The 55,817-nt window shown below is 31.8% G+C and overlaps 3 protein-coding genes across 4 annotated transcripts; all 3 read right to left on the reverse strand.

Annotated features, from left to right (window-relative positions):
- Positions 1–21,398: 21,398 nt before the first annotated feature.
- On the reverse strand, positions 21,399–23,752 carry LOC114730024 (bax inhibitor 1). The gene is made up of 6 exons (XM_028917044.1): positions 23,572–23,752; positions 22,982–23,125; positions 22,800–22,891; positions 22,088–22,274; positions 21,777–21,932; positions 21,399–21,670 (listed from the first exon to the last, which is right to left on the reverse strand). The coding sequence occupies exons 1-6, from the start codon at positions 23,686–23,688 to the stop codon at positions 21,620–21,622; spliced, it is 747 nt and encodes a 248-aa protein (XP_028772877.1). The 5' UTR covers positions 23,689–23,752; the 3' UTR covers positions 21,399–21,619.
- Positions 23,753–38,946: 15,194 nt separating this feature from the next.
- On the reverse strand, positions 38,947–42,298 carry LOC114730032 (probable cell division control protein 7 homolog 2). Its single transcript, XM_028917053.1, has 11 exons — positions 42,258–42,298; positions 41,210–41,276; positions 41,010–41,099; positions 40,505–40,574; positions 40,311–40,404; positions 40,150–40,233; positions 39,982–40,071; positions 39,746–39,877; positions 39,526–39,635; positions 39,343–39,430; positions 38,947–39,253 (listed from the first exon to the last, which is right to left on the reverse strand). The coding sequence occupies exons 1-11, from the start codon at positions 42,258–42,260 to the stop codon at positions 39,023–39,025; spliced, it is 1,059 nt and encodes a 352-aa protein (XP_028772886.1). The 5' UTR covers positions 42,261–42,298; the 3' UTR covers positions 38,947–39,022.
- A 2,900-nt stretch (positions 42,299–45,198) lies between these two features.
- LOC114730030 (probable cell division control protein 7 homolog 1) lies at positions 45,199–55,573 on the reverse strand. Of its 2 annotated transcripts, none has more exons than XM_028917051.1 (11): positions 55,533–55,573; positions 54,484–54,550; positions 54,284–54,373; positions 53,779–53,848; positions 53,585–53,678; positions 53,424–53,507; positions 53,256–53,345; positions 53,020–53,151; positions 52,800–52,909; positions 45,815–45,902; positions 45,199–45,729 (listed from the first exon to the last, which is right to left on the reverse strand). In XM_028917051.1, the coding sequence occupies exons 1-11, from the start codon at positions 55,533–55,535 to the stop codon at positions 45,487–45,489; spliced, it is 1,071 nt and encodes a 356-aa protein (XP_028772884.1). In that variant the 5' UTR covers positions 55,536–55,573; the 3' UTR covers positions 45,199–45,486. The 2 variants fall into 2 exon arrangements, with proteins under 2 accessions (XP_028772884.1, XP_028772885.1); XM_028917052.1 differs by lacking the exons at positions 45,199–45,729; positions 45,815–45,902 and adding exons at positions 52,221–52,527; positions 52,617–52,704.
- Between the last annotated feature and the right edge of the window lie 244 nt (positions 55,574–55,817).

Consider the following 55,817-nt stretch of genomic DNA (forward strand, 5'->3'; position numbering starts at 1 on the left):
TGGCTTCAAGTAATAGAGAGAGAAACAGGAAAGGTAAGCTATTTGGCCTTTCTCACATTTTTTTTCTTTTTATGGGGAGAAGAATAATTGATAATTTTATATTCTGCAATGTTTGTGATGACATGATGTTGATGTAGAAATTAAAAAAGGAATCAACGTCTATGAAAAATCTCATGTGATGACAAGCCAATAATTACCGTTGATCAAGGGGAAGGGTTAAGATTAATTAGGGTCCCACCAATATTGAAATGAACGGCGATTAAAGGGGGTTGTGACTCAGCCTCTTGAATATTGCAGGCAGATCAATCAATACAATTCAAAGTGAGACACTCATAAAAAGCTTGACCCAATTTTAAAGTCAGAAACTGTTTAAAAAATAAAAAAGATGAAAAAGTCTAACCCTAATCCACATTTTGAGATTGAAATGAAACTTGATAACTTTTCTAATAATAAATGTCAAGAATGATATCAATTTTTTTTCTAATAATTTATTGAAGTTTTAGAAAAACAAATATGACAAACTGTGTGCCATAATTCATAGTGGGTATCTTATGAATTTGACAACTTTGGTGCCTTGTGATTTTTTTATTCTTTTATTTTTATTTTTATATTTTATTTTACTTTAAATATAGGAATTGGGAAAAAAATGGTGGTGGGAGGAGTTTGAGTGCCTTGTGTAAAGAAATTGGTCCAACCCTTCTCCCAAATGACACAAAAAGGATTACTCCCTCTGCATTTGATCCATATTTTTTTTTCAAAAAAGGAAAAAAATTATTTAAAAAAATCTTTTATTTTGCCCCAAAAATATATTTGAAATTCTAAATTTTCATATCATATTTCATTTCATCCTATAAATTTTAAAGAATTTGTTGAAATAAATGAGATGCAAATTAAAATTTTTGTTTATAGAATTAGAAGTGATAATAATTTAAAATAAAAAAATATTAAATATAAACCATCTAAATTAAATCTCAAACATTCAAATTTGTAGAAAATTATTCTAAATCTATTATGAGGGTAATCTTTTTTTTTGTTGAAATTATTCCTTAAGCAACATTAAATCCCGTCTCAATTATGGAGATGTCTCTCTTAACCATATAAATGTTCTTATTTTTTTCAGTATTTTGATTTCTAATTTAAATTATTATTTCCAAATTGATAGTTGAAAATGTTTTTATTTTATTCAAAATGAGAAAATACCAATTTTAAGACAGGCAATATAGTTAAACTATCTATTAATCTATTATAAAAGAGGCCTGTAGCAGATAGTTTTTTTTTTTCCCCTTTTTGAGTAAGAGCACATGGTATCTATTTTGAATTTACCAAATCCCTTTTTTTTCAAACCATCTATATTAAAACTACTACCTCCGATCCTTAATATAAGACCTCATTTGATTTTTATTTTGGTTCTAATCACTTTGTCTCTCATATTTATTCATTTTTTTCTAAAAGAGTTCTTGTAATAATGATAATTCTGACCAATACACTTGATTAGTAAGGATATTTTAGGAAAGACAACACATATTTATTACAAATAATTAACTTAATTTATTTTTTAATCTCTTCAAATTAGTCAATTAGCTCTTATATTTATGACCGGAGGTAGTATTTCCCTTTTTATTAAAATTAAAATGTTTCCCTTGTATTAGGTGGAGATTGAGAAATTGTCAAAGGGCCGTCTAATCTCATTTCAATATTTTAATAATAAAATATGCCTTTAATAGAATAGACTTTAAATACTTTAAAACATCAGCATTAATAATATACTATTTCTGATTCTAATTATATACAAGATTTTATAATTAAGACAAGAAATAATATTAATGTCATGAGCATTTTATTTTTAATATTATAATTCGAGTATGAAATAAATTCCAAAGCCATTGGTTCACGTTTCATAAGCATGTGTTATATCGATCTGATCTTTAGAAATTAGAACTTGTCTTGGTAGGGTAATGTCGGTGATTTGATTTTGACATTTTATTACACAATATTAAATTTGTTTACTCAAAAAGGTTAATTAAATATAATAAAATAAGATGATTTTCTCTCTATTTAATTTAAATTATTCAGATTTCCCTTTTGATTTGGAAATCTATACCAATTTTCTTTAAAATTAAAATAAATTTCATACAAATATCTCTTTTAGTTTTTACTTTCATCCGTTAAATCGCTAATTGACTGCTAAAAACTAACGCTAACTTTTTTATTTTCACGCTACTCGTTGATATAAGCATTATTTAATCATCTTACCACCCATTGTTGCCAAAAACATAATTTTAATATATATTTCAAATTTTAATTATATTATTAAATTGATTAATTTGGAGCATATTACAAAGTTAATTAATTTTATAATTCTAAATTTTTAAGCTTTAATAATTTTATATATTTAATTAATTGATTTAAAATTATTTATAATGTAATATTTTAAATACTAAAAATTTCTTGCAAGCCTATATATATTTTTTCAATTGCATTTTAAGATTAAAAAAAATGATATAATTATGTGCCTATGATATTATTAACATTAATAAGATTATAAAAAAATATTTCCACATATATAATTTAGTTTCTAATCATATTTCATTAAATGTATATTTGTGCAAAAAATTACTCAAATTTTTAATTAAATTATTGATTTTAAAGCAGTCATTACCTTTTTTTTTAAATTTTCTAAAAAATTAAAAAATAACTCTCATAATAAGTATTAAATAAACTGTCAAAAGATAAATTAGATGTTTAGTGTGATAAGGGTCATATTAGTAAATAAGATTTATTTTATATAATTCTTTATTAAAAAAAATATTTTTATGATCTTTCTAAAATATTCTTAACTATATTAATGATTTGGACTAAAATATATGTTTTCAAAATGAAAAAGCAATGTATGCAATTAAGTGTCAACTAAAGGGTGTTTAAAATGTTTTACTCCAAATTTAATTACAACTATTCTTAAATTTTATCAATTTACACTTAGTTAATTTAAATTGAACAAGATTGTTTTCCAAGAGTTGGTCAAGGATGATTTCACCAAATATTTTGAGCTAGTCCAAACCTGACTTTTAGGACAAGGCATTGGCACGAAACATTTTTTTTAAAGATACAACGCGAGAGAGTTATAGTTACATTTGACAATTGACAATTTAATAATGAAAAACAATACTACCTCTAATCCTTAATAATATAAAAGATTAATAATTAATTTTTATATACTAACAAAATTAATTAAATTAGTTATTTGTAATAAATATGCATTAACTTTCCTAAATTACATTCTTTAATTATGTGTATTGAAATTATCTTTTAATAATAACTTTTTTAATATGTATAATCAATAAGAATATTTTTTTAAAAAATTTGAGAGACAAAATATATTGAAATCACATATTTAGAACCAAATCTAATTTTTAACTAGCTATTATATTAAGAACCAAAGTTAGTATAATTTATTGACCAATTGAATGAGTTAATGATGTTTAACTTCCTTCCTTATTTTTTGAAAATTTAATTAATTTGGATTTATATTATGAACTTGAAGGAGTACCTAGCCGTGTACGTACTAGTGTTATGAATAAATATATTTATCCGGGAAAAAAAAAGAAAGAATAAATATATTAAATATATAAATAGATGTTTATGGCCATTTTCAAAATACATAGTCAAAGAAGCCCTTGTGATTCATGGCGCCATGTTCACCCTCTGTGGCGATTTTCATCTTCCATTGGAAATAACTAATGAACTTTTCAAAAGGTAGTTATCCTCACGTCATCAATTATTATTTTTATGTAATTATCCACTGAGCAATTCTACTAATAATACTAAAAAATAATTTACAACTTCAATATAATAAATTGATAATTAGTTTTCACAAATTTAAATCTACTAATAACTGACAAATGAAGATGAAAACTTTCATTGATATCTCTTGTATCCAAATTAATAAATTCTTTATAGTTAATTAACAACTAATTTTAAGAGTAATTTGCATTATATAGCTTGGAGAACTCAATAGTTCAATGCTCATAAGTTACATTTTAAAATGACAATTAGAAAACTTATATTTTTTTTGGTCAAAACAAAAAATTACATTTACATGGCATGCTTAATGCAAAGCAAAAAACAAAAATGAAAGGCCCAACACCGATCAGTACTCAAAAAGTCAAAATTCAAATTAAATGTATTTCAGACGAAAATCCAAAAAATGTGAATTATAACACTTATCGGTGAATTTATTTTAATAGATTATTTAACACCAAAATGATATTATTTAATAGATTATTTAACTTTTAAACAGTATGAGGACAAGCATTTATCCCCTAGCTTTCGGCCACGTGTACAGCGAATGCTTTGAGTGGCAAACTTAACTCGTGCCTCTCTCCGTTGTTGCGCTCACCAAAAGCAACAAAGAATGAATGAACAAAACAAAACAAACAAACAAACAGTTAATAATAAACAATAACAAAACCCAATTTTCTTCCAAAAAAACAATAAAAAAAAATAATTTCTTTTTGCCAACGTAAAGATACCGATTTTGAGTCAATATATAAATCTGGTAAAAAAAGTCAATATAAAAAGGTTTTTTATTTTTATTTTCAAGCAGCAACCAAATTTAAACTCAAATGCTTCTCATTATAAGACTTCTTTTTGAAAAAATGATTGATTCTTATTAAAAATTATCAAGTAGAGTATTAATTACATCATTTAAAAATTGTCCCTACTTATAAATTGATACAATTTGTCTTGCTTCTCAATATGTACGTAATTCATGATTTTTAAGTAATGATAAATTTGGAAAATTTTTTCACTTTCAAACAAATTTAATTATTTAATTATTTTTCTTGGTTCTCATAAAATTATTGGACGTGCCCTATTATATAATAGGGATTGAGATATTATTTTCCCAAAGCACATTGATTTTTTTGCCACTTTTGATTTAACCATGATTCATTTTTTGCCTAAACCATGATTCATTAAAAACGTCTACCTTCAATGCAAAGCAAAAGAGTAAAGCTTCAATTACGTTAATGGAGTAGCTAAATAGTGAAAAAAACTAAATAATTAAATAAATTAATTAACAAACACAATAATAACTTGGATTTGGGCAAATGGGAACACACTCAGAAAGAGCTGCGCCAAGTAGCACCTACAAAAAGATTAGTAGGTAGGATCTCAAATAATGCTTAATTTCCAAGGGAAAAAAACCATTAAAAATTATTCCATCCCCATTTTTTCCCCAAAAAAAAAAAGAAACAAAAGAAAAACAAAGAAGTCTATAAATTAATTAGGTGCATTTTAGATGCATATATTTATAAGTTGCGGCATTTGCTTTCGTTTATTAGTGAATTGTTGTTTTCTTCTTCTTCTTTTTGCTTTATTTTAAATGATAAAGGGACATATAAAATGGTCTGACCTGTGAAACAATGAATCAAGCCTATAGATCATTTTATTAATGTATACTATCCCTTTCATGCGCGCATTATCATTATTCTTATCATATTAATATTAATTAAAAAGGAATCTATCTTTGTGTGTGAGATGACTTCTTCGTTCTTTCTAACATGGTTTTGTTTTGTTTTTCCTTATGAAATTATGAATTCGCCGCAAATATTCGGTGAGATGGAATAATAATAATAATAATAATAATAATAATAATAATAATAATAATAATAATAATAATAATAATAATAATAATATTATTTAATGATTTTATCATTCATGAAAATTACTTATGAAAATTGGTCCAATTTAATATATCCCAATTTGAGGGATAATGTTTTTGCTTTGAATATATGGGGTACAGTTGTTAGATGACAGGGGGCAAATAAATAATTGCCCTCGCATAAAATTTACTAATTTAGCAATGGTAGCTTATTTATTTGTTTTTATTAAAATGAAAGACAAGTAAAGAACTACTATTTTAAAAAAAAAATTCAAGCCATTCAAATTAATGAAATTTGAATAACGTATTTTTTTTTTGTTAATAACTGGAGAAGTTTCTACTTCATATTTGTATTTAAAGCTAAATGGTCAAGATTGGTTAACGCAATTGTCATGACATTTTTGTACTATTTTAAAAATGTCATGTATACTTTTGTATCAAAAAAAAGTTTATGGTGTTAAATGCTTATGACAAAATATTTTATGAGTAGATTTGCACCTTAATCCTAAAAATGAAAGACAAGTAAGGATAGTACTGTTTAAAAAAAAATTTAAAATTCAAGGCCATTCAAATTAATTAAAGTTTTTGTTGATAATTAGAGATGTTTTTTACTTCATATTTTATATTTAAATTTGAAATAATGAATAATTTTTAATAGAAAAGTATCTATTTTGCCCTGAACAAAGTGAAAAAACACAAAAATTAAATTCAAATTTATAACAATATTGAAAATTACAGTCTTTTCCGGTGTATCAAAAAAAATATTGAAAATTACAAACAAAAATTAAGGGAAAAAAGGGGAACAAAATTAGTTAACATTTCCTCCCTCCAGTCCTAATTATGACGCGAAATTCCAAACCCTTATTTGGTCTTAGATATAGACAGGGTAGAGGTGTGGCGGATAATCAATTTTTTAATAATACCATCCCTTTTTAATTGCACCAAATTATTGACAGGCTTTTGGTTCCTAGACACACTTTATCGTGGTTGATAATTTTTACGAAGAATGGATGTGGAAAGCCACATACCTATAGAAATTTATTAAATACTCTAAATATAAGACCCACTTTGTAGTATAAATTACACTACAAAATAGGTCTTATATTTATACTATAAAGTGGGTCTTATATCTAAGGTGGAGAAGTATATATATATATTAACTATCAATCATTCTCCTTAAGAACTGTAAAATCCGTTAATCTTGCTCTATAATTAGGATCTTAGGGGATAGGGGGTATCAGTATGTATAGTCATGTAATATATATAACAAGTGAAATGCTCTTCTTCTTTTTTACCAATATATATATATATACACACACATGACACTTAGCTGTGATTTAAAATTTTAAAAATTATATTAATATAATTATGAGAAACCTAATTACTACTAGAATTGAATTAGCGAGTAGCCATACTAAATTAATACATATGTGGATCAGTTGAATGACGGATATAATATTAAAACATCAATAATTATGGGTGACGGGGTAGATAGAGAGTAGTGTGTGTGTGTGTGTGTGTGTAGCTTATGAAACTTTTTGAGTCGTGAGGGTTTTGTTAAGTGGACTCGTGACTCACATCATCACATCAACAAGTGGGCATTTTTATATTAATTAATTAATTTAATTATTTACGTATGTATTTGTTTTAGGTGATAATAATACATCCGTCAGTCTTGTGTATTTGTCATATCTTCCTCACTTCTGATTGATCAATCAACCTTCTATTCTATCCAAAACTTATCCAACCTGATGTTGTTTCCGCTTGTTTGCTTCTAAATTTTCTTTATCACAGCATTCACATAACAATGCCTTTTTAAAAAAAAAAAAAACTATGGTCAAGTAATTACATCTAGAACAGGCTATGATTTGTGTTTGATCGATGTCACTTTATAATTAAACTCACTTTCAACAAAAATATAAAACGTGCTCCTCATAAACTAGACATGTCTTTAACATGTTTGCGTTAAAATCCTATATTCTGATGACAACAAAATTAGAGAAGAGTTATTTTGTAGGATAACATAAGTTAAATATTACTTCCGGTCCTAATTATAAGACCTCGTTTGTAGTCTACATTCAGGGTATCATAATATGTATTCCATGTTAATTTGTGTCTCAACTTGAGTTGGATTATCATCCAACATGAGTTACCTTGGGTAATGTAGAGTTCTAACCTTTAATGATATTTGAATTCATCTTACATAAGTTAAATCTAATTCTGACTCGAGTTCATGCCTGTTATTTAATAACATGAATTTCATAACTTGCATTAAACTCTTTCATCTTAAGTCAGAGTTTGTGCTATATTATTCATCTTAAAATATGTGTCTTTGATTGCAAATATACTAGAAGACAATTCTTCACCTGAATCATGCTTTTTATTGTCACAATCTTGTCTTTCAACCTGATTTTGCTGTGTTTAACTAAAAGTTATCTTATTCTACTACCCAAAAAAAAAAAAGTTATCTTATTCTTATAACACAACTGAGCTGATCAGTTTCTTGATCATAAGAATTATTGCGTTTTTTCCTTCTCTATCATGGTATCATTCATACATGATGTTTTTTTTCCGATTCATGTTTACTTAATTATGTCAAAGTAAAATTTTTAAGAGGTTTCTGAGGACTAGACATAGGTCAAGTAATTTGATTTCAGATGGTGATATCCCTCCATGGTTTTTATGTTTATCACTTATCTTCTTAATTGATCAGGTATTCTCTAATTTATCTATTTTACCATTTGAGCATTTATTTTTAAATAGCTTCTTTTTAGTGCTTATGAACAGTGTAATTTGCTAACTTACAAATAATTAAAAATATTGTAGCTTAATATATAAATTGTACACTATTTTATATTGATATTAGTACTACCGGCAGATAGCTTGTGGCCAGATGCAACTCTCAATTTCCACGACTCATGTATCTTGCTGCTATGGAGTGGTTGTTTCCTGGCCAAAAGAAGAAGATATGGCTGTTTCAAATTTTCCGGTCAATGTTTTTCAAAAGTGTAACCCATTATCTGCTTTGATGTGATATGGATAAATATAGACACATTCACCTATGGAGAAGTAAAAATTAGTTGAGGAAAGGTGACCCAAGTTAGAGGGCATAATTATTATTGGTATCTGGCAATTTATACCGAGAGCCTCGTTTTTTTATTATCTTTTAATTATGAATGTGAATCGTTTAAATTAGATTTTAATAATATAAATTAATTAATATTTTAAAAATATCTAAAATATTAAACTTAATATTCATACAATCTATAATTGCAGTGATAGGGACCTTAAACATTTACATAACATGTGTTGGAAGATACATAAAGCACTCCCTTGTATAACTTTTATAAGATCTTAAAATTCAAATTGGTTTGATTTTTTTTATAAGATTTTTTTTGAGGATATCTGAACATTAAATACTATCTCCGATCCTAAATATAAGAACTAGTTGACTAAGTTGAGGAGATTAAGAAAAGGTTAAATTAATTATTTTTAATAAATATTTGTTGTCTTTTTTAAAATATCATTGCTAATCAAGTATATTAGTTAGAATTATCATTCTTACAACAACTATCTATAAAAAAAAAAAGAGAAACAAAGTTAATTGGTGTCTTATATTTAGGATCAAAATAAAAGTTAAACAAGATCTTATATTAATGACCGGAGGTAGTATGTTTTTATCAATTTTACCAATGATTAATTTTTTATTCCCTCTCCTTATCTTTTTCTCATGTTACATTCCCTTTTATTATTTATTTCATTACTAGTATTTCTATCTCTTATTTTGCTCCTTATTAAATAACGACATATTTAAAAAAAATTAATTTTTAGGGAAAATTTTAATAAAACGATACTTGACTTTGTAAAACTCCAAATGATTATTTAAACTTGCAAAATATCAAATTAGTCATAATGACTAAATTATAATTTTAAATGTTCGTGAACTTACAATGTTGCCCTTTACTTTTTTTTTTTAACCAAAAATCCCAAATCACCTTCATACCTGCTGGTCGGCTGCCGGAGCTCTGGCAGTAATAGTTGGCACTGGAGTTCAGCAGACCATTGGTAACCAGAGCTCCAATGGACAGTCAAGATCAGTCACTAGAGCTCTAACAACCGTAAACTATTTTTGGGATTTCTTCAACTTTCATAATATGATTGACAAGTTTTATAATGATATTCACAACTTTATTAATGCTATTAACCATATGTTTTTCACGTTATGAAAGTAAAGAAAAAAGCAAATTTAAAAATCTGAAAAATACATGATTAATAGTGTTAATGGAGTTGTAAATATTATTACAAGAGTTGTCAATCATGTTATGAATGTTGAAAAATTTTCAGCTCAAAAACCCAAAAAACATACAATTAATAATGTTAATAAAATTGTGAATATCGTTACAAGAGTTATTAATCACATTATAAAGGTTGAAAAATTTTTAAAAATAGTTGTTGGTTGCCAGAGTTTTGGTAATTGGTCATTGGCCATTCGTCAGAGCTTGAGTGATTGGCAGCCAGCTAAACTTTGGTGCTAGCAGTCGGCCAACTAGTGAGGATAATTTGAGGTTTTTTTATAAAAAAATTAAAGATCAACATTGTAAATTCACTAACATTTCAAAATGTCAATCTAGTCATTATGACTAATTTAGAATTTTGCAAGTGACTATTTGGGGTTTTGCAAATTTAAATGTTATTTTACTGGAATTTTTCCTAATTTTTACTTGTTTATTACTTTTAATTACTTTTAACTATGTTCTTAAATTGACTTATAAAAAAACATCAAAATGAGTAATAATTAGATTTGATTTGAGAGCTGGATAGGATTGAGATGCATGATGATTCACGGCAGTCCACAACAACCTATTAAATACTTTGACCCTCAAAAGCACCAAAATCATGCTCCCAGCATCAACAATCAGTCCACTAATTCTCTTTTTTCTCTTCCAATAATTCAATTAAAAATAGTGGATTCATCCATCTCAACCCACTTTTTCTATACATATGACCTAAGTTTGGCCTTCATTTTAACTTCTAATTATTTCAAATCTGATTTAGTCATTAATACCATACATTCATTCTTCTTTAGTGATCATTCTTAATTCATGATCTTTTAAAAATTCTCATATTTAATTAGGGGTAGATTTGGAAAAAAAATTATTTAGACAGAAATAAGTTCCTTGGGCTGCATAATTCCCACATCTATGTATTATATTCAAAGATAAGGGAGTATTGACTAATTTTGAATTAAGGGCTATTTTTGCCCAGAAAGTATTCATAATGAAATTGTTGGTATCCAAAATTTTTTTAGGTTTAATATCGCCCCAAAAATGTTAAAAAATTAGCAATAATATCCTTGTTGTTAAAAAAATATTAATGTTTAATGCTAGTTTTTTAATGGTTAGGATGTCATTACTCCTTTTTAATATCTCTAGGGCAACATTAAGCCAAAATAAATTTTTTAAATATACTTACAACTTCTTTGTGAATACTAATAGGACAAAAATATTCCTTAACTCAATAATTTTTATAAAAAACATTGATTTAGGTTTTCCACTTCTTCTTTTTTTATTCTTATTGACAGTTCAGATCAAAATGGCTTAATGAATTAAAAATTATTTATTTATTTGTAAATATTAGCATTTTGATTAAAAAAAACACTAACTTTAAGCCATTCGAGTTTAATTTAAATGGGAGGGGAAAAAATAATAAAAATTCGAGAAATCAAAATTTCAGAATAAATCTGGTCCGCCCTATTTGATACACTCACAAATCACATTATTTCAGTGCTTGTACCCCTTTTTCTACATTCATGTCTCTGCCTCTTCTTTGAATAGTGCATTACTATATGCTTCACTTTTTAAAGCTAAACCCACCACCATTCCTCCATTTTTAAAAAGCCAAGTTTATGAAAACAGAGAGAAGTGACATTTAGATCTATTGTAAAGAAATTATTAACATTTTGGGCCATACTTTTGAAAATAAGGTTGTTAATATAGTAGTATATCATAATTCTCAATCTCTAAAAAAAGTCATTATTTTAAGAATCAAAATGCTAATAATTTATTTTCCTTATAAGGACCCAAATTTCATTCTCCTAAAAAAAAACAATCATATTGATATTTAATACTCCTAGATATAGGAATTAGCTAAGAGGTTTGTTCTGAATAAAACTCTAATTTACTTTGTCTCTCAAATTTATAAATTTTTTTCTCAAACTCTTTTTATTTATTGCACATATAAAAAAGAGTTTTTATAAATTGTAAAATGATTAAAAAGTATACTCTAGGAAAACGTATACACATTTATTTTTTTCCAAGCAATAAATACATGTTTATTAAAAATACATAATTTAACTAGTTTTTAATATCTGTAAATCAATTATCTAACTTCTATGTTTACTGAAATATTCTTTCTTTGTTCTCTTCCCCATTAGGAATGATGGTTTAAAGCAAAGTTTCCAAATAAAAATCATCACAAAACACACACACACACACACGCACATTCTAACTCTATTTCATTTAATATAAAATATATGTTCACTTGGATCTTGGAAGAGATCCAATGCCTCTTAAATAAACTCTCAAGTTTAAATTTCGTGAAAGAAAAAAAAATTGTAATACAATAACTTCTCTTGATTAAGGAAATGACACAGCTCTAATCCCAATTATATCACTAGATAAAAAATAACTTTCATCCGAATAAATATATACTACTTTTTCTAAAAAAGAATTCAAATAAATTAGATTCTGATTTGTGAGAGCTTACTAAGATGAGGAGAAGCTTTACAACCACAACTTAGAAAAATGGTTGTAGAGATAATTACATACTTATTCATCGTTGCTTCTGATTCCAAATATAAAAGTTATGGTGAAGAATGAAGCTAACCTTATCAAACCATACGTGATCTTGTTGACTTTTATGGAAACGTAATTCGATCGATTAGCTTTCGGCCCAAAAAAGCGAGAAGAAAAATAAAAAATGGTAAAAAAAATTTAAGTTTAAGATTATTAAAAATATATAAAAATATATTACAAAATTCCCATCCTTCTCTAATAAATTTTTCCTATCTGTGAAGTTTTTTCAACCATGGATCGACAAATTTGTGGTGTTTTTCCATAATGAAAAATGTAAGATTATGAATTTTGTGCGAGATTAAAAAAGGGATTAGCCTACAAATCTATCCATGAAGAACTTCACTCTGCATACCTGACACTATGAATTTCCTTAGATGCGATAATTAAAGTACATGAATAATTTAAAATGAAGCAAAAATATCATGTCTATTAAATGTGGCTAATATGTGTTATTTTATAATGCTCGGGTACCAAATGAGCCCCACCATACTAAAGTAGCTAATAGATAATATATGTGACATTTTTGCCGAAATTGTACTGTTGAACCCAAAAAATTTCATGATGTTAGATGTGCATGATAGAATATTTTATGAACAGATTTATACTTTAATACATTAAAAAATTAGGAGAGTTGAAGATTTCTTTTCTTTTGCTTCTTGTATTAAAAAAAAATCATAATAAAAGGTTCTAGTATTTGGTGGCTTCATAACCAAATATTTATATGATGCGTCTCTTTATATTTTTTTCCTTTAAAAATACTACTTCTAGTTTTTAATATATCATTTTAATTTGTAATTTAAATTAAATTATAAACTAGATTTTATATTGAGAACTAAAAGTAGTAGATTAGAGGTTTTTTTTAGGTACAAGATAGAGTATAAACTAGCAAAAAACAACAAACAAAAGACATAATTAATTAATGTTAACAAAAAATTAATTATAAGTTTCTTAATTAGGAAATCTAAATGTTTAGAAAAGAATAGGATGAATTATTGAAAAGTGCATTAATAATAAATGTGATTTATCCAATAATATTCTCTTGCCATAAAATAAACTAGGGTGAGTTGGAAATTAGGTTTACTATTCTGGGCCAACTATTCCGCAGATAATTAATTAGTTCACGGTTAGAAATAAAAAAACGCATTAATTAAGAAAGAGAGAAAATGTAAGGCTATTTCGGAACAAATCTGCCCTAAAAAAAAGAATGGAAAGTGGGAATAGTGGCATCTTATCAGGATTTGCAACCCAACACACACATGTTGCATATAATTATGAGACCAGATCAACATTTGTTATAATAACATTTTAATTAATCTCACTTGATCCAATAACAAAGCATTATTTTATCTACATCCCCGGGAAAAAAAAAACTTGGCCAAGAAACAAAAAAAAATTCCCAATCTTCACCCATTCTAAATTACTCCCCAAATTTAATAAAATCCTCTACGCCATATCTAATAAAGGAGTTATTTGGGAGTTAGATTTAAGGAAAAATTGCAATTAGGTCCACTTAGGGGTGTTCAAAGCTGGCCCGTTTCGGTCCCGGTCTTATTGGGACGGGACGGATTCATCTCGAAATTTTTCGGGATGGGACAAACCGGGACGGGACAAAAAAGGGACCGGGACAGGACACGGGACGGGGTCGTCCCGTCCCAGTCCCGTCCTGGTCCCGTCCCGGTCCCGTCCCGGTCCCGTCCTGGTCCTGTCCCGGTTCTTTTTTTTTTTTAAAATTTTTTTAATTTTTTATCCTATTTATATAATATCATTTTTTTCATATTTTTTAAGATTTGAGACTATTGTATGGAAATATAGATATATTTATTTAGAGTTTTTATATTTGTTAATGATTTGAGATTATTGATTATTAGAATTTTTAACAAGTTTTTATTGTGTTAAAAGCTTTTGTTTAGAGTTTTTAATGATTATTATATGTAATATTTTGAGCTTTTGTTTAAGAGTGCCCAAACAAATAAAAAAAATAAAAAGATGTTTTTTATAAGGTTTAAGCTCAAAAAAATATAATTAAAAAATTCAGATTTTATTAAAAAAAATTAAAAAAAATGTCTGGGACGTCCCGGTCCCGTCCCAGATCCGTCCCGTCCCGACCGGGACCCGGACAACCCCGGGACGGGCCGAGACACGGGACAGAAAATCTGTCCCGTTACTGTTCATCGAGATGGAACCGGGACGGGCCTGTCCTGGTCTCGATCCGTCCCGTGAACAGCCCTAGGTCCACCCAAGGGAATTAAATACAAAAAAGTCCTTTGAAATTATGAAATTATTCTGACGACCTTTTTGCAATGAATTTTTTTTGTTTAATTACCAAATGACCCTTCATTTTTTTTTAAAGTTTGCATTGACAACTGAAAGAGCAGTGATTGACAACTCAGGGTGCAATGATTGACAACTATCGCGGCTGGTTTGACAACACATTTTCTCAGCATATCACACCCTAAGTTGTCAAACCAGCCGCGATAGTTGTCAATCATTGCACCCTGAGTTGTCAACCACTGCTCTTTCAGTTGTCAATGCAAACTTAAAAAAAAAAGGGGTAATTTGGTAATTAAATAAATAAAATTTATTACAAAAAGATCTTTTGAGATTTCAGAATAATTTTATGATTTCAAGGGACCTTTTTGCATTTAATTCCCTTGGGTGAAACCTAATTGCAATTTTCCCTAGATTTAATCTTATATAGTATAATATCTAAATTCAATTTATCTCTCATATTTATTATTTTTTGTCAAATTAAATTACTTAACTTATAAAGTACTCCTTTGGTTTGATAAAAAAAATAAAAAAAGAGTAGTCATCTGGTTCTATTTATAAGGTAGAAAAAAAAGGTTTTTCTTAGTCTTATTTATAAATCACCTCATAACATTTTTTTAGTATGAAATTACTATATTGTCCTTTGTTTATTCTAGTGTAGATGATTATTTTTTCAAAAGATATATATATATATATATATTAAATAGAGTATATTTTTTCCGTTCATGGACAATTATTTCAAGAGGAATAAGAGGGAGGGAGAAAGATCGGTCAAGATGATATGCAGATCATTTTCTCTAAATTAATAATATAAAAGCATCACATACCATAAAGTCAATGAAGTTGATATATTCCACGGACTTTGTCTAATATCAACTTATTATTGTGATAAATGTGGACATCATATATGTGGCATTATGCGTATATAATATTAATTTATTTGTCAGGTTTTTGCCTGCATAGGTCTTGTCTCGTCACATGGCTTCACGATTAAGCAATTAAAGTTCCCAAATCCACTAAACATATGATAAGATATGTTTATTGATTTCAAAAAAATATATTACTTTTAATTCTCATGTAAAATTCATTTTATAATGCAATTTTTCTTGCCAACAATTTTGCAGTGCAAATTGCACTTACTAATAATTATACTTCTCATGTTCTTAATAAAACACTTAATTAGAGAGTTGATGTTGATCCTACACATAAGACCTATATTACATGTTTATCAATTTATTCTCAAATTAACTCCATTAATAATTTCCTAATAATAATCAAGTAGGAGAGGGAGAAAAAAATTAAAAAAGATGTTTAAGGTGTTTTAGAAATGATATATATTAACTAATTTAACTAACATCAATATATTCAAATTAGGTAATTAGATTTTACATTAAGAATATAAAAAATAATATTTTAATGTAAAGTTGCATGGTAGTTTACATATGTAGTAATTGAGTCTGATATTTTACTTTTACCTTCTCATGCAATACAAATTTTGCATTAAGAGAAACTCAATCACGAGTAGAATATATGTGAGGATATATAATTAGGCACTGACTAATACTTGTAATATTTTAATTTACCAATAAGTGATTAATATATTCCTTCTCACCGAAAAAATTATTGATATATATATAAAATATTAAAGAGCTTATCAAAGTGTATTAATTTAATGACTAAATTGCACAAAACTTACGCAAACATTACATAAAACCATATGCAAATTATTTTCTTAACATCTAATATTTAATAATAAATCATCCTAAAATTTTAGTTTCATGTAAATATATAATCTCAAACTATTAATTTTATATTCTCTTAAACCTTTTTATGTATATAATCCCTTCAAACTTTTGAGTTGTATGTAAATAAGTATCTTAAATTTTAAGCGATTTGCAGATAAATAATGACTAAAATTAATTGCATCAGAGTTGCATGCATAAATACTAAAGTGTAAGGATTGTAAATTAGTTTCAAATGTTAGGGAGGTTGTTTACACATGACATAAAGTTTAAGAATGTTTTCTATAATTTAGTCTTAATTTTTTTTGCCAACTATAATTTAGTCTTAATTAATCACATGAGATTGTGCAAATGATCTCTCCGCATTTCGTATATTAACGGTTGGATGAAATTTGAATGTATAAAATGATTTTTTTTCCCACTATTCTTTTTACTATGGTTTTCAAACCATCCAAATGAAATTTTAAAATTTTTTTTATTTTTAATAATAATTTTATAAAATTTTAAATTCGAGCTGCCCAAATTTCACAATGATCCAAATGAAAACAAAGAAGGGGGGATTAAAAAATCCGTTCTCTGAATGAATGGTAAATAATGATCAATGAAGGGTTTTTTTCCCAACAATGAGGTGTATGTAAATAAATGAGATGTGAAGTAGCTATAAGCTAGCTAGGTGTATAAATAATTCAGAAAATATGGACCAAAAATAAGCTAGAGTCATGCACATATCTAACCCTATAATGTTGTCTCACTTGAAAACAACAAGAAGGGTTGGATTAATTGTGTGCTTTCATTATTGCTTTCAATTATGTGTAGTGGCATCAACTGAATTGTCGAAAATAATTTCATGTTTCATAACTTCAATTATATGAGTCTTTTTTTAAAATCTTTTGTTGAATATTATAGATGTCACAATCGCTTCCTATCTCTCCCTTTTGATACGGGGAAAATCAATGTGTGCGTGTATGTATTTTAAATTTTATGGTTGGATTTTGCAAATTTTTAAGAGTTTATTTGCACTTGCAGGAGTGGGATTTATGCAATAAATGATTTTAGGTCGAGAGATAATATTTTATTTATATATATTTATATTTAATGGAAAAACAATTAACTTTTTCCTGAATAAACACATATGCATTTTCTTATTAAATGTATGTTTGAGATACTATTGGATATTAAATGTAAATAATTTTTTTTGACAAAAATTCCAACCTTGACTCGCTACATGTAAGGGAATAATCCTTTATGCTAAGTCATCAAATTTTTCGTAAATTTCTTGATCGATGCTGATTTCTCAAGTTTACTTATTCGTGACATGTCCCCAGTAATCAATTCAATGTCTGAGACCAATAAATATTATGACAAATTTTTCTAGAAAAATTTTTAAAAAAAGACTGTTGAATTTCATAATTCTAGATCAAAAATTATTACAAAAATATGTTATCATTTGCTTTTTTAATGTAGTCATTTTCTTTACAAGTATGGTAATAATACTGATTTAGAATTTTGAAATTTAAATTTTTTTTGGAGATTTTCCCTTCTTTTTTTAACGAAAAGGCAACATGACAAGTTACTTTTTTTTTTTTCAAGCAAAAGCATGTTTGAAAAATTTGTAATGTTTGGATTGGCGATGAACTTATCTAACTTTTACATAAAAAGCTTCAATAAGCTATTAGTAAAAATTAGCATGGAGGGAGAAAAAGTTAAGAAATTTATTATATCTTTTAGTTCTTATTATAAGCCTCAAATAATTAATTTGTAGATAACAAAAAATCAATTAAAATTAGTTGAAAGTAATAAATAAATTAGAAATATACTTTTGTTTTCAAATATACCATTATAATAAATGATAAAAAAAATATGAGATCAACAGGAGCTTATGAATAAAGCAATGAACTGATAAATCGACTGCAAACTAATCAATATTCAATATTCATAATTATTAATTCACAATCCCAAGTAGCGTACCCCATTTATAATTGTTAAATGGGAGGGCCCTAAAGATAATTTAATTTTAACGATCCAGATTTAATTTAATTTTTATATTTAAATAAATTTTACTTTATTATACATAGAAAGAAGCAGTGGCATGTGTTGGGAATAATTTGGTGCTCCGTTGTAAAGGAGTGGATGTAACAACTTTTGAAGTTGCAAGCCAACACGGAAGTCCTTCCGTTCTCAAAGGTCCAAACACAAAGACCACAACTAATTAATCAAATTCTTCTGACAAGATGATTTATAAGTATCTTTATAAATATTCTTTAAGCCTGAAAATATGTCCTGACTCTGATGAGTTTCTGAGACCTAACTCACTTAAATTTTTTTCCACCAAAAAAAAAACTTTTGGGTCAGGCCCGATATTTTCCCACTTGGCTTCAAAACCACACTCAAAATCTACAAAAATCACTTCTGCAAGGTGCAAATCCAATACAAGAATCCGCAGTCCCCAGTTTAAGGGTCCATTTAGCACAACATATAAATTGAGGAGGAATAGAAAAACTCTCTTTCAATAAAAATAATTAATGTTTAATTAACTTAAGACATAATTCATAATATATTGACCATAATTTTCATTTTTATGTTTTGTGTTAAGGGAAAACCATATTGGAGGTACCTATACTTTCTCTCAATTTTTAATTTGGTACCTATGTGTTTTTTGTTCTTAACTAAATCTTTATTTTTCCTCTATTAACATCATTAATCCTTATGTAGAGACTAAAAATATCAACAGAACAAAGTTATAAGAGCTAATGTTGCTAAAAAGATAAAATTAAATGTTTAATTAAAAGAAAAAAAACACATAGGTATCAAATTAAAAATTGAGAGAAAGTATAAGTACCTTCAATATGGTTTTTCCTTGTGTTAATTATTCAATTTTATGATTGGAAATGTGAATATTAATTACATGAATTTATAGTTTACCAAAAAAGATAAGGTGCAATAGTTAACTTGAATGCAAAAGGTGGAAAATATTAATTCTAGCCATGTACTTTAAATATGTAGAATTAATATAATTGCAATATGTGTGTGTCCTTAGTTTTGGGCATCTTGTGGATTAAACCAATAGAAACGTAAGAAGGGGTTTTTTTTTTCCTTTCTCTGTCTGGATACGGAAAAAGCCGCTTTTAGGCCTATAAACACATTTTGGATTGTAACTGTGATGTTTGGATTCACCATGGAGACAATTTGGCTTTTGTATAAAAAGCAAACAGAAATTTCGAAAGTGTTTAGATACAATTAAACTACAGTTTGGAGAATAGGTTTTGAAAACAAAGTTATTTTGAGAATAAATTTTTAAAAAATAGATTTTATGAAAAAAGTGATTTTAACAAAGTAAAAGTGTTTGGATAATTATTATCAGAAGCACTTTTTTTCATATACAAATTATTAAAAAAACATAAGTTAATATAATAATTATATAAAATGTAGATTTTAATTTATATTTTTATTTGAAGTAATAAATTTGTTAATAATTTTTTTTACCAACATAATAAATAATATATATAAATTATAATTAATTAATAATTAATATATGTATATATCTATAAAATATAATCATGTGAGGTATGAGATTAAATAATCAACCATCATAATCATTGTGAGGTTGCAACTGTATACAACATTTGAGCAACTAGTTTTTTTAACAACATATTACAATATAAAAAAAATGAAATAAAAAGGTAACGAGAAAGTGAAAGAAAATGAGAAAGAAAAGTAGAATGAGGAAGGAGAAAAGGCGGAGTTTTTGACCTTTGTTTAAGGATATTTTTGGATACTCACCGTTGGCTTTACTTTGATACTGTAATACTTGTGGGAAACCCACACATTCAACCTTTTAGAAAGAAAATTTTTTTAAAACATGGTTTCACAGGACCACACCATGGCTTCTTAGCCAAACCATAGTTTCAACAATACGTGGGTGTTTGGATACTTTTTTGGAGCCAAACCATGATGGAAGAAGTTAAAAAAAGGAAAAGAAGATAGGCCCCACTGTTAAGAAATTTACTACCATATTCGGTTCTTATTATGAGTTTTAAACAATTAATTTGTAGATAACAAAAAATCAGTTAAAATTAGATAGTAATATTTTTTTAAATATACCCTTATAATAAATAAAAAATAAAAAAAATGTATGAGTAAATATAACGAAAGAAAATATGACAATGGAGAAAAAAATAAATAATATATTTAATAAAATTCACATCATTTTCTGCTATTTTATAACTAGATTTACTTTTCTAATAATAATCCAAACAACTCTATTTTTTTCAAATTAACTTTTTTACAAAAACCATTCCAAACATAATTATAGAATCTAACTTTTATCCAATTTTAAATTTTCAAAAGCCCAATTGAAAATAAATCATCTTTTTCCCCCCCCCGGGGGGATTTGGCTTTCAAAGACGCAGTCTCCATTTTGTAGGCAAGGAGGGCCTGTATAAAGACTGAATTGTTGCATGGAATGGGAAGCATTTCATCAGTGAGGGGGAAAAATTTGTTCGATCCACAGCAACACTTCATCATCACACTTTAGTTATAATTTAAAAACCAGTTCGCGCCTCAAAAGCGGAAGTGTTTAATTGAGTCTTCTCACACGGTTCTGCTCAAAATTATCAAATTTGCATAACGCAACGCGGCGTGCTCACAGAACCAATCATAACGATGTCATAGGACGCTTTCCGCCCATTATTGTGTAGTTGGTGTTGCGTTATTTATTAATAGGGCACCTTGTATGATGCATCATGTACGTACCTAACTGTCTTCCAATTTAACAAGGAGAAAGTAAAATTGAGAAAGTCATACGATTTTTTTTTTAAAAGACTAAAGTTGTTAACTATCTTAAAAAGATCCTATACTTAAGATGAGAGGGAGTGATGTATAAAGGCTTTAGTGTCATTATAAAGGCTGAAAACCAAAACGATTTGATGAAATTATGGCAAGTTCCACAAGTATACCGCAGCTGCAAACCTAATCACATAATTTACAAGTTGCAGATGCTGGTAGAATTTTTTGACAGCTGAAACTGAGTCTGTGTCTCCAAAAGAAATACAATAAGGGGGGTTTACTTCCAACAAAGCCACAAGCGTCGGCGTTCAATCCCTCCTCTTTTTCTTCTTCTCATTCTTCTCCGCTGAATTCTTCAGCTGCAAGAAAATCATTACAAATTATTCCAAGGGAAAAGAAGGAGGGGATCAAGGAGAAGAAGAAAACCCTGTCGAAAACGGAAAAGAACACAGAAGTGGAACTTACGACAATTATGAGAATACGGACAAAGATTGCAACAAAATCAGTAAAGAGGGTCAAGGCATGCTTCACATAGTCCAGATCCCCAAAGTGAGCTCTCTCAATTATTTCTTGGGTGTCAAATATAATGTAGCCCACAAACACCAGAAGCCCAAAGTACAGCTGCAAAGTTAACAAATAAAGTCATGTCAAATTTAGAACCAAAGCTTGTCAGATTAACTAGCAGCAGGAAGTAAAGCACTAAAGCTAACACAGCTTCAGAATTCAGATTGCTCCAGGATAATTCAACCAAAACATAAATAATCGGAAAACTTTACCTCAAACTTAAAGAGCGCAGCTGCACCCCCAAAGATGGAGGAAGCGAAGTGCAACCACATAAGAATGGACAATCCAGAAGAAAGCAAACCACCAAGATAGAGGTACTCTCTGCGCCTTGCCACCAAAGCTGCCGCTGAGAAAGAAGCAAAGGCCAACGAAGTTCCCACAAAGGCCGTGACGATGAGGCTGAAACAATTGAGATAAAAGAATTTTACTAATCGCCTAAATTCAAGGACCACAGAGCCCCACTGGGGTAAGACTAGAACAATGGGAGAAGAGAATGCAACTGATCATGCAAACTAACTCAAACCCTGGAAGCCAATGTAAAGCCGAACAGCTTTAGGGAGACAAATAAAGAAAGAGGGAAGCAAAAAGATCAAGAGAAAAAAAGTTAGAGCTGACATGTGCATTAAGCAAGATCTTTTGGCTTACAAAAAGACTTGCGAAAAACCTTCGTCATTAAATTATGAATATGATCTTGTCTAACCCCAAGGCAGGGGTGACAGAAATGTAGGATTAAAATGTCAGCAAAGCATTTGCAATATTTTGCTTGCATAACGGTAATCAGAACCAGAAATGTAGAAAAGGTTTTATCCGCTATACACAAATATAAGGGAAGTCAGCACGCACAATGAGCTGAACAAACATGAAAGGATGTCGCAGCCCAAAGTAGGAAAAGCTTTAAGAGCAGAATACATGGATTAATAATACCTTGGATCAACCTCAATAGCCAAATCGATCAAAGGACCAATGGAGGCCCCCTGAAGTAATGAGGAAGCCATCAACAAAGCAACCCTCTTTTTCTGCAAATCATGAAATAGAAAGTGAGTTACAGGCGTATTGCAGAACCATAATAATATAAGTAGAAGGTTGCAGGAGCCCGCCATTCATACCTCTTCATTAGGAGGAATGGACAGTAACAAGAAAATGCTCCCCAGGGACGCGACTGTTGTCAGCAAACCGCCGATGTTCCAGAGAACATGCAGGTAAGATCCGACGGCCGCAGCAACCACAGCGCAGAATAAGGCAAGATAAACCTGCAATAAATTTCAGAATGAAATATAAATGAAAAATTGACAATCTATCGTCAAAAGACAAATAGGAAGATTGATAACAGACGCAAAATATTAAGAGGTAAGCGAGATTAATTCAGCAAAAATAAGTTGAATACCCAAACAAGGTTCCACATCAAGTTCTTCGATCACCGATATTATCACAAGAAAAAGGTATTACTAAGGAATAACATGAAAAATCATTCATATGTTAAATACAGTATAAATAATTCTTCATTTAATACATAAAAAATTCGCCGACTCACGTTTCTTCCGTAATCAAGACTGGGAAACCAAAATTTAAAAATTCATCCATGAATCCAAATGAAACCCTAACTGATGATTTCAGATTTTCACCTAGGTCAATCTAAATCACGACGCAGAAATACAAACGAAAACCCTAACAGCACATTAGACAGCAAAAACAAAACCTGTTTAATGTGATTCTGGACGAAAGGAGAAATCTGGTGGAAGTTCTTGAGAGTGTCGTAATTCCAGCGGCTTCTGGAAGACGATTGAGGATCGAAAAAAGAAGCGAACGCGTCCATCGGAGTCGAACAGCAGAATTCGTTGACGATCAAGCAAGAATGGAACCAGAAAATGCAAACCAATACAAGTGGGTAGAATGGTAGATATGATTCTTAAATAGACTTGACGTAACGGATAGACTTGACGGACACCGAGCGGTAGGAGATTCGTCGGGCTCGATTTCTTCGAAGTTTCGTATCTTTTAATTGAAATTACTATAATATCCCTGTTGCATTTCCTAACAACTTCGCTAGGAGCAACCAGCAAGGTCGCGAAATTTAGAGGAACCCTCCTAGTTACGTTCATCATTGATGATCTCGCTAGCAACTTCGCTAGGAGCACCCAGCAAGTTCGCGAAATTTAGAGGAAACCTCCTAGTTCATTCATCATTGATGATCTCACTCAGGCATATCGAATGATCATAATCCTAAAAACTTCTTTAATAAATAAATATAAGAAACAAAATAAATTAAAATTTTATGTTTAGAACTAAATTAAATATTTAATTATTTTTATACTTTTCCAGTTTTTAATATAAAATTTTGTTTAAGTTTTATTTTGGTCATAAATATAAGATCTCAATCCATTTTGTCTTTCATATTTATCTATTGTTCTCACGATAGTCTTTCTAATAATAATAATTTTGACTAATATACTTATTAGTAAAGATATTTTAGAAAACAATATTTATTTGTTATAAATAATTAATTTAACTTGTTTTCTTAATCTACTCAAATTATTAATTTCTATATTCAGGAGTTGAGGTGGTACTTAGGATAAGAGGTAGTATATGATAGGAGAAGAGAAATTGATATTGGCAGGAGGGACTTCGATGACTTTTTCTTTTTTTTACCGGCAGGACTTTGATGATTTGGCAAAAACATCAAGTCTGGATGTACATGAATGCAAACGTCTCTAAGGTGAATAGGTTACTTAATAACTAAGTAACTACTGTTTCATGTTCTTAATATAAAATTTTGTTTAACTTTTATTTTAGTTCTAAATATAACATCTCAATTTATTTTATTTATTATATTTATATTTTTTTTCTTAAAGTAATCCTTCTAATAATAGTAGTTTTAGATAACAAATTTGATTAGTAAAGATATTTTTAAAAAAATAACATCTATTCATTATAAATAACTAACTTAACTAATTTTTTTAATTTTTTTAAATTAGTTAACTAAGTATTATAATCAGAACCGGAGGTGGTATATTTTATTTTCTTGAAAATAGGACGCATTTTTTGTTCGTATCGTTGCGTTGGCTGGTGGCTTTGGGAGCATACATCCACGTAGCCCAGCCAATAGAAGTTACACAGATCAGCCTTGCATCCTCCAAAGGGTCACATCTAAGCAGGCCGTCTTGTTTTATAAGGATAAACTGAAAACGTGGACAGGCCCGTTTATGTAATAATAAATATAAAACCTATTTTATATATTTATTGATTTTTTAAAATTAATCTTATTAATATTTTTTAATAATAATTAAGTAGGACTAGGAGTAAGAAAATTAAAAAAGAAGATTATATTATTTTTAAAAAATTATTCATATTAATTAATTTAACTAATATTTTTAATATACTTAAATTACCTAATTAGGTATTACGAATATAATAATCCACTAGTAGTAATTTTAAAAAAAAAATTTTCAACTCAGCTTATCTAGGCGATGCGATTTTGGTCCCAAAAAAAAGGGTTAACAAGAAAAAGAAAAACATTTTGACGATAATTTAACAAATTTTCATTCTAAGTTGACAAAGGAATTCAGATCAGTTAAGTCCGACGTTGTTCTCAAAAACCAGTTAATAATGTCCAAAATATTGCTGTTTACTTAATTTATTCAGAAAATAGCTTTTCTTAGTTTTAAAACTTACCAATTAAGGTACGAATCTCTAAAACTTCTGTAATTGAATTTGTTCACTAATAAATTACTTCATATCAACCCATTCAATTAGAGCAAATTTTACGTAGACTATTTATAGCTTTACTATCGAAGTTTCAATTCAAAATATAATATAATTTTTTAATATTAATATGATATATATATATATATGATTACAACCAATAAATGAGTATTTCAATCAAATCATGAGCCTATCATATTGTAAAATAATCATATTTCAGTTGAGAGAATTCATAATAAAAATTTAGGCTTTAGGATTATTTAATGCAGAGTCTAAATAACTTGTTGAAATATTAAAATATTATCCGCCGGCGAAAGCCCCAAAGTTAGATATTCAGAAATGAACGTTTGACTTCCGTTTTATAAACTCAGAATATGGCTGTAGCATAAGTAACCTAGATTGTACAGGGCCAAGGGCATCGGTAACATCGTTAGGAAATTCTAAAATATGTCTGTTTTTTTTTTTTTTAACCAACAGAGGTTGGGTCTAACGGAAGTGGTTAGTATCTCATAACGTGATGAAATAAGGGTCAAATCCCCACATTTAATGTTCTACCATGCCTCAAATAGGATTGTTTTTTAATAGAAGGATACATATATTTTAGAGGGGAAGAATCTGTGTTTTTGGGCTGTCATACACGAAATAAGATCCATCTTCACAAATAACACAATATTGTGAAGTATTTATCACTAGACCCCGTATAATTGGCACTTGGCTCATTTTCTTACCCCTGCTAGCAAGTAATTTTGTATTTAGATTTTTATGTAAAACAAGCTATGTTAGGCTACACAAAATCACAAACTGGCTCAACTCAATAATTCCTTCTTACACTGCCTTTCCTTCCTCAAGCTCAACGTTGTTTATCGTACAAGTCCTACAACACAAGCACTTAAATTTGAGTTGTAAAGATGAATTTGAATCAAAAGTCTGAGTAGATTCCAATCATATATGATAGATACCCTAGGGAATGAGGATTCCTGATTGGGTAGCTTAGCAACCTCCCATAGATGCTCACTGCCCCTCAGTTTAGCTATATCCTTTATGTTCCGATCCTGAACAAAAACAACCTGTTACAGTGACAGAGTTTCCACTAATTTTAATGTTCCTGTACGGACTAGTAATTATATGCACTATCCTTGCCAAACAAGATGAATAACACAATTTCTACCTTATCAAAGGCGTTGTAAAGAGTAACAAGCAACATTCACTTTATAACCTAGATTATACAGAAATTTAATTTCAGAGTTATTAGGATAGCTTTTTATGCACGATATTCCATGTCTGAGTATTTCAACATGTATCTGAAAGTGTAATACAGCAACAGTTTTATGGTGTTGACATAAAAAAAAAAAAAACATGCACTTCTGGGCCATTCATTTCATCAACAAGTTCACATTCATCCTACCTCTGAAGCCCGATAGCCTTTTGTTCCCACCCAAGAACCCGCTCTTATCTGTTTTCCATTCCCTGCAAATAGAAAAGAAGTATTAAATATAAAGATTTCCGTCTGTCCACCATTCATCTACATATATATATATATAGAGCCCTCGAATAAAAGCATCTAACCTTTACTCTTCAGAAATCCAGCACCAATGGCGTCATTGCCAATTGAGTTCAAAGGCATGGGAGAGATGTAGACATGCTCACCCTCCATCTTATTACGAGGAGCAGGAACTCACTTTCTCATAGGAGTGTTTGATAAATCTTGATTCGACCCTAACAGCGTTTCTTGCAAGATGTTAATCAACTCTTTCCTCCTTGGCCGTGCCAGACTCAGTCTCATGGGAATGGTGTCTTCGTGCAAACAACCGAATTGTCAAAATTCTTACATCTCATTCGACGCAATTGAAAAGGGAAGGAATGAAAACAAGAAGAGTATTTATCTTTAACTCCTACAAAATCAAATCTTTCCACAAGTGCAGAAAATTCAAGAGATGATTACAGCATGCATAAGCTAGTGATATTCTAAGTTACCCGATCAACTTTCTTAAGATATTAACTCAGTCAAAATCATATGCGAACGTGGAATTTTACAGTGATCTCGCCATTCCTTTATCCTTGTTTAATGACATTCAAACAAAATATGAGGGGAAACGAATCTACAGTGGCGCTGCCTAACTTCCATTCTTCTTATTCTTCTTCTTGGTTCTCCTCAAATTCTTTTCCCCTTCATTTGGTCCTAAACAAAGACTTAGCATTTCAATTATCATTCCCTTAGGACTTCAGTTATTAGGGAATGTACATGTAAAGCTGAGAGAGTACTGGAAGCTTACCGATATTCCCCGGCTTCTGATGCAGATCCTGAGAGAAGCTAAATTGCAAGATAAAACAGTTTTATATTGAACAACATAAAAAATCTGTTTATGTTACGCTACAGAAACAAAATACAAACCTTGGCAGCTACCCCTTGTTGAGCTTACGGGAGAAAAGGAAATTGCCAGGTTTAACACTTCTGTGTATTACTCCCTGCCTTTGCATAAGCAATCGTTAGAACCTCTAATTTTCCTAGTAAATATATTACAAAAATATAAGTCTTCATACCCGCTTGGGAAGAGCCGCAAGAGCCCGGAACATGCAGTAACCATACCATCGGAGCTGAACAACATCAGTTTCCTTCCTTAACACGTATGTGAGGGGGGAATCTGCATATAATGTGGGAAATTTACCTCAGGCCTGTCGTGCTCAATATGTTCTAGAACAAAGCAATCAGTTTTTCCATTCTTGAAGCTGCCTTCATATTTAATGATGACGTTTTTGCCTCTGAATTATGAAGTCATTGTCATAGAAAAGTCATTAACTTCAAAAGCTTAACTGGCAAAGCAAAATGTTCAAGAAATATTTCTGAATTGTACTTACCCAAATCGCTCTAGCACTTTCAGCTCATTAGTAACATATTGCCCATGAGCCTTGGCATGAGGACCTGAAAAGCCACAATGATAAAATTAGCACTTTCTACTTCTGAAAGGTCATAACTTGTGTCATTCATGAATAGCGAAAACGAACAATGTTTCGTGGTCAATAACATGGACTGAATGAAAGAAAAGGATCGATGTGAAAAATTTTGATCCCATATGGCTGAGAATTCGAAGATTGCCCGATTGGAGTACTAATGATTATGTCGCTTTAATTATTTTTCATAATATATAATGGTGATGGGGCAAGAAAAAGAATGCTTGGGTTAGTTTATTGATGATAAGCAATGTGCTATGAACTATGAACTGTCAAATTGGATAATAAGCAACGTTCATGCCTAATGTGCGTTGGACATATGTAAATGCAAATTTACCCTGAAAATTTTCATTTAAAAGCACTGGGCATTCGAAAATTTTTTTAAGTGCAAAGTTATCTCAAAAGTTTAAAATTGTAGTAATATCTATCATGAAAAATCAAAGCTGACTATTAAAATAGTGACATTAATCGTTAATATTTTTTTCAGTATTGGGCAACATTTTCATGATTTTAAACTTTCAAAATGAACTTTCTAGTGCCTAGTGCTCCCGAATAAAAACTTTCAAATGTTAGAAGATTCTTACGTTCCTTTTGATCCTACGTCACTGGAATCAATAGGTTTTCGTGAGAAAAACTTGGACTAAACATATTTAATGACTTGTAGAGAAAGTAAAAAGTGAGTTCCCAGCATAATTGTAAAAATATATCGTAGCCAAAAGTCAACAAGATAGCAGTGTCTCAAATTTAAAGACATACCTCAGGATTTTAAACTAAAACTTATCTAGGCAACATGGTTACCGTCGAATGCTTATCTTCCAAGTTATGTATACGAAATTTAATTAACAAGAAAAAGTTTGGTCCCAAAAAAGAAGTTAACAAGAAAAAGAAAGCACATTGATCATATGTGATTGGAAAACTTGATATAAGCAACTTTTAATTATAAACCCACATAGAAAACACATGACCATATATGATTAGAAAACTTGACATAATAAATATAAATAACTTTACCGAAGCATTTTTCAAAAGAAAACATTTTGACAATACTTTAGCAAAAACCAGTTAATAATATCCCCAAAAAAATTGTTGTTTTCTTAATTTAGTCTTAGTTTGAAAACTTAAAAATTACTTCATATTAACCCATTCAATTAGAGAAATTTTTACATACACTATTTGTAGTTTTACTGTCGAAGTTTCGATCAAAATATAATATAATTTTTGAACAGTAATATGATATATATGATTTAAATCAATAACTAAATGAATATTTCAATTAAACCATGAGCCTATCATATTAAAAGATAATCATATTTTAGTTGAGAGATTTCATAATAAAAATTTAGGGGGGAAATTATTTAATGCAAATTTGAGTAACTTGTTGATAGACCATAATATTCTGATATGATGAAAATCTCAAAGTTAGATATTCTCATCAATAATCCCTTCTTATGTAGGGCTGCATATGGGCAAGGCCAGATTCTTGTCTAATGTCGAGCCCGAAAGATCCTGACCCTGCCTGATAAAAGCCCACATAATTTTGGAACAAAAAGAAGGGAAAGCACAAGTGTGGTTTGGTTGGGAGAATTGGACTGACCTGACCCCTTCACAGTGTTGCTCAATCACAGAAGCTCAAATGGGGTTTTGATTGCAAGATTGGGCCCACCCTTCGATGGATGCTGCTAGGTTGGGAAGAATGATATGAGGTTGGGGCATCCTAAATTTGTGACCATGAAGACAATGATGAGCAAGACTTTTTAGCAACCATGGGAAAGTATCAAAGCGGAGGAGCTTGGGCGCCCAAGATGGTGTTTTTTCCCCCTTGGTTTTGGTTTGCTTGATTTTAGTTTTACATTACAGGATCTCTTCTTTTTTCTTATTTACTCATTTCAACAAAGAAATTAAAATTATATGAAAATCTTATCAAAACTTGTTATTAGTCTTACTTAAGTTGTCGTTGGCCTAATTGAACTTGTCATGAATCCTATCTCAAAAGTGCTTACTGTCAAGAAAATCTGCAAATTCTGATTTCAACAGAGAAATTTAAAATTGTATTAAAACCTTATAAGAACTTATCATTGGCCTTACTTAACTTGTCATTAGCCTAATTGAACTTGTCATTTCATAAATAAATGTGAAAATTAAGCTATTTTAACAGAGAATCTCAAATTTGTATGAGTAGCTTATCAGAAGTTGTCATTGGCCTTACTAACTTGTCATTTCGTAAATAAATGTGGAAATTCAATCATTCTAACATAGAATCTCAAATTTGTATGAAAACCTTATCAGAAGTTGTTATTTGTCCTAATGAAGTTGTCATTTGACTAACTAAATGTGACAACCGCTCTTTCAAAACCATTTTAGATTAAATCCAATAATTTAATTGAATGATTAACCATGATAGAAAAGAAGAAACCTTAAAATTTTAAAATCGCTATCATGGTTAAAAGAAATAAACTTATAATAAGAGTAACATCGATCGTTACCTTGGGCCTTGGACTTCCAAAATCCAGAAATATCATTCAACCATTAGCCCAAACCAAACTTATATTTTCAACCATTCGAACTAATAAATCAGTTTAATATAAACTATAGAGCTCATTAGTCAAAAGTCAACACACTCAAAAGAGCGTTACATGCAGAGTCTAAAATGTCTCGGGCCTCCTCACTGCCCTATCATACCAGATAGTAGTAATTAAAAGTATTATTTTACATCATGATAGTAGATGAGCCCTATGTGGCAATATATAACAAGTCAGCACATAGAACAAAAGCAGGGAGGCTATACAAGCTAATCAGCACACTATGCCTCCGGAGCCTTCCCTGATGGGCCACCACTTGAACTATCGCCTGAAAATGTTAAAACCACGGGGTGAGACAAACGCCTCAGTAACCAACTTTCCAACTTATCATACATACTAACACGTGCTCGTGAGGTGTCAAGTGGGACAGTTATTAATTCTCGAGAACTATAGATATATCCATAGAAATATAATTTCAATCATCCAAACCCTCACTATGGGGGCCAACACACAAGCCACATAAGTCTATCCCTCACTCTGGGGGATCAATCAAACATATGGGCCTATCCCTCACTCTGGGGGACGAATAAGAAGCCACAAAGGCCTATCCCTCACTATGGGGGACGAAAGAAAAAGCCAACCAATGTGCACCAATGGCGGCCTTACCACGTGGTAGGATAGGACTCAATCCAAAATCCAAATAACAACCAATCATTCACAATATAATAAAAATGTCTCAATCTTTTCTCAGTATAATCCATAAGATATAAACCATATATCTTTTTCAAACTTCTCAATCACAATTCCAAAAATCCCACAAGACAATTTTCATAGCTCAAAAGATATAACATATTTATTCAAGTTCCAAATATCCAATATTATTCTAAAAATAGCAAAATACTCACAAACAACATATTAGCACATATAACAAGTGGAAAGTGGTTACCTCTCGCCAAAGCAATACTAAGGATTACCACAAGGTCAATCCTTTGCTCATCCAATAATTAATCTACACAATTAATATAACCACATATTAATATAAACTAATTAATTACACTTCTCTATATTATTTAAATTTTTACTCTAAATTCCCGCAACTCTCATAACTCAAAAATTATGAAGTATTTTAAAAACAACTTAAAATTTCTAACAACCCCAAATTATTTATTTACCACCTCCAAATTATTTACCTTAATAAAAAGGATTTTCCACAATTTCTAAATATAAAATTCTTATGTTCTAAATTCTAAAAATCTCATTTTAAGTTTAAACCTCAAAATCAAACTCTCAAAAATTTAATAATACTTCAAATATTCATAACTAAATAATCTAATCAAAACTTTAATGGTACAACTACCATATATATATATTTCCATAAATAATAAACATTTTAGCTACAATAATTATTTTAAAACCTCCAGTCACCCAATAAATAAAAATAAACCGATTAAAATCTTAATAATATATTAAACACCTCAAATAAATTATTCAACTTAATTTTAATCGGTAAAAATAATGGTATAAATCATATATAATCGATTTTTCAACTAGAAAAATTAATTTAAATACTAAAACTAACAAATAGACAAATCTAAACCGATTAAAATTAACAACTCATTAACTTCTAAATTTTGATAGTCATCTTTTGTAAAAACTCAATACTTAGATCATATATAAGTCTCAAAATTTTCTCTAATCACTATGGCAATACTACTATTAGGAAGCATAAAATATATATGAAATATTTATGAAGAAAGTTTGATGAAAAGAGATAATTTTATATACCTAAAATATCTTCAAAGCTTGCTTCCTCCTCTACCGGTATGCTCCTCCCACTCTATCTCTCTTTCTCTCGTTTCTTCTCCTCTTTCTCTCTTTCTTCTTGCGTTTGCCGTGGGGGGAATGGATTGTGGGGGGTATTTAACACCCCCACACAATTATTGGGGGAGGGGAATTTCAACCCCAACCCCCACGTTTTTCCACCCTCCCCCCAATTTTTTCCATACCCCCTCCAACTTTCCACCGAAATATCGGTGGAAAGTTGGACTTTTTTTTTTTAATTTTAAAATATTATAATAAAATATATTATTATATTATATTATATTTTTCAATTATATATTATATTATTTTTCAATTACTTTTTTTTTGAATTTTTTTTTAAAGGATATTACAATTCTTCCCACCTAATAAGAATTTTATCCCCAAAATTCAAATAACCACACACAAGAAATAAAAAAAACAAAAGTAACTTAAAGTGCTTACTAAGAAAACAGGTAAGGGTACTCGTAACGCATCCGTTCCTCTGTCTCCCAAGTAGCATCACCAGGACTCATGCCCTTCCAAAAGACTTTAACAAGACGGATAGTTTTGTTCCTTAATTGTTTATCCTTAACGTCCAAAATCCGTTCTGGTTCTGTTGGATAGGTCAAATTATCTCGCAACTCGACCTCTTCAGAAGTCATAGCGAACACACGCCCTGGTACAGATGACCTAGGGGTCTGGTTGTTTCTCTTAGCCTTGTTGCAATACTTAGCTAAGTGTCCCGGCTCTCCACAATTAAAGCAAATCCAGCACTCTCCGAAGTGTTGCCTCCCACATCTAGGACAAGCGAGATGGTTAGTCACACTAGGAGTAGATGCTACAGAGCCATGCTGGGAAATTTGACTCCCTCCTCCTTGACTTCTCTGGGTCTGAGCGCCGTGGAAGCGGTTCCTCTGCTGAGAGTTTCCTTGATAGGATTGTTTTCTGTTGCCAAAACTACTAGCACCTGATTGGCTAGTTTTCTTCCCCACTCCACCAGTGGGTCCCGTATAGCTACTAAATCGTCCTCCAGATCCTGAGGCACCGGTTTGGCGGCTAAAGCGCCCAAGGTTGTCTCTTCTACGATACTCATCAGCTTCTCTCATCCTCCGTGCAACTTGACGGATATGAGTACACATCTTTTCAAAGGTAGTGACCTCTACTGTGGCCAATTGTTGCTTAATCTCTGGTCTGGCTTTCTCCATTAACTGAACAGCCATCCACCAAGTGTTTCGATAATGATCTAGGTATGCCACATACTTGGATAGATCTATGAATTGGCCAATAAATTGATCCTCATGCATGTTTCCCTGTTGCAGGGCATAGAACTCCGCTTCCTTCTGTTGTCTCACCTCCATTGGAAAGAAGTAATCAAAGAATAAATCCTTGAATTGATTCCAAACCATCCTCCTATCATCCATGGGTCTCACACTATCCCACCATTGCTTTGCCCTTCCTTCTAACAGAACCTTGGCAACCTGCACCTTCTGCTGGGAACTACAATTCACCGTACTAAACAGGGTTTCCAATCGGTCTATCCAAGCCTCTGCTTCTACAGAATTCAGACTACCCTTAAAAGTTGGAGGGTTGAAGCGGCCTATATACTTCCAGACTGTTGTTATAGGAATGTCTGGTAACACCTCAGCAACCTCTTCTTCATTTACTGTTTCCTGCTCATTTGACTGGCCCTCATTATGTCCAATGCTATCACCATCATGATGACCTTCCATCTCTTGAGAGATTTCAGCTTCCTTGTTCCTTCGATTATCTTCCATTTTTCTAACCCGCTCGTCAAGGGAAAGAATTACAGCTTGTAATTGCCTTAAGATCTCATCATTAGTCTGATTAGCTTGGCTATTGCCATTAGGTGGCTGGCGACTTCCCTCACCAGCATCAGCAGTACGCCTGGTACTTACCATCTCTCCCCACCTAAGGGTAGAACCCACAAAAAGAAAGGTAAACACTTAAGAAAGGAGAAAAGAGGAGAAATTGAAGGGAAGTATAAGTGTAATGATTGTATATTGCCATAGATACTATATGAAATGCACCAGGAATCACACAAAACCTTGAAACTGATACCAAGTTGAAAAGACCTCTTCTTAATACATAATTATAAAACTATTTTTAAAATGATAACCATGGTAGAAAAAGAATTGAGTTAGAGTGTTAAAATACTACCATGGTTATAATGAGTTTGACTTATTTCGAAAACGTCCCAAGTAGCTCAGGATACATAAAACACCCATGGATTTAACAACGTAGAACAAAGCCTCAGGGCACAGTAACCGCCCACAAGCCCAACATAATATTCATCCCCCAAAAACTTAGGGCACAAGAAACATAGGTTGCTCAACCCAGCCCATAAGGCATACACATAAGAGTATCACATACAGCAGAGTCTTATGGCCTTCAGCCATTTTAACAGCATTCCATCAAATACAGTCATCTAAACAAAAGAAAGTATATGTCAACACAGTTGTGGGCCCTAAGATGGCAATATACATAACATTATATGTCTAAACCAAAAGAGGACTACTAGGCTATGCTCGCTTATGCCTCTGGTTTCTTCCCTTCACGTCGAGCCAAACTAGATGGCTCTCCTGAAAAGTATTGATGAATAGCGGGGTGAGACGTAAAGTCCCAGTAACCAAGTATTAATTTATGACATATACAAGTAGGATGGTAAGTTGGTGAAGTAGTGCTTAAATATAGTTTAAGAAATAAATGATACTTTAATAGATACAATCACATAAAAGAGTATATCTCTCCATCCACAACACAATTCATATAAAAGTACATATATGCAACAACACAATGAAATATGCCCTCCCATCACCTTTCTCCTCCTTATGACTCCTTGACAAGGACCCGGGCTTTCTGTGCTGAGTAACCCGGCCAAAGGTCACCCCACTCACATCAAGCAACGGGCCCCCTCCTGTACCTACACCGCCCAAGAATGGACTATGGTGCAAGAGGTGTCTACCCAAGAGTTCATTCTCAATTCCGAGCCAAGGAAAAGGAAGAACTACAGGGGTCTAACAATACGGCCAAACACTGGGATCCATAGTGTAGGCATGCCGCGCGGGCTTCAAGAACAATTATCCTCCACATAACAAAATCCCATCCTCCACATATGAACCCCATGCATAGTTACAATATAAATCAAAATATCACAATCTTCAAAGTAAGATGATATAATTTCAAACAAAGTATAACACATTTTCATTTCATTTAATAACATAATATTAGTATATTAAATTCAGTACTACACGAAAACACAATTTCCAATAAAACACAACGCAAACATAATTAGATCAACATACTTCCCACTTCACCAAAATTTGTCATATAATAAAATATATATTTTATTCACAGGCATACTTTTACAAATTAACTAAGAAAATAAAAACATAATAGACACCTTACAATCCAAAGAGTGTATATAAAATAAATTGACCCCGGTTACCTCTACTCCAAGCTTAACCTCACAGCTTGAGAAATAAGAGCGCAAATTACAAACTCCGAAGTACAAGATAATCTACAAATAATATAGATACAATTTAATATACATACAAATAATTAACTTAAATTACATAGAATTTATTATTAATAATATCTATACATATATTTACTATCCAAAAATTCTTACTTCAAATAACAATTTTTCTCTACCCAAATAACTCATTTAAATTATAAATATTTATAAAATATTGTTTTTATCTAATATTGTAAGAATCTCAATTTATAACTTAAGTTTCCAGTTTAAAATTTTTCTAATAATATAGTCTTAACCTATTTTACATTTTAAACCGATTAAAATATCAATAATACATTAAGTAACCCAAATAAGTTATTTAACTTAAATTTAATCGGTAAAAACATTCTATATATCTTGAATGATACATTTTCCAACCAGAATCTTAGTTTAAAATTCTCAAAACAATCAATAAACAACTATAAACCGATTAAAATTTCAATAATACATCAAACAACCCAAATAAATTATTTAACTTAATTTTAATCGATATAAATATGATATATATCATAAGTGACAGATTTTTCAACAAAATAAAATTGATTTTAAATACCATAGGTACTAAATTAACAAATCTAAACCGATTAAAATTTCTTAATAATAAATCTTTAAATTCCTACGGTCAAATATCTTCGAAACTCAATACTTACTCTATACCCAAATCACAAAATTTTCTCTAAACATTATAATGATACTACTAATATAAAGCTCTAAATATATAGGAAATATTCATAAGGAAAAAATTTAATTGAAAGAAGTGTTTAATGTACCTATATGATCCCCAAAACTTATATGACTCTTCAAACTGCTAACACTTCTCTTCTTTTCTCTCAATCTCTCCTTCTGCGCATCTCACTCTTTCTTTCCATTCTTTGCGATCATTCTCACTTTTTATTCTTCAAATTGCCAACCGTCCTTCCTCAATTTTTCTTCATTCATTAATGCTCCCTCCATATTTTCTTCCTTCAGTCAAAAACTCCCCCCCCAATTCCTCTTCCTCTTAAATACGTTCAGCTTTCGGTGGAAAGCTGAACGTGTTGTCCCCTTCCCCCATTTTTTTTTGTTTTAATAAAATATTATTATTTAATAGTAATAAAATATTATATAATATATATATTTTTTTTTGAAAAAAAATAACTTCTTTTTTTTTAAGGATGTTACACTAAACTTGTCATTTCGTAAAGAAATATGAAAATTCTGTCATTTTAACAGTTTAAACTTAAATTTGTATGAGTAGATTATCAGAAGTTGTCATTCGACTCACTAAAGCTGTCATTAGCCTTACTGAAGTTGTCATTCGTCTAGGAATGTGAAAATTGTCATTTTAATACACAAACTTAAATTCCTATCAAATGCTTATCAGAACTTGTCGCTTGTGTTACTAAACTTATTATTCACCCTAATAAACTTGTCATTGGCATCTCATTGGCGTTAAATCAACACTTGTTATTAAAAGTCTGCAATAGAAAATGACAAGTTTGTAATAGAAAATTACAACTCTGCAATAAGAAATAAGAAGTTTATAATAAGAATTATAAGTCCGCAATATGAAATTATAAGTCCACAATAAGAAATAACAAGTCTGTAATAGGAAATAACAAGTCTACAATAAAAAATAATAAGCCTGAAATGAAAAATCACAACTTTGATATAGGAAATTACAAGTTTGCAACAAAAAATAACAAGTCTGAGATTGAAAATTATAAGTCTAAAATAGAAAATTACAGGTCTAGAACAGGAAATTATAAGTCTCTAATAGAAAATAACAAGTCCAGATAACCATCTAACATCTGTGACATCAAAGCTAATTTTGAACATTTCTTGACAATATCAAGTCCAGGCAATCATCTGATAACTGCATTCATGGATAAAGTAACATATAATTATCATTTGATAACATATAATCGTCTGAATGTGGGGGTGTTATTGGTAGGCTAGGCTTCACTCACTTGTCTCTCAAAATGCATCCTCTTCAAACCCTGCAACAAGGATGTTAGAGTTGTTAGCTTATACTCGAAAGGCTTGGATTTCAACTTTTGTGCTTCTCGTTGGGCTGATTGATTATTTGTTCATCCCTTTCTAACTTCAAAGATAAAAAAAGGTTGGGACCCAGGCGGGTGCTTTGCTTGCTTGGTTGAAAGAGAGGTCAAAAAAAAAATCGTACCCACCCACAACTCAGCACAAACACAAATGAAATCTATTCGATTGCCTCAAATGCTTAGTTGAAATGCTTAGGTGAAAGAGAAGGACGAAGCGGGAGAGAGGAGAGAAGAAGGAAAAAGAAGGAGAAGGTGAGATGGAGGAAAGAGAATGAGAGGGCATTTTTGCCTTTTTCTCAACATTTCATAATTGATATTTAAGATCCGGTCTCTAATAGCAATTTTATGAATTGAAGAACCCAAATGGCAATTTTATATATTTCAAGGTCTTTTATTGCAATTGTCCCATAAATTTATGTATATTATATATTAAATAGAATTATATATATAAATTCTGGGTAATGCCAGATATGCACGATGGCATATCTTGCCCTACACCTGGCTCTGCTAAATGCCCAACTATTTTTTGGGTTGCTTCTTGACTTTAGGGGGCTTGGGTGGGCATTGCTCATGATCACCCCTACACTCACGTTGCCTTTCCTTCTTCTAACGGCATGGAGCAAAAAACTCATGCTTAAGGGCCTCCTCTGCACCGATTCTCAGTCTAGGGTTCACCATCAAGCACTTGTCCAAGAGATCAAGCAGTAATCTTAAATCGCGAGAGACTTCCAGGAACCCTCGAGAGACTTCCAGGAACCCTCGTTTCTCAATTTTCATTCTTTTTTCGAACCAAACTTGAAATCGCAAAGGTGACAAACCTTGTTTACCATATAAGTCCTACAACACAAGCAGTTAGATTTAAGTTGTAATGATGAATTTGAATCAAAAGTCAGAGTAGATTCCAGTCATATATAATAGATAGATACCGCAGGGAATGAGGATTCCCGATTGTGTAGCTTAGCAAGCTCCCATAGATCCTCACTGCCTCTCAGTTGAGCTATATCCTTTATGCTCCTGAAGATTACGGGTAACGGAAATTGTAAGAATGACAAGTGAAGGTAAATAAGCCATGCATGCTGTAAGTGTTGGATTATAGTAGAAATTCTTACTGTTCAGGGTCTCCAGTGAAAGGAGTTTTTCCCATTATGAGATAGAGCAAGGATACGCCGGCAGACCAGATGTCAAGCTTAGGACCTTGATGTGGAGACCTGAACAATACCTGCACAGAGTACCCACCGATCACCATCAAGCTTCTTGCTTCCTTAGAAAAAGTCATATTATATTTTTCAATCCATTCATTTCATCAACAAGCTCACATTCATAGCCTACCTCTGGAGCCCGATAGCCCCTTGTTCCCACCCAAGGACCTTTTCTTATCTGCTCTCCAGGACCAGCGGCATCATTGGCAATTGGTTGTTTTGAAGGCATGGGAGAGCCGTCGACAGGGTTCTCATCCGGAAACTGAGAAAAGCAGCAACAATAGGCTAAATTACAAGATAAAACAGATTTATATTGAACAGCACGAAAAATCTGTTCATGTTATGCTACAGAAACAAAATACTAACCCTGGCATGATAGAAATCAGTCAGATACCCTTTTTTAAGCTTACGGGAGAAAAGGAAACTCCCAGGTTTAACATCTGTGTGTATCACTCCCTGCGTATGCATAAGCAATCATTAGAACCTCTAATTTTCCTAGGGTTGCATATGTTACAAAAATAGAATTCTTTATACCCCCTCGTGAAGAGCTGCAAGAGCCCGGAACATGCAGTAACCATACCGTCGGAGCTGATCAATACTAATTTCCTCCTTTAACACCTATGTGAGGGCAAAAATCATAAGAGTGAAAACAGAGAAAATAACACAAAACTTCCATTTAGATGTGGGAAATTTACCTCAGGCTTGTCGTGCTCGATATATTGGAGAACAAAGCAATGAGTATTTCCATTCTTGAATCTGTCTTTATAGTTAATGATATAGTTTTTGCCTCTGAATTATGAAGTCATTGTGACAGATAAGTCATTAAATAACTTCAAAAGCTTAACCGGCAACGCAAAATGTTGAAGAAATATTTCTGAATTGTGCTTACCCATGTTGCTCCAGCACTTCCCACTCCTTAGCAAGACGTTGACGTTGCTCGTGAGCTTCAGCAGCAGGACCTGAAAAGCCACAATGATAAATTAGCAATTTCTACTTCTGAGAGGTCATAACTTGTCTCGTTGATGAACACTGAAAACTTAAGTAAGATTTTCTGATGTTTCATGGTCAATAACATGGAAGAGCACCAAGTCACATCAAAATAGCGTTTTCATTAAGAAACCCATGGCATTTCGAGTGGAAGAGCACGAAGTCAAATCAAAAAGAACAGGCTAACAGCTGGCTTAGATTACAAATTAATAAACCTATGGCATAATCTTCTTTTTTCTCTGTCAAAGCGTAAATGTTACAATTTAATTATCGTTGTATTTTTTGACATTATTTTGTTATTATCAATTAAATTGTATTATTTTAACATGATCGGTCTGACCAATATGACTTACTGACTCTTAAACCACTATCTCAATCAGTTGAGTATCCGGTCCGGTTTTTTGTACCTTGTTTTAATGGGATACATTTAAGGGCAACCCTGGTGGCTCCACCTCCACTATTCTTCCTCTTTGCCTTGTAAACAGTGCCATGAGCACCTGCAAGATTAAGTTTGTTAGAAGAGCTGTCAATGAATTCATACACTCGAAAAGAATTGGATCAATGTGGACGCAGCGTCCAAATCAGGAACCTATCAACGTTTTAATACCTTTGCTTACTTCCTTTATTTCCTCGTACGATTTAGATGCTAGAAAATCCATAAGCTTCTGTTGATCCTACATAACAGGGATCAATAGTTCTTCATCAGAAAAACTTGGACTTTACATATTTAATGACTTGTAGAGAAAGCAAAAGATGAATTCCCAGTATAATTGTAAAAATATATCCTAGCCAAAAGGTAACAAGATAGCAGTGTCTAATGTTATGTTGACCCATTGCGCCAAAGTGGTGTGCCTGTGGCAATGCTTATTTGTCAGAAATCAATATAATAAATTCCCACTTTTGTTAACAAGAACAGAGATGTACTTCGCACAGACAATAAAATGCACAATCCATGCAGTATCAAGTTTATGATTCATTATAAAATTAAATTGGGAGTTCATCACAAGTCGAGACACAGCTTAAGCCTCTCATAGGAATTACAGTTACAGGGAAGATGGACAAAAGAAGTCTTAGCAATGGAGAAATTGTTAATACTCGGAAAATATCTTTTTATCAGCAAAAAAAAAAATAGAGATGGAATTTTCTGGAAATATACTAGTTTTCTTCAATCCTTTTGCGGAATACACAACCGCGTATTGAAGCCTCTTCTGAAACAAACCCAGAATGATCGTTTACGGAAGAAAGAAGAAGCAAGCAAACCCCCCAGTTTGTTCAATAGTCTTCCCAGAGGGAAAAAAATTCACATAAATAGCCACAAGTCAGCTACAATTGAAGAGATTTAATTTCCATATTTCAGCTGGAAATCTGCACAATTCAACGGAAGGGGGGAAAAAAACAACTGGAAAGAATCTCACAAACGGCTTTGGAAAGAGGAAAGCAAGATCGAATGGGGTTAGAGAGAAAGAGGGTCTTGTTAGTGATAGTAACTAAATTCTCCAAGGGCTTAAGTGGATCTTCCAATTCCTCACTTATGCTACGAAAGACTTGTTGGCAGCAACATCCGCAAATAACTAGCTAATTCAAGTCGTGTCCTATGTTCCGCAACTACTAACAAAACAAGAAATGACATTTTAAAAAATTAAACGGATTCTTACCATAAGAATAGAGTGACCAGAACAATGAAAGATAGAAGAACTCAGTATGGTCGAATACCAGAGCAAGAAAGAAAGAATTGTCTGAAAGCTAAGAGTCTCGTACCTTTTTTATAGATCAAAATATGGGCACGTTTAATGAAAATTAACTCAAACACAACTAAATGAGCAGTTTATATGGTTATTATCTTGCTTAATGATGACTAAAGTCACCGGTTACAAACATGGACGACGCATTTGACGTGCGCAATGTGACGTCTTGTGCATTATCAATAAACAGATTTGAGTTTACTCATTGATTGATGGATGAACAGTGCCATGAGAAGCACATGCATGTCCACGTCCACCTTTGATGAGATGCAAGTGGGCAACAAGTAGGGTTCAATTTCACTCTCTCTCTGACACACACACACACTAATTGAAAGTGAAAAGACACACCAGCAGCTTCGTCGGGCTTGCTGGTGCTTTATCATCACTCCACCGCCCCACAATTTTGATGATGACATCCATAAAACTATCGTACAACGACGTGCATGATGTTGATGATGCGCCAATCAACTGCATGGGAGTTTTTACAGATTGTAAAATGAGTAAAAAAAATATTTTTATTGTCAATTAATTATCAATCAATACATACTTGTTACAAATAAATAATTTAATTAATTTTTAATATATAAAGTTATCTAATTTTTAATATATTTACTGAAATGATTATAAATTCACTGAATTGTAAGTTCCACCGAAAAAAACATCCAACCAAACCAGTTTATTTCGTATAAGTTAATTAATAGTGTATATTTCTTTTAACAATAGTAGAAGATGAATGATCATTATGTGGGTATGAAAGATATACAATTTTTCGTTTATAATTCCTTTTTTCATTGACAATCAATATGAGAGACAAAATGGATTAGGGTCTTATATTTAGGATCAAAATAAAAGTCAAACAGGGTCTTATATTAAAGATCGGAGGTAGTATTTAACTAATGCCAATACATGGCCCAACTCATTAGAGCAGTCGAAGTCAATGAATGATAGCAAAAAGCTCAAATTGGTGTTTTCTTATAATACCAAATCTCCTCAAAACACTTTGACATTATGAAGTTGGAGAATAAGGAGTCGAAGTCACGGGGTAGCACATTGTTGCAACTCCTGGAGATGAATGGGAAGGGAGACTAGAGAAGCATCCTCATTAGCCAGAAGAAATTTGTCTCCACTAGCATCATTGAGCACTTTGTTATGAGCACATTAGTAGTTATTATTTAGTTATAAACAATAATAAGCGGTTAATAATAAAATATGTACTATGAAAAGTCTTTATTTTTCATGAGTCACCGATCGATTATGTTGTAGGAACTTCCAATTATGAATCCAAATGGGGGGAGTTCGATTTCTGTAGAACAAATCAAAAAAAAAAAAAAACCTCTTTTTTTGGGTTTATAGGGAGGTAGGAAAAATTTAACAAGTTTGATTTGAAAAATTGGAAAAATAGGATTATAAAATTTTAATAAAGAAAAGATGTAAGATAAAAAGAATAACCAAAATTAATAATAAAAAATTTTAACCCCAATTCTCTAATTTTTTAAGTCAACATCATTAAAATTTTCCTTAACTTTCTTTCTTTTTATTTTTCTCGTACCCAATGGATCCTAAGTTAAGGTTTCATTAGTTTCAAATATTTCCATTTTTTTGTCCAAATTATAGGCCTGAGAGAGAATGGGTTTCTTGCTAAATTAATGATGATTCATTCCAAAAGCAATGTCAAAATTTTTTAATTTTTATACCCGAAAAATTTAATTTGTTAAAGCATTGAGGCCCTATGAAGGTGATGATGGCGAATAAACAAAAATTGCAAACAATATGTATTGTGAAAGCATTAAGACCCATGTAAATGAATAAAAATAAAAATAAAAAGTTCTTCATTATGGTCGAAACTGTTCTGAAAAAAATAACTACTAACATTTTGTACCATGAGAAAGTTAGAAATTTGCAAATAACATCAAAATATGAAGTTTCTAATGTGCTACATAAAGAAAAGCATGTAAGGATATATTGTTGTCATAATCAATTAACCATAATGAAGTTGGTTGCTGAAATTAGTTCATGAAATGTATTTGTTTTAAATATTTGTTTAGTGTGAAATGTATGAGCTTTTTTTAATTACAATTAAGATGAAACTATTTCAGAATCACAAGCATCTTGCACATTGCATGGGAAACACGTGCTAGTTACTATAATATCCCTATTGCATTTGCAAACAACTTTACTAAGAGCAAGTTCGTAAAATTTAGAGGAACGCCACAGGTTCATTGATGATCTCACTCACACAGATGGGAGACTATAATCCTGGAAGCTTCTTAAAAAATAGTAAAGGTTAATACAAACTTATCTCTTTTAAATTTGTCCTCATTTTGATTTTAGTCCCTCAAGTTTTAAATCATATGTTTTCATTTTTCAAATTTCTTTTTATTTAAAATATTAATTCTTATAATTCAACAAAAACTTAAACTATTTTGCTAAAGACCAATACTTATTATTGGTGAAATCATTGGTAAAATCGATGCATTGTTAGGAAATTCTAAAATGTCTGCTTTTGGGCCGTGGGACAAGAAAAAAGATCCATCTCACTGGATAACACAACATTGTAAAATATTCCTTTGATTCTATTTATGAAACAGAGAGAAGGTTTTTTTTTTTTTTTTTATTTATAAATCACTTCATTAGATTTTTAACATGAATATACCATTTTGTCTTTTATTTATTGTAGTATAGATAGTTATTCTTTTGAAATGTATATATATTAAATGAAAGTAAAGTTGAAAAATTGTTATATTTTAATAAAAAGTTAATGCAATTTAAAATTTTTCTTAATCTGTGTAAAACATGTTAGAAGTGTCTTATAAATAAAACCAGAGAAATATTTAATTTAATGCACACATTATCGGCACTGCACAATTTCAGCTTGTACCATTGGAGACATCCATTACATCTCTGATTCATTACAAGTGACATTGTAATAAACAAAAGAATACCTCGGAGGAAAGATATTTACACTGTTACTTCCATTGCCTAATGTTTGTTTCAATGACAGGAAGGGGGCCCTGCCAGCAAGTAATTTTGTATTTAGATTTATGTAAAACAACCTATGTTAAGCTACACAAAATCACAAACTCCTACTCCAGAACATGAACTATGCTAGTGAGTAATGATTTGTGATATAAAACACGTGGGTTCAACTCAATAATTCCTTCTTGCATTGCCTTTCCTTCCTCAAGCTCTCATGGCATGGAGCAAAAAACTCATGCTGAAGAGCCTCCTCTGCACCGATTCTCAGTCTAGGGTTCACCATCAAGCACTTGTCCAAGAGATCAAGCAGTGAACCGGGAATGACTTCCAGGAATTCTGGTCTCTTAGTGTTCATTATGCACCAATCTCGAAGTCGCAAAAATGGCAAACTGTGTTTATCGTATAAGTCCTACAACACAAGCAGTTAAATTTTAGTTGTGATAATGATTTTGAATCAAAATTCAGAGTGTATTCCACTCTCATATGATAGATACCGCAGGGAACGAGGATTCCCGATTGTGTAGCTTAGCAACCTCCCATAGATCCTCACTGCCTCTCAGTCTAGCTATATCCTTTATGTTCCTGAAGATTACGGGTAACGGAAATTGTAAGGATGACTAGTGAAGGTAAATAAGCCATACATGCTGAAGTGTTGGATTATAGTAGAAATTCTTACTGTTCAGGATCTCCAGTGAAAGGAGTTTTCCCGATTATGAGATAGAGCAAGGATACACCGGCAGACCAGATGTCAAGCTTAGGACCTTGATGTGGAGACCTGAACAATACCTGCACAGAGTACTCACCGTTCACCATCAAGCTTCTTGCTTGTTTATAAAAATTAACAAGTCATATATTTTTCGATCCAAGAAAAAGGAGACATCTAAAAAGTCCGCTATACTTTTATTTTCACAACAGCATATCCAAAGAAAAACAACCTCTTACAGTGACAGAATTTTCACTAATTCTAATGTTCCTACAGAGACTAATAATTATATACACCATCCTTGCCAAACAAGATGAAAAACACAATTTCTACCTTATCAAAGGAATTGCAAAGGGTAATAAGCAACATTCGATAAAATAGAGAAATTTAATTTCAGAGTTATTAGGATAGCATTTTATGCAAGATATTCCATGTCTGAGTATGTTAACATGTCTCTGAAAGTGTAATATAGCAATAGTTTTATGGTGTTGACATAAAAAAGTATGCACTTCTGCTCCGTTCATTTCATCAACAAGCTCACATTCATCCTACCTCTGGAGCCCGAAAGCCTTTTGTTCCCACACAAGAACCTTCTCTTGTCTGTTTTCCATTCCCTGCAAATAGAAAAGTATTAAATATAAAGATTTCTGTTTGTCCACCATCCATCTATATAGCCCTCGAATAAAAGCATCTAACCTTTACTCTTCAGAAATCCAGCACCGGTGGCATCATTGCCAATTGAGTTCAAAGGCATGGGAGAGATGTAGACATGCTCACTCTCCATCTTATTACGAGGAGCAGGAACCCGCTTTCTCATAGGAGTGTTTGATAATTCTTGATTCGGACCTAACAGCGTTTCTTGCAAGATGTTAATCAACTCTTTCCTCCTTGGCCTTGCCAGACTCGGTCTCTTTTCAAGTGATGTTCTTGCGCTGGTGACGTCCTTCGCCGAAGTTACGCCAGAGCCGTCTGCACCTTGACTTTTCATCACCTGCCCACTACCTCGGTCATTTTTAGTCTTCGACTGCACCACAGCCTTTCTTCTGCTGTCCTTAGGATCTAATATTGATTTGGAGGCATTAGTTATCTGTTGATTGGCAGCTTCCAAAAAATTGACATTTGGGAACTTTCTGCATTTGGTTGAAGCTGTAGAAATTTTCAACAAAAAATTTGATGTAATTAGCGATTGAACCACACCATTGCAATTATTTGCATTGATTGTAAATTATACTATAAGCTCCAGCAAACAGAAAGCTGCCCAAATAATTATTTATGCTGATGACGTGTAGTAGAGCCTCATAGAAATGGGGTCTTCGTGCAACCAACCGAATTGTCAAAATTCTTACATCTCATTCAAAGCAATTGAAAAGGGAAGGAATGAAAACAAGAGTATTTATCTTAACTCCTACAAAATCCAAATCTTTCCACAAGTGCAGAAAATTCAAGAGATGATTACAATGCATAAGCTAGTGATATTCTAAGTTACCCGATCAACTTTCTTAAGATATTAACTCAGTCAAAATCATATGCGAACGTGGAATTTTACAGTGATCTCGCCATTCCTTTATCCTTGTTTAATGACATTCAAACAAAATATGAGGGGAAACGAATCTACAGTGGCGCTGCCTAACTTCCATTCTTCTTATTCTTCTTCTTGGTTCTCCTCAAATTCTTTTCCCCTTCATTTGGTCCTAAACAAAGACTTAGCATTTCAATTATCATTCCCTTAGGACTTCAGTTATTAGGGAATGTACATGTAAAGCTGAGAGAGTACTGGAAGCTTACCGATATTCCCCGGCTTCTGATGCAGATCCTGAGAGAAGCTAAATTGCAAGATAAAACAGTTTTATATTGAACAACATAAAAAATCTGTTTATGTTACGCTACAGAAACAAAATACAAACCTTGGCAGCTACCCCTTGTTGAGCTTACGGGAGAAAAGGAAATTGCCAGGTTTAACACTTCTGTGTATTACTCCCTGCCTTTGCATAAGCAATCGTTAGAACCTCTAATTTTCCTAGTAAATATATTACAAAAATATAAGTCTTCATACCCGCTTGGGAAGAGCCGCAAGAGCCCGGAACATGCAGTAACCATACCATCGGAGCTGAACAACATCAGTTTCCTTCCTTAACACGTATGTGAGGGGGGGAATCTGCATATAATGTGGGAAATTTACCTCAGGCCTGTCGTGCTCAATATGTTCTAGAACAAAGCAATCAGTTTTTCCATTCTTGAAGCTGCCTTCATATTTAATGATGACGTTTTTGCCTCTGAATTATGAAGTCATTGTCATAGAAAAGTCATTAACTTCAAAAGCTTAACTGGCAAAGCAAAATGTTCAAGAAATATTTCTGAATTGTACTTACCCAAATCGCTCTAGCACTTTCAGCTCATTAGTAACATATTGCCCATGAGCCTTGGCATGAGGACCTGAAAAGCCACAATGATAAAATTAGCACTTTCTACTTCTGAAAGGTCATAACTTGTGTCATTCATGAATAGCGAAAACGAACAATGTTTCGTGGTCAATAACATGGACTGAATGAAAGAAAAGGATCGATGTGAAAAATTTTGATCCTATATGGCTGAGAATTCGAAGATTGCCCGATTGGAGTACTAATGATTATGTCGCTTTAATTATTTTTAATAATATATAAATGGTGATGGGGCAAGAAAAAGAATGCTTGGGTTAGTTTTATTGATGATAAGCAATGTGCTATGAACTATGAACTGTCAAATTGGATAATAAGCAACGTTCATGCCTAATGTGCGTTGGACATATGTAAATGCAAATTTACCCTGAAAATTTTCATTTAAAAGCACTGGGCATTCGAAAATTTTTTAAGTGCAAAGTTATCTCAAAAGTTTAAAATTGTAGTAATATCTATCATGAAAATCAAAGCTGACTATTAAAATAGTAACATTAATCGTTAATATTTTTTTCAGTATTGGGCAACATTTTCATGATTTTAAACTTTCAAAATGAACTTTCTAGTGCCTAGTGCTCCCGAATAAAAACTTTCAAATGTTAGAAGATTCTTACGTTCCTTTTGATCCTACGTCACCGGAATCAATAGGTTTTCGTGAGAAAAACTTGGACTAAACATATTTAATGACTTGTAGAGAAAGTAAATAGTGAGTTCCCAGCATAATTGTAAAAATATATCGTAGCCAAAAGTCAACAAGATAGCAGTGTCTCAAATTTAAAGACATACCTCAGGATTTTAAACTAAAACTTATCTAGGCAACATGGTTACCGTCGAATGCTTATCTTCCAAGTTATGTATACGAAATTTAATTAACAAGAAAAAGTTTGGTCCCAAAAAAGAAGTTAACAAGAAAAGAAAGAAAGCACATTGATCATATGTGATTGGAAAACTTGATATAAGCAACTTTAATTATAAACCCACATAGAAAACACATGACCATATATGATTAGAAAACTTGACATAATAAATATAAATAACTTTACCGAAGCATTTTTCAAAAGAAAACATTTTGACAATAATTTAGCAAAAACCAGTTAATAATATCCCCAAAAAAGTTGTTGTTTTCTTAATTTAGTCTTAGTTTGAAAACTTAAAAATTACTTCATATTAACCCATTCAATTAGAGAAATTTTTACATACACTATTTGTAGTTTTACTGTCGAAGTTTCGATCAAAATATAATATAATTTTTGAACAGTAATATGATATATATATGATTTAAATCAATAACTAAATGAATATTTCAATTAAACCATGAGCCTATCATATTAAAAGATAATCATATTTTAGTTGAGAGATTTCATAATAAAAATTTAGGGGGGAAATTATTTAATGCAAATTTGAGTAACTTGTTGATAGACCATAATATTCTGATATGATGAAAATCTCAAAGTTAGATATTCTCATCAATAATCCCTTCTTATGTAGGGCTGCATATGGGCAAGGCCAGATTCTTGTCTAATGTCGAGCCCGAAAGATCCTGACCCTGCCTGATAAAAGCCCACATAATTTTGGAACAAAAAGAAGGGAAAGCACATGTGTGGTTTGGTTGGGAGAATTGGACTGACCTGACCCCTTCACAGTGTTGCTCAATCACAGAAGCTCAAATGGGGTTTTGATTGCAAGATTGGGCTCACCCTTCGATGGATGCTGCTAGGTTGGGAAGAATGATATGAGGTTGGGGCATCCTAAATTTGCGACCATGAAGAGAATGATGAGCAAGACTTTTTTAGCAACCATGGGAAAGTATCAAAGCGGAGGAGCTTGGGCGCCCAAGATGGTGTTTTCCCCCTTGGTTTTGGTTTCCTTGATTTTAGTTTTACATTACAGGATCTCTTCTTTTTTCTTATTTACTCATTTCAACAAAGAAATTAAAATTATATGAAAATCTTATCAAAACTTGTTATTAGTCTTACTTAAGTTGTCGTTGGCCTAATTGAACTTGTCATGAATCCTATCTCAAAAGTGCTTACTGTCAAGAAAATCTGCAAATTCTGATTTCAACAGAAAAATTTAAAATTGTATTAAAACCTTATAAGAACTTATCATTGGCCTTACTTAACTTGTCATTAGCCTAATTGAACTTGTCATTTCATAAATAAATGTGAAAATTCAGCTATTTTAACAGAGAATCTCAAATTTGTAAGAGTAGCTTATCAGAAGTTGTCATTGGCCTTACTAACTTGTCATTTCGTAAATAAATATGGAAATTCAATCATTCTAACATAGAATCTCAAATTTGTATGAAAACCTTATCAGAAGTTGTTATTTGTCCTAATGAAGTTGTCATTTGACTAACTAAACTTGTCATTTCGTAAAGAAATATGAAAATTCTGTCATTTTAACAGTTTAAACTTAAATTTGTATGAGTAGATTATCAGAAGTTGTCATTCGGCTCACTAAAGCTGTCATTAGCCTTACTGAAGTTGTCATTCGTCTAGGAATGTGAAAATTGTCATTTTAGTACACAAACTTAAATTCCTATCAAATGCTTATCAGAACTTGTCGCTTGTGTTACTAAACTTATTATTCACCCTAATAAACTTGTCATTGGCATCTCATTGGCGTTAAATCAACACTTGTTATTAAAAGTCTGCAATAGAAAATGACAAGTTTGTAATAGAAAATTACAACTCTGCAATAAGAAATAAGAAGTTTATAATAAGAATTATAAGTCCGCAATATGAAATTATAAGTCCACAATAAGAAATAACAAGTCTGTAATAGGAAATAACAAGTCTACAATAAAAAATAATAAGCCTGAAATGAAAAATCACAACTTTGATATAGGAAATTACAAGTTTGCAACAAAAAATAACAAGTCTGAGATTGAAAATTATAAGTCTAAAATAGAAAATTACAGGTCTAGAACAGGAAATTATAAGTCTCTAATAGAAAATAACAAGTCCAGATAACCATCTAACATCTGTGACATCAAAGCTAATTTTGAACATTTCTTGACAATATCAAGTCCAGGCAATCATCTGATAACTGCATTCATGGATAAAGTAACATATAATTATCATTTGATAACATATAATCGTCTGAATGTGGGGGTGTTATTGGTAGGCTAGGCTTCACTCACTTGTCTCTCAAAATGCATCCTCTTCAAACCCTGCAACAAGGATGTTAGAGTTGTTAGCTTATACTCGAAAGGCTTGGATTTCAACTTTTGTGCTTCTCGTTGGGCTGATTGATTATTTGTTCATCCCTTTCTAACTTCAAAGATAAAAAAAGGTTGGGACCCAGGCGGGTGCTTTGCTTGCTTGGTTGAAAGAGAGGTCAAAAAAAAAATCGTACCCACCCACAACTCAGCACAAACACAAATGAAATCTATTCGATTGCCTCAAATGCTTAGTTGAAATGCTTAGGTGAAAGAGAAGGACGAAGCGGGAGAGAGGAGAGAAGAAGGAAAAAGAAGGAGAAGGTGAGATGGAGGAAAGAGAATGAGAGGGCATTTTTGCCTTTTTCTCAACATTTCATAATTGATATTTAAGATCCGGTCTCTAATAGCAATTTTATGAATTGAAGAACCCAAATGGCAATTTTATATATTTCAAGGTCTTTTATTGCAATTGTCCCATAAATTTATGTATATTATATATTAAATAGAATTATATATATAAATTCTGGGTAATGCCAGATATGCACGATGGCATATCTTGCCCTACACCTGGCTCTGCTAAATGCCCAACTATTTTTTGGGTTGCTTCTTGACTTTAGGGGGCTTGGGTGGGCATTGCTCATGATCACCCCTACACTCACGTTGCCTTTCCTTCTTCTAACGGCATGGAGCAAAAAACTCATGCTTAAGGGCCTCCTCTGCACCGATTCTCAGTCTAGGGTTCACCATCAAGCACTTGTCCAAGAGATCAAGCAGTAATCTTAAATCGCGAGAGACTTCCAGGAACCCTCGAGAGACTTCCAGGAACCCTCGTTTCTCAATTTTCATTCTTTTTTCGAACCAAACTTGAAATCGCAAAGGTGACAAACCTTGTTTACCATATAAGTCCTACAACACAAGCAGTTAGATTTAAGTTGTAATGATGAATTTGAATCAAAAGTCAGAGTAGATTCCAGTCATATATAATAGATAGATACCGCAGGGAATGAGGATTCCCGATTGTGTAGCTTAGCAAGCTCCCATAGATCCTCACTGCCTCTCAGTTGAGCTATATCCTTTATGCTCCTGAAGATTACGGGTAACGGAAATTGTAAGAATGACAAGTGAAGGTAAATAAGCCATGCATGCTGTAAGTGTTGGATTATAGTAGAAATTCTTACTGTTCAGGGTCTCCAGTGAAAGGAGTTTTTCCCATTATGAGATAGAGCAAGGATACGCCGGCAGACCAGATGTCAAGCTTAGGACCTTGATGTGGAGACCTGAACAATACCTGCACAGAGTACCCACCGATCACCATCAAGCTTCTTGCTTCCTTAGAAAAAGTCATATTATATTTTTCAATCCATTCATTTCATCAACAAGCTCACATTCATAGCCTACCTCTGGAGCCCGATAGCCCCTTGTTCCCACCCAAGGACCTTTTCTTATCTGCTCTCCAGGACCAGCGGCATCATTGGCAATTGGTTGTTTTGAAGGCATGGGAGAGCCGTCGACAGGGTTCTCATCCGGAAACTGAGAAAAGCAGCAACAATAGGCTAAATTACAAGATAAAACAGATTTATATTGAACAGCACGAAAAATCTGTTCATGTTATGCTACAGAAACAAAATACTAACCCTGGCATGATAGAAATCAGTCAGATACCCTTTTTTAAGCTTACGGGAGAAAAGGAAACTCCCAGGTTTAACATCTGTGTGTATCACTCCCTGCGTATGCATAAGCAATCATTAGAACCTCTAATTTTCCTAGGGTTGCATATGTTACAAAAATAGAATTCTTTATACCCCCTCGTGAAGAGCTGCAAGAGCCCGGAACATGCAGTAACCATACCGTCGGAGCTGATCAATACTAATTTCCTCCTTTAACACCTATGTGAGGGCAAAAATCATAAGAGTGAAAACAGAGAAAATAACACAAAACTTCCATTTAGATGTGGGAAATTTACCTCAGGCTTGTCGTGCTCGATATATTGGAGAACAAAGCAATGAGTATTTCCATTCTTGAATCTGTCTTTATAGTTAATGATATAGTTTTTGCCTCTGAATTATGAAGTCATTGTGACAGATAAGTCATTAAATAACTTCAAAAGCTTAACCGGCAACGCAAAATGTTGAAGAAATATTTCTGAATTGTGCTTACCCATGTTGCTCCAGCACTTCCCACTCCTTAGCAAGACGTTGACGTTGCTCGTGAGCTTCAGCAGCAGGACCTGAAAAGCCACAATGATAAATTAGCAATTTCTACTTCTGAGAGGTCATAACTTGTCTCGTTGATGAACACTGAAAACTTAAGTAAGATTTTCTGATGTTTCATGGTCAATAACATGGAAGAGCACCAAGTCACATCAAAATAGCGTTTTCATTAAGAAACCCATGGCATTTCGAGTGGAAGAGCACGAAGTCAAATCAAAAAGAACAGGCTAACAGCTGGCTTAGATTACAAATTAATAAACCTATGGCATAATCTTCTTTTTTCTCTGTCAAAGCGTAAATGTTACAATTTAATTATCGTTGTATTTTTTGACATTATTTTGTTATTATCAATTAAATTGTATTATTTTAACATGATCGGTCTGACCAATATGACTTACTGACTCTTAAACCACTATCTCAATCAGTTGAGTATCCGGTCCGGTTTTTTGTACCTTGTTTTAATGGGATACATTTAAGGGCAACCCTGGTGGCTCCACCTCCACTATTCTTCCTCTTTGCCTTGTAAACAGTGCCATGAGCACCTGCAAGATTAAGTTTGTTAGAAGAGCTGTCAATGAATTCATACACTCGAAAAGAATTGGATCAATGTGGACGCAGCGTCCAAATCAGGAACCTATCAACGTTTTAATACCTTTGCTTACTTCCTTTATTTCCTCGTACGATTTAGATGCTAGAAAATCCATAAGCTTCTGTTGATCCTACATAACAGGGATCAATAGTTCTTCATCAGAAAAACTTGGACTTTACATATTTAATGACTTGTAGAGAAAGCAAAAGATGAATTCCCAGTATAATTGTAAAAATATATCCTAGCCAAAAGGTAACAAGATAGCAGTGTCTAATGTTATGTTGACCCATTGCGCCAAAGTGGTGTGCCTGTGGCAATGCTTATTTGTCAGAAATCAATATAATAAATTCCCACTTTTGTTAACAAGAACAGAGATGTACTTCGCACAGACAATAAAATGCACAATCCATGCAGTATCAAGTTTATGATTCATTATAAAATTAAATTGGGAGTTCATCACAAGTCGAGACACAGCTTAAGCCTCTCATAGGAATTACAGTTACAGGGAAGATGGACAAAAGAAGTCTTAGCAATGGAGAAATTGTTAATACTCGGAAAATATCTTTTTATCAGCAAAAAAAAAAAATAGAGATGGAATTTTCTGGAAATATACTAGTTTTCTTCAATCCTTTTGCGGAATACACAACCGCGTATTGAAGCCTCTTCTGAAACAAACCCAGAATGATCGTTTACGGAAGAAAGAAGAAGCAAGCAAACCCCCCAGTTTGTTCAATAGTCTTCCCAGAGGGAAAAAAATTCACATAAATAGCCACAAGTCAGCTACAATTGAAGAGATTTAATTTCCATATTTCAGCTGGAAATCTGCACAATTCAACGGAAGGGGGGAAAAAAACAACTGGAAAGAATCTCACAAACGGCTTTGGAAAGAGGAAAGCAAGATCGAATGGGGTTAGAGAGAAAGAGGGTCTTGTTAGTGATAGTAACTAAATTCTCCAAGGGCTTAAGTGGATCTTCCAATTCCTCACTTATGCTACGAAAGACTTGTTGGCAGCAACATCCGCAAATAACTAGCTAATTCAAGTCGTGTCCTATGTTCCGCAACTACTAACAAAACAAGAAATGACATTTTAAAAAATTAAACGGATTCTTACCATAAGAATAGAGTGACCAGAACAATGAAAGATAGAAGAACTCAGTATGGTCGAATACCAGAGCAAGAAAGAAAGAATTGTCTGAAAGCTAAGAGTCTCGTACCTTTTTTATAGATCAAAATATGGGCACGTTTAATGAAAATTAACTCAAACACAACTAAATGAGCAGTTTATATGGTTATTATCTTGCTTAATGATGACTAAAGTCACCGGTTACAAACATGGACGACGCATTTGACGTGCGCAATGTGACGTCTTGTGCATTATCAATAAACAGATTTGAGT

This window comes from Neltuma alba, unplaced genomic scaffold (assembly GCF_004799145.2).
Source record: "Neltuma alba isolate B1F8T4 unplaced genomic scaffold, ASM479914v2 tig00012699_pilon, whole genome shotgun sequence".
NCBI lineage: Eukaryota > Viridiplantae > Streptophyta > Magnoliopsida > Fabales > Fabaceae > Neltuma > Neltuma alba.

What these genes read in the sequence shown, in the direction of transcription:
- LOC114730032 (XM_028917053.1), bottom strand. An exon ending in TCGAGCACGACAAGCCTGAG is followed by an intron (nt 40,234 to 40,310) that starts GTAAATTTCCCA and finishes GCCCTCACATAG; the next exon opens with GTGTTAAAGGAGGAAATTAG. An exon ending in TTCACTGGAGACCCTGAACA is followed by an intron (nt 39,431 to 39,525) that starts GTAAGAATTTCT and finishes CGTAATCTTCAG; the next exon opens with GAGCATAAAGGATATAGCTC.
- LOC114730024 (XM_028917044.1), bottom strand. Translation starts at nt 23,688, where the DNA reads ATGGACGCGTTCGCTTCTTTTTTCGATCCTCAATCGTCTTCCAGAAGC. An exon ending in CCATTCCTCCTAATGAAGAG is followed by an intron (nt 22,892 to 22,981) that starts GTATGAATGGCG and finishes CATGATTTGCAG; the next exon opens with AAAAAGAGGGTTGCTTTGTT. An exon ending in GCTATTGAGGTTGATCCAAG is followed by an intron (nt 22,275 to 22,799) that starts GTATTATTAATC and finishes CAATTGTTTCAG; the next exon opens with CCTCATCGTCACGGCCTTTG.
- LOC114730030 (XM_028917051.1), bottom strand. An exon ending in ATGTATCCCATTAAAACAAG is followed by an intron (nt 53,849 to 54,283) that starts GTACAAAAAACC and finishes GTGGCTTTTCAG; the next exon opens with GTCCTGCTGCTGAAGCTCAC. An exon ending in TTGCAGCTCTTCACGAGGGG is followed by an intron (nt 53,346 to 53,423) that starts GTATAAAGAATT and finishes ATGCATACGCAG; the next exon opens with GGAGTGATACACACAGATGT.